Below are 56,468 nucleotides of genomic sequence, written 5' to 3'. Positions count from 1 at the left end.
CTCATCCAAATGGGAGTCACAGTTCACTAGACCTTTGGTAGTGCTTGTCTGGGCCTTTGGCTTAAGAGGCCCCATGGTGGCTCTATTTCAGACTAGTTTGCCATTCTCAAGAGCCTTGTTTTGGGGCCATGTAGAGGGCATGGCCTTCACTCAGAACCCACACACAGAAAGTCTAGTTCTGTACAGGCATTTCAGTAGTGCAAACCTAATTTCTGTAACTTTATGAATTTGTGATCAATTTCCTTTGAGCACTGTATACAGGGTAAGGGCATGGGGCTTGGAACTGCTGGACCTTCCTCAAGTCTTCCCACCTGATCTTTGGATGGAGTGCATCCAGGAATCAAAGGTCAAATAGCTAGTTTACAGTCCCATGGGTGCAGGTTTTGAACCCTCATCTTTGGGTTCTATGTAGAGCACACTTATAAGAGGCTTATGGCCTCTTTCATAGTTCTTGGTTTCATGACTTATTTAGCCACATTGGCGGATCTGTGGTAGAAGAGAGTTTGAGTGATATTTCCAAATGAAGTAGAAAAAAAGGCCTGGCTGGTTTCTTGGTGTATTGCAAATGGGTCATTGTATAACTAAGCAGACTGTGCCATGCGTCTGGAAAATCTTTTCCTCAAAACAGTGATGAGCAATATGTAGTCTTCAGCTTCAGGAACAGGCCTTGATCTAGGAGCAAAAGGCTCAGTTCAGAAGTGGAAGCCCACGGAACACATACTCAGTTCAAGCCACAGTGAGCTCTCCAGCTGTGACTGACTTGCTGGACTGGAGCTGTGGGGATGCCTGACAGCCTGGAACACACAGAAGATGGCCTAGAGATATGGCATCCGAGGTCAGGTACATGCCACTGGTGTCTTGAATTAAAGAGCAAAGGGCAGGTTGCCCGTCCTTCCCACTCATCCTCAAAAAGGATTGATCAAAGACTTTTCTCCTTTTCATGAGTGGCTAGCAAAGAAAGAAATCTCTTCTAGAAGGAATTTTGCTACTTTTGCTGCCCATGTGCTCAGAATACTCCGTATGTGTGTGTTTTATTAAATTTTGTAAAATATATAGGACATTGTTGTGTGACAGACTTTTTTCTGGGAAGATGCAACACACACACACACACACACACACACAGAGATTGAGAGAGAGAGAGAGAGAGAGAGAGAGAGAGAGAGAGAGAGAGAGAAGTAAGCTTACAACAGAGCAAATTACAGATACTACCAAATTCTAACTTGGTGAGCTGATTAGTTTTTTTGGAGTTACTTACAGGAGTATGAGTGCAGGGTCACAAATAGAAGCAGAAATACTCAAAGACTACCCCAGGTTGAGGGACAGCTTAACTTGGAGCTCAATGACTTGGAAAGTATGCTTTCCAAGTGACTCGATTTGTCTAAACCTCTTTCAAGATGCTCTGCGGGTTCCAGAGTCTTCTAAGCCTTGTCTGAGAGTAACTCTCAGCTGTCTTTATTATTGTATAATGAGGGAGGATCCTGGTTAATCTGGTCAGCTTCAGGGACTTCTGGAAGCCTTTTGAGTTGTTTACCTTCTGTCTTTAGGAGTTTCCTTATTGGATGGAATTTTTTAAGTCTCAGAAGAAACTGCTACACGACAGGCATATATATGTAAAATCCTTTGTTTTCAGTAAGATGTATTAGCTATATACTTAATGGGCCTCAGCTTGATATTTCAACAATAAAGCTTGATTTTTTTTTTCTGAATCATGTTCATGCACAGAAAGACATATCTTGACCATGGACTGATAAGAATGAAGAAAATGGTCATTTTAATTGATTACTAGCTTTGGCAAATGCTGCAGGCTACACCACAGAGTTTAGTATCACCACTGTGATGGGGTTGGTTCCAAGGTTGCCTCCGATTGGGCCACCAAGCCTTCAGGTACTCAAGCCTCTTACATAAAATGATGTAATACTCACATATGGCACACACCCATTTTCTTATGTACCTTTACATTTTATTTCAGATTTTGAACCCTGAGAAGATAGCTCATTTAGTAAAGAGTGAAAGATAAATTTGATACCCAGAAACTACATGGGAAAAGCCAGATTCAGTAGTGTGATTTGAATGAGAACAGCTCCCAGAGGCTCATATACTTGAATGCTGGTTCCGAGTTGGTAGACTTTTTGAGAAGGATTAGGAGGTGTGGCCTTGCTGGAGGGGGTATAAGACTGCGGATAGGCTTTAAGGTTTCAAAGGCCCACACCAAACCCAGTTTCTCTCTCTCTGTGTTTCATCCTGCCTGCTGATCAGGATGTAAGCTCTAAGCTATTGCTCTGGCACCGTGCCTGCCTGCCTGCCTGCCTGCTACCATACTCCCTATCATGGTGATAAGGGACTCACTGTCTGAAACTGTAAGCAAGCTGCTAATTAAATGCTTATATTTAATTATAAATATAATTATATATTTATAAGTAGCCTTGGTCGTGTTTCCTGCCTCCCCCCTCCCTCCCACAGTAATAGAACTACTACTACAGAAGCCTATAATCCCAGACCTGTCCCTGTGGAGACTGGAATACCTCTTGGGCTCACTGGCTAACTGGATTATGCTAGTCAATGAGTTCCTGGCCAATGAGAGACCTTGTTTAAAAATTGGTGTTGGTTGAAGGGATTGCTCAGTGGTTAAATGCACTTCCTGCTCTTACAGAAGACTGGGGTTTAGTTCCCAGTACCCATGTCAGGTGGCTCGCAACTCCCTATAGCTCTACTTCCTGGAATCTGGCATCAGTACACACACACACACACACACACACACACACACACACACACAGTATCTTCACATAATTTCAAATGATAAAAATAAAAATCTTAAAAAGAAACTAAGGTGGAAAGTACCTGAGGAATTATACCTGAGGTGGTCGTCTGTCTGGCCTGCATACATGTGCATACATGTGCATACATTTGTATACATGTGCATACACGTGCTTGCTCGCTCAGACATAGACACGCACCCATGAACAAATACACTCATACGTACACAGAAATAAAAATTAAAAAGCATAAATTCATCCATATATTTTAAATCAACTTTAGATGACTTAAAACACACAATAAGGCCTGTGTTGTACCATAGCATTTAGTCAGAGGATAGAGACAAAATGTTTACATTTTGTTTATGGGAACAATTTGTCTTTTAAGCATTTTCAGTCCTGGCTTGTTAAATCTGAGGGTGTAGAAGCTGTGGTTATTGAGGCCAAGTGTGCATGGATTATAGAAACTAAGGCCCGTTTGTATTCATGGATTGGGAAATGGAAGGCAATTGTTTACCCTTTCTGACATTGGAGGTGTGTCTGAGGCTCCTATGAGTGGGTGTGTGATGTCAGATTCTTGCCAGTTCAGGGTAGGTGTGTGGTGACAGTGATGGAGTCAGCATATATGACCTCTTTTAGAACAGGCCTTAGTATTGACAAAGCCAGGCTTCTCCCTTTAAATCATACACCCTCTTCTAGCTACCTGACTCTAAGGTTGTAGTCCCTGATGTGACTTCTGCCTTTTTCTGTAATTTCTGAGACCTCCAGCATAATTACACGGTCCTGATATTAAATCAACTCAGCAGATGGTGAAATAGCAGTTAGAGCCACCCAGATCTTATTTCCACAGTGACTGTGACCTTGTTGAGCCCACCTTAGCGTTGAGGAGAAACAGCAAATGCACTGAAAGAACAAGTTGCGTCACAGCACCAGGAAGGTAGCTAGCACAGGAGTGAAGGTCAAGCCCTTGGCAGTGCTTCCTCAGGAGCTCTGCATGCTGGCTTGGCTTGGTCTTAGGTTGATGTGTCAGCATTGCCATGGGAGCTGAGAACTCATGACGCCTCATCCCTTCCAGGCATGAAGACTGGTGGGTATGTATGTCAGTAGTTCTTTGAAGACATGCGACTCATGGAATAAAAGGCACTCTGGGGCCCTTGACCCTTTGCTTGGGCAGACACTGGTCTATGGTTAGATGGGACATCTAGTAAGGATGCAAGTGGAGGGAAGTATGTGAACTCTCTGGCCACTTACAGTCCTCTGACCTTTAACTTGCTTCTGTGATCAAATTACCTTTGTTTAAATATTTCATTTGTGGGGAAATCCCTGCAATGTAAATCCTAACACCCGAAAATATCATCAGTATCTCTGTAGCTTTCTTGTAACCATCTAGGCTGCAGGGAATATGCTGACCCATTTGTATCTCATGCAGCACTTAATGGGGACCCACAGATGTAGTAGGAAGCACCCTAGCAGATCCTTCCACAGCCTCCACTTACCTTTGCCACCAGCTTGGAAGGGGCTCATGGTCATCATTATGTTTACTGCAAAGAAAACTTGAGGCTGTATGTGAGTCGCTCAACTCTCATAGGGTACGTGAGACTCCGTGATAGCCAGTGCAGAGCTGGCCTTGGCCTGAGACATGCTGCCTCTGTCCTCTTGCCCATGAACTGAAGGTATCCCAGGGAAGACATGTAGATGAGCAACTTTGAAGGTCTGTCTGGCTGTTTTTCTTCTTCTTTTATATTTATTTATTTTGGGGTCTATATCCAATACTATAACACATGTGTAAATGTCAGAGGAACACCTACCAGATCAGAGTCAGTTCTCCTCTTCTGCCATGTGGTTCTGGGGATCAAAGTCACACCATCAGGTTTTGGGGTATGTACTTGTACCTTCTGCTCATTTTGGTGACTCTTCCCCCTTTCTTCTCTACAGGAAACAGAGTTCTAAAGTCACCAGGGAAGGATTCCCACCTTGAAGGACTGTCATCCTACTTGACAACCTATTGCACTATCCTAATGATTTTCATAGTCAAGAACACTTTTCCAAATTGCTTTTAATTTTGAAAAAATTAGTTATTAATTGATCGATTGTGTGTGTGTGAAGGCCACAGAGTAATTGATAGCAGTTGTTTCTCTTCTTCTACCTTGTGGGGCCTGGGGATTAAACTCAAGTCTTTATACTTGGTCATAAGCACGCCCCCTACTGAGTCATCTCACCTCCTGCTGGGTCACCTAACAACCTACTAAGTCACCTCACCACCTGCTGAGTCATCTCACCATCTACTGAGTCAGCTCACCACCTGCTGAATCACCTCACCACCTGCTGAGTCAGCTCACCATCTGTTGGGTCACCTCAGCACTTGCTGAGTCACCTCATCACCTGCCAAGTCAGCTCACCATCTGTTGGGTTACCTTACCACCTGCTGAGTCACCTCAGCACTTGCTGAGTCGCCTCACCACCTGCTGAGTCAGCTTACCACCTGCTGAGTCACTTCACTACCTGCTAAGTCACCTCACCACCTGTTGGATCACCTCACTACCTACTGAGTTAAGTCACCACTAACTGAGTCAGCTCACCACCTGCTGAGTCACCTCATCACCAGCTGAGTCACCTCATTAGCCCATTGTTTCTAAATCCTTCTCACTCAAGTTTAAGACATGAGCTTCCCACTGCTAAAAGAGAACAGATGGTTACAAAATTCTGCATATGAATTCTTCGTTCTTTGGGAACAAACACACATAAGTATTATGTACCTTGAAACACATACCCACATCCACACAACCCTGATCCTGTGCATCCATTCACTGTTACACAGTGAAAAGTTCAGCATTTCTTACCTTTTGGGTATTTTCTTTCTTTTGAAATATGCGTGATTGCCCCCATCCCAACTCCACAGGAGGACCTCATAGTTGGTACTGCTAACCTGGTGTAGGTTTCTAAGCCAATGACTAGGAGGATAGTAGACACAGGGGAGTCAGGCGGGTGGGCAGGGGTTGAATCAGTTACTGTTGTTTTGCTAAAGGGACTACTCTCTATCTATGTACCCATAGATCACACCCTTGGTTAGAGATGCTTTTGCTTGCCTTGGGACATAACTGGTCCATGTGCTGAGAAAAGGGACTCTTGGGTACTCAGCCCTATGTGGGACATCTGTATAACACATCCCCAGAGCCCAGGGAATATCATGGGGGAATATAAGAGCTATAGGATGAGAATTGGTGCTACAGAATGCTGTTTGTGGATAAGACATGGCTGATGCATCCATAACTCAGAGCAACAGTGGTGACTTGCTCAAGACCTTCACAAGACTGAGCTGTCAACCTTCTACCCTGGATGGAAGACGGGATGGTAAGATCCCATCCTTCCATCGGAGCAACAGGCAATTAAAACGTGCACAGGGAAGGAAGAACATACTCTTTATACTGCTGAGTCACGATTGCATTGCCCTCACCCAAATAAATGTAGGAAACCACAATTAAATGAGGTGAGTCATCAATAAACCACAAACAAACAAACAAGTAAGCAACAGACATAAAAGTTGGAGGACTGAGGAGAAGGGATTTATTGGGAGGCGACAAGAGAAGACTACGACAACGGCGCAATTTTGATCAAAGAATGTGCGAAACTGTAAAAAAAAATAGTAAATATGTTAAATACATAAAAATAAAGACAAAAATACCACAGATTAAGTACAAACTAACGGTTAGTTCCTCACAAGTAATGTATGCTAACAGTTTGCACTGTGCTTCTTATAGTGCAGTAGTAGATGATGCTTACCAACTGGATCCTTGCCTGTTGTTTTAAAGTTTATCAGTTGGACTCCCCTCCTGGAGACATGCATCCTGCATATAATAAATTCTCAGAAAGAACGTGTCCAGAAGCTGCCTGGTTATACAATGTTGTCTTCCCAAATCTTAAGACATCAAGAGATGGTTTTAAAATCTGGCACAAGCCAGAGGGTGTGATAGTACATGCCTTTGGTCCCTGAATTTGGGAGACAAAGGGAGGGATTGAACTTGTAGATTAGGTTTGAACCTCTCTCTGAGTTTTGGTTTAGTCTACACCCTGAGACGCTGTTGAAAAACCAACTGAAGAAGCAAGCAAACCAAGTCTGGAACAGTTTACATATGTATGCCATTAGGACCACACATCTGCCCTCTGCTTTGCTCTGTTGTATTTCTACTTTTATTATGGATGACTTTGTGCATTTTCATGGGGTCTTATTTAGAATGTGACCAAAACTTTCCAAGTAAGTAAGTGATTTCCAGTTGGGTAATATGTTGGAGACAGGACCTAGTGTATAGGTCCATGTGGGGGCGGGGTTAAGACGGGAGGCAGGAAAGATGGCAGAGTCAGGGAAAACTGTTCTAGTGGTGCTTCACTGCCTCTTAGCATTCTGTCTCTTACAGTCACCACCACTGGGTCATCATCAAGCAGTCACAATCAGAAAGGTAAGGAAAACAGACGATATGAGGAAGGGTCCAGAGCTGGGCAGTCTTTGGTCAGAAGATCACATTTGGTTTTGCTTCAGATTGCTGAAGGGAAGAAAAGAAAGGGAGAGAAGGGAGAGGTTGGAGAGGACAGGGAGGGCAGGGACACAATGAAGTGCAGAGAGACGGCCAACTGGGGTGGGGGTTTTGGCCCTCAGTAGGCTCAGTCCCACCACTCACTCTGTGGGGGTTTCAGCGCTGAAGGCAAGATCAAGGGAGTACCATGCTTCCAAATTTTCCTGTACCTGCCTCTAACCAGCCTTCGCAAACTGACCCGGATCTCTTTATGCCAGCTCTTTCTCCTCTTGCCTCCCTCAGCCACATCACCCCTCAGCGTACACACAGCTAGAACAGTTTCCTGATGCAGCCACGCCCATCTGCCACCCTGTGATTGGCTGCCCAGGAGTCTCCCTAGACAGTGTCCACAACTGCTGTGCACTGCACACGGGGTTTCCTAAACCTGAAAAGAGAAACGACTGTAATTCCATTAGCTTATATGCATCTCATGCAGGGATTCAGCCCTCAACTTTTGAAGGCTCTTCCATGGGCCACAGAAGCAATAGCATTTTCTGAAGTAGCACACTGAAGCCTGGCCCGAGGGCTGTCTTCTGTGCTGGCAGGTATATTCAATAAGGAAGAATGGGGATACAAACGAATATCTAGTACATGTAGCATCTCCTAGCCACCAGGCTACATTCAGTTCAGTATGGATACTCCTTGCAGATCTAAGGTACTGTGTTTTTTTGTGCCAAGTTGTCATATTTCCATCCCTAGAGTGGCAGGTTTTGATCAATGTTTAGTCACGTAAAGCAGCGCTCTGGATCTCACGGATTTCTGTTCTCCAAGTTACAGTGCTTTCCCAGTCTGATAAGGTGTCTCTCACCTGAATCTTATTCATTGTCAGTTCTGTTCTTCGGCTCGCAGCTGTTTTTTTGCCTTTGCCTCACACAGAACCGCTGGCAAGAAAGGCTCCAGAGAATTAGTTAAGGATGAAGAGGGAGGAGAGACAAAAGGTGCGCCCCCCCCCCCCCCCGCGCACTCCCCAAGAAGCAGGGAAGCTCAAGGGAAAGAAGGTGTTGGGAACTGGCTACAGGCTTGTCCGTGGGCATGCCTACAGATGGCTTCCCTCCCCATCCCTCAGGCTCAGTGGCTCTCCATCATTTCTCAGAATCTCTTTGGAGACAGAGACATGAAAGGGAGCCGTGGGTCAAAGGCAGGGATGAGGGCTCCGGGCTCCTTTGTCCGTGGCCTCATATCGCCTTTGTGCCCTTGCTTTCCCCAGAAGCAGGTACCTTCCGCTCACCATGCCACTCACGCCTGTCCTTTTGGATGACAGCATCACACCTTCACCATCACCTCATTTACATTTCAAACTGCCTCCCGCCCGCTCTTGATTAATTATTTAGTGACCTAGCTACTACTCTTCAGTGTGTGTGAGCTCATATTTCACGTACAAGGTTCAACTTTTTTTTTTTTTTTTTTTTTTTTTTTTTGGTCTAAACCTTCCTTCCTTGAATTTCATGTGACTTTCACAGTGAAATGCCCCAGCCTCCCTTTTTCAGGTACCATTCTGGCCCATGGGTTCTCCTTCTTGGTGGCAGACCACCTGGACTGAATCCCCTGTCTGGGTGTTCCCCTACCTACCCTAGATTTGAGTCACTCCATTCAAAGTACGTAAATAACAGTGTTTAGGAAGCACAATGTCAAGTTTTCTTTAATTATCAGTAACACATAAGCAAGGGATGGGAACTTCAGAACTCAAAGGGTTTTGTAGTATCCCCAGCTCAATCACTTTGTAGTAATGGATGAATAGTGAGCATGCTCTGTCTGTAACTTATTTCCGTTATCTCTTCAAGGGGTATAAAAATGTATATGTGTGACACAGTTGTCAGAGGAACACAAGGACTGGAAAGGGACAATATTGCCCAGAAACTCTGAGACATAATCAATCTCTCTCAGTGGGTGTCTTAGTCAGGTTTTCTATTCCTGCACAAACATCATGACCAAGAAGCAAATTGGGGAGGAAAGGGTTTATTCAGCTTACACTTCCACATTGCTGTTCATCACCATGGAAGTCAGGACTGGAACTCACACAGGGCAGGAACAGGAGCTGATGCAGAGGCCATGGAGGGATGTTCTTTACTGGCTTGCCTCCCCTGGCTTGCTCAGCCTGCTCTCTTATAGAACCCAAGACTACCAGCCCAGAGATGGCACCACCCACAAGGGGCCTTTACCCTTGATCACTAGTTGAGAAAATGCCTTACAGTTGGATCTCATGGTGGCATTTCCTCACCTGAATCTCCTTTCTCTGTGATAACTCCAACTGTGTCAAGTTGACACAAAACTAGCCAGTACAGTGGGAATGAAAGTTGGCACAGAGGCAGCCCCCTTGAACAATCAGGGAGTTTATTATGTTATTATATTATTATTATAATATTATTATTTTACCTTTATTCTGTGCAAAATTTTCTTACCAGTACTGGAGCAAGGAGGCCAGAGAACTTTGCCAGCATGCTTTGAAGTTCTGAGTTCTTGTTCTGAGTCTGAGTTCTAGAAAGTGTTATTGTTCTGGACCTCAGTTCTCTTATCTGTGAAATGGGCCATACTATGGGTACTATGGGAAAAAAAAGTTGATTGGCCGGGGTGAGTAAACTTGTGCCACATAGTAGGTTGTCAATAAATGATTTTGCTATTTTCAAATCCAGACGAGTGGGGGCTTGCCTATAAGAAAGTTGCTCAGCATATAAGATACAATTTGCAAAACACATGAAACTGAAGAAGAACGAAGACCAAAGTGTGGACACTTTGCCCCTTCTTAGAATTGGAAACAATCTAAGTACAAACTAACGGTCAGCTATTGGATGGAGCACAGGGCCCCCAATGGAGGAGCTAGAGAAAGTATCCAAGGAGCTAAAGAGATCTGCAACCCTGTAGGTGCAACAACAATATGAACTAACCAGTACCCCGGAGCTCTTGACTCTAGCTGCATATGTATCAAAAGATGGCCTAGTTGGCCATCACTGGAAAGAGAGGCCCATTGGACACGCAAACTTTATATGCCCCAGTACAGGGGAATGCCAGGGCCAAAAAATGGGAATGGGTGGGTAGGGAAGTGGGGGGGGGGGAGGGTATGGGGGACTTTTGGGATAGCATTCTAAATGTAATTGAGGAAAATACGTAATAATAAAAATATTAAAAAAAAGAAAGTTGCTCAGCTCTGCTTTCAAAAGACAAAAAGAAGGTTTTCGTTACCCAGACGATTATCAGCTCCTGAAGAACATAGGACACATTCCTCACCACACAAGAAAAAAGGGATTTACGAGAGAGAGAGAGAGAGAGAGAGAGAGAGAGAGAAAGAGAGAGAGAGAGAGACTTGATGGAGCAGCCCTTATGTACTCTCTGAGCACATTGCAAATTCTCTCCCTGTTGTAGAATTTCTGGAAACTGGGAGTTCTTCAGACTCTGTTGATGAACAGTTCTGGAGCCTGGAAGGGAGAACTCTGGGATGGTCTGGTAGGACTCTTGTGTTGACTGACTTCAAGCTCACATGTATGAATTCCACCTGCAGGTTTGCTTGTGAAGCCAGGGTGGTGCTATGTGACTGTCTCTGTCTGACCCACAGGCTGACCCCTCAGCAGATGGCAACCAAATCCCAAACACTGATTCATTTCTCTTCGGCTGTGCAAAATCAGAAGCAAAGGCCCATGCGTCACTTGCATCCTCATGAAAAGAACAGCCAGGTTACCCAGCGCCCATCATGCATGGGCTTGCACACTTCCACATTGGCTCAAGACTCATCAATGTGTGATGTTTTCCAGCCTTCAGCAGATGACTCCTTGTTGAATTTTGGGCTTGAGCCTTAAATCTTGCCTTCTTTCTCTAGTTTGCTTTCTTCATTTCCCTTTACTAAGGAGTCCTTAGATGCTTAGTATAGAATACAAAGAGAGTAGACTTTTTACTTGTTGGTAATATGTGGCATTGTGTATTTGGATTGCTATCAAGGAACAAAATGAATTGCATCTCTCTGTTGACATAAATAAAAAAAGCTGGAGTAAGATTCTGAAGTAAAGTCAGGGATCCTAGATGGGTCAGAAGGTGTGCAACTCCTTGACTCCATCTTGTTGGGGCTGCCAGCTGCCTGTGGGGCTTCAGTTTTGAGAACAGGCCAAGGAAGAGAGCCGAGGAAGCCCAGCCAACCTCTTCTGTCAGTTGTTTTCTACGGTAGAGTTGCCCTGGGCCACCTTTCCACACAACAAGATTCTATAATAATAATAATAATAATAATAATAATAATAATAATAATAATAATAATATTCTCCTATAGAAGCTATCAGAGGCAACCCTCAATGCCCTAGTTTCTATATCTACTTGTGAAGACACTCTGGGGAACACCTATGTAGTATGATGAAAACATATATTAACCTAAATGCTCCAGGTGTTAGAAACACCCCTACCAATTGTGTAGTTAATGGATTCAGATATGAGGCAGACAGGAGCAGTAGTCCCAGAGGAGGGGCAAGGCCCTGGAGCTTGTCCAAGGATCTCAGTCAAGGAAGGTGGCGGTGTATGCCAGTGCTGAGCACCACCTGGCTGAGAATGTTTTCTGCCCTTTTCTTTCTCCCAGCCTCTTGCTGGCCTGGGTGGGCAGCTCAATCTGCTGTGCCTGTAGTTGGTGTCTGAGGGAGAGGAACCATCTGAGTGCGCCAGTGGCTGCAGCCAACCTGTCCCCTTATAAGGAGCAGCCCTGCATTTGGTGATCTTTGCGAATCAACTCTCACCCAGAAGGAAGACTGATGAGCACTGGATACAGAATGCCAAGTTCCTGAGAGATGGCACTTCTGGGTGAAGGGAGCCTGGAGCCTTTTCCAGCAAAAGTTGTTGGTACATACTCCCGAGGCATAAGGTGTCACTTAGGCCAGAGACTAGAAAATCTGTGAGGCTTTGCTGTGCCTCTCCCAGCCTCTCTCCTCCCTCTTTTAACTAGGTCTGCAAATGGTTGTTTCCATGTCTGGGCAAGATGGACAATGGAAGTTCTGCTGTTCTATTTTCATTCTGATGAGCCTTTAAATGGGAGGAAGATTATAATGTTGTTAAAATAAGATTAATGCTACAATAGCCACTACCCTCCAAGCAGAGTTGACCAGGATTATAATGAACAGCTCAGCTAGTTAGTAGAAATGTTATCAGTGGTCTCATAGGTGGAGTAAGTTTCTACCCGTGGGGATCAAACTGGACTAAAAGTAAGAGTAATTCAGCACAGTGGATGTTTGTCTGCATAAAAATCTTGGCTTAGATATCCAAGACCTCTGCTGTCGCCACCACCTTCCTTTCCTTGGATAACAGTGGCTTTCCTGTTTAAAATACTAGACTCCAGGGTTGGTTGTTCTCCATGTTTTAATGCTCCTTTCTGTCATTTTCATGATGTGAGCCTGCATTCCCAAGAACCACAGCGTGATCCAAAAAGACAATGATAGTGAACTCCCATCATACCTGATTCCTGGCAGCAGGAAAGAGCTGTGGAGCAGATCTAGTAAGTGTATATACCTGCTATATTAAAAGGCAGGTTGCAGAGTCAGGACACTCACTGGCCATGCTCGAGTTTATAGTTGGGATTATATGGTCACATCCTGTTGGCCACAGTCTACAAACAAAGAGGTGGGAACCATAGATGGCCTCTCTATCTGTGTAACTTCTGTTTCTGTGAAGTGCTTCTAACATTGCTCATCTATCCATGCTCCCTAATCAACTTAACAGATACCCAGTTTCCTCCCAAGTCCTCAAAGTAGACTTGCTTTGGCTATGGCCACCTCTAGCCCCTGAATGGTTTCTGCTCTGGGTCTTTCCTCACCCATGTTCCCCATTGTCTTAAGAACTGATAATAGAGCCAATCATATTCAGGATACAATACTTTGGTCACTCATGTCTATAGAGAGCCATAGTTATTTGTAGCAGCCAGCATTGGTTAAGACTTCCTATTTGTCAGCCTTTGCACTCAGTTTGTTCCCCATTTACCAACACAGCCTTGGGAAATGAATGCTGTTCACAGAGATGAGGAATGGTACAGGAACGTGTGGTGGCTGGATGGCAGACCTGGACTGTAGTCCTCCATCTCATTTCTGAACTCAGTAGCTTTATCAACGCCTAGGAGGATTTCTCTCAGGCTGTTGAGACCCCTGACCCAAGTTAACACATTATCAGCTGAACATCCCTCCAGACTTTGATTTTCCGTATTCTTTCTGCTATTTATTTCACCACTGTAAAAGGATTGGGGGGAAAAAAAGAGTAGAAACACTAACAGAATCTGAGTGAAGCGTTTGGTAATAAAGTTCCCCTTAGTATCCCTGAGCCAAGCCTTTGTTGGCCTCATAGATGTAATATCATAGGAAAGTTTAGTGTCATCCTTTAGCAGGTTAATTAAGAGAGGAAAGGGGTGTTGAGCCCATATGCCAACACTTGCCTTCCAGATATCCAAGAATCCAAGGTTTTTCCATCATTGACAACCACCAAACCTTACAATTAAACAGTAATCTAGACAGTCCCTAGGGAGTACTGCACATCTCTTCTGCTTCATTTAGAAATTTCTCAGAACATTGGCAAAATGAGATGGTTGGGATAGAGGGATGGGCACTCCAAGGAACATTCGGATAGTAGAAAATCCAACACCTTGTGCTTGGAACTGTGTGTCTGAGATGGTGGCTCATAAAGCACAAACTATTTACCAATTCAGCGGTCATTGTGAAGTAAGCATGGGTATGTCAGGCAGCTATAGGGACTGCTGTCTAGAAGCCCATTTTGGGTCCTAAAGAAAGAATGAGTGGATTATACAGTGCCTGTACTGATCAGAACACATTGTGTTGAGCTGTAGTAACAAATAAAAGCCCAGGTACAAGGAACCCAGTCCAGCAGATGCTTAATGCCCTATTTTTACAATGTCCATTGCAGGTCAGGAGAGACCTCCTCTACCTGATGTCTCAGGGATCAGAGTTCCTTCCATTCAGAGATGTTGTCACCTCAGCATACAGCTCCCAGTGGGAGAGAGAACATGGGCAATTCATAACTACTTTTGATTGAAAACACACTTCTTCACTCAAAGTCCATTTGCTGTGTGTGTTTTCTCTGAATTACAGTGATGACTCTAGGGATAAGAGGGGAACTCAGAAGGACCAGCTAAGGAAGCCTATGAAATTTACAGGGAAGAGAAGACTCTTCTGAAGAGCTGGACACAGGCTGGGCAAGGGGCTCTAGGGATGCAGCTTTCATGATAAATCACCCATGCTGGGGTGAGACATTCGGTGATACAGCTGCCAGAGAGTCATCTATGCTCTGGTAAGTAACATAAATAAACTCATTGGCTCATTCAAGTGGAATCCTATCTTCAGGTTGTTGGTTCCCTATCTGGTATGAATAGCTGCTTGTTTGTGTTAATCCTGGAAAAGCCATGCAACACCACTGGGCAGAACTAGCTAGTCTTCCCATGCATCAGTGAAGGGAAATGCAGACATGCTTAGGATGAAGCATCTCCAATGCTTTTGCCAGGGCTAACCCCACTCACTCACTGTGAAGCAGACTGCTTTCCAGAAAAGCTCACTACCCGGTAAAGGTTCTGCGAGATGAAACCTGCCTATGCAGTGTGACTTCCTATGGTGACTGGGGTTTAAGTCTGTGTCCTATATTCTCTGAGCTATTTCCTGCTTATGTGATTATTCTAGCTAGAGAACAGCAGCTGTGCCTTTAGAAGGGTCTTTATAAATCCAAACAACTAGTGAAAAGTGCATGTGGAAAATCTGCTTCCCATAGACTACCTGTGATACTCAGAAAAATGCCCTACAGACTTGCCTAAGGCCCCCTTCTTGGGAAGATATTTTCTCAAATCAGGTTCTCTCTTCATTCCTCTATATAGACATGCAAAACTGACCCTGGGATATAAGAAGCTGTACTGTACTTCAGTAAAAAAAAGAAATGTTTGTTCTAATGCTTTCATCTGAGGCGACAGAGTCCTGTCCAAGTAATTTCATATTTTCAAATGTGGTCCAGTAGTGTATCTTTAAGGACAGAAAGTACCTTTCTTACCCTCTCTCTTTTTATGGAAGTATAGTCTGTTTCTCCCATAGGGAGTTAACAGGTTGCATCACGTGTACCAAGAATCTTGCCTTTGGAAGATGAATGCTCAGAGGTTCCCTCCCTGGGCCACTCTGTCACTTCTTCAGGTGAGTAGTTGTCAGCTCTCTCCTTGTCCTACTGAGAAAGGAAAGACTGGGTATGTAAAGCCCTCTTGGATGGTCTGTGGAAGAGTCAGGTTAGTCTCATTCAACAAACCACAAGCCAAACTACATGGCTTCATGTCCTAGACTTCCTATCAGCCATGACCAGAAACTAAGGTTGTGCTAGAATCACCTGTGTGGCCTTCGCAATCCTATAATGACTAGCCTTCATCAAGACCAATCCTGGGAAGTTTGTCAGTGATCTATGTGAAGAAGAGACACTGGAAGGGATGTCAGGGCTGTAAACTGGGACTGATTACTTCATCTCTTTGGAACTGATTCTCATGAATTTTCTATAGAGGAAGGTGCATTAAGTTCGCCTCTAGTCACCAAAGACTATAAATCCTGAGAATTCACGCTCCCAGGAACGTGTGCACTGGTAGGTATGTATTTTTCTATATTTTCATTAACCTTTATGGACTTGTTAGAAAATTCTGAACCTCTCCGCCCACTTTACTATCTAGAGCTATTACTAAAGACCCAGACTCAGAAGCTTAAACACAGGACTTGTCCAGGGTCTGACTTCCAGCATTCTCCTACCAAAGTGCGTTCGTTATTTCACTCACACATTGCTAAACATAAGAATTAGATCTAGGTGATATGATTGTGTCAGAAGTTCTTAAGTGGAGTCTTCATAAATGGGTGAGTGAATAGTCCACTGATTTCATACGTGTTGGAGCCAAATCTAACATGATAAGCTTGCCCATTGCAGGGCAAGCCTCATTCTGATTGCCCCTAACGAATTATATCACAAGCTTGGACAAATAAGCCAGCCAGTCCTAATCCCAATGTAATCCAAAAGCAAATCATTAAACCCAGTCACTGCCTCCCAAAGAAGTTTATTGAGAAGTAATGTATGCATGCGTGTTATTCATCGTAAAGAAGATAGGCAGCCCATACAACATTGGTATGCAAAGCCTTTCAACTGGGCTTTCCCTAAGTGTGGTCCATCTTTTTTGATAAAATTACAGTCTCTTAATCAGTTTTGATTCTCAGTTCCAAGTTCTAACTTTTTTATTACTTCTTTCATTTTTTTTGATATTACAATATAATTACATCATTTCCCCTCCCCTTTCCTTCTTCTAAACCCTCCCACACACCCCTATTTGCACTCTTTCAAATTCATGGCCTATCTTTTTTAAATGACTGTTACTGCACACACACACACACACACACACACACCTAAAGAAACCTGTTCTGTCTGTGTAGTGTGGCTTGTATGTTTGTTTTCAGGGATAGCTATTTGGTATTGGATAACCAGTTGGTGTAAGGATCAGGGAATTCACTGCAAAATTGCTTCTCCAAGTAATGTCAGAAACCACACTCATAAAATCACACTGACATGACCTGCCTAAACACAACCCAATCAAGGACAATAATAGATGAGCCAAAGTGGATGGGGAAGATTGCAAGGCCTCAGCCCTACACTGAGGACTACAGGCAACTAAGGAATGCTGAGAGTGGCTAGTGTCTTCTTCCCCAGGGATGATTCATTTGGTATTTTAAGATATTTGGTCTTTATAGGTAGTTATGTTGTATATTCAGACAATGGCCTATGAAAGAGCTACAATTTAAAATTCTTCAAGTTTTTTTTTATTAGACAAAAAATTGGCCTAGTTTTAACCACGATTATAGTCCTATTGGTCCCGCTCATTTGTCAAACACCCCATTGAAAGGATAAGCCCCCAGGTTCCCATGGTTAGATACTTTTCTAACATTGTGGATGGCTCGGTTTATATCCTTTACCCTCAAATGAAAATTGGCATTCTCATTAGACTTCTTTCAAAGCAGATCTTTAAAGCTTACTCAACCTATGTGGAAATTGAATCTTACAAGGCTCCAAGACCAGCCAGCAGGCTTTAGCAAAGACTAAATCTCAGAAGTGCAGATCTTCAGTTGTGCAAAGGACAGTGCTAAACTTCTGGCTTGGAAGGTATCCTGATATACCTAATTCTATTTATGAAACTGCATATGTGCTTTGCAACTCCGTTTCGATCCAGCTCTTTCAGCTCGAGATGGAAACCATATGTGTGTCTAAGGCCCTTATGTTTTGCCTTGGAGAGTCTCGGATTTTGTTTTGATTTCCAACTTGGCATCATGGATAGATTTGAAGGTATCCTGGTTATGTCCTTGACCCCCAGAATCACCTGGGAGCACTTTTGTTACTTGTAGTTATCTTCTTAAAGGAAATCTCATTTCTATATGCCCAAGAAGGTGCTGGGGCCTTTCTTCTTCAGAAAGCTGTTATAAGTACAACAGATATCTGAAGAAATATGTGCAAATTCTGGATGACAATTTCATACACAGACAAAATAGGTTTTTTTTTTGAAATTATTAGGTTGTCTCTTCCCCATGAATTATTATTTCCTACTCTGGTGTGGTCATCAAGTTCTCCTGTACTAGGAACACAAGAATCAGGGTCATGCACTAGTGTGACACATAGCCTTCCTTGATATTTGTTGCCAAAACATGGAACAGTCCATGCTTACCTCTGAGCAAGCTCTCAGTGGGAGCATCAGAGCACAATAGTGAACTGGACACAGATTCAGCCTAGGTACACTTTAGTCTGTTATTACCTGAGCCTGGTAACTATAAAAAAAAAATAACAAAGGGTTCATTTGGCTCATGGCTCTGGAAGCTGAGAGCTCTGGTTGGCATCTGTTGAGGGCCTCCTCTTGCTTCTTAACATGGTGGGGGACATCGCGTGGTAGGCAGAGAGGGTGTTAGCAACTCCTCTCCTCTTCTTATTAAGCGCTAACATCATCATGGGTGCCCCACCCTCATGACCTCATTAAGTCTTAATTATTTCCCAAATACCTCACCTCCAAATGCCATTAACATATGACCTTGGCAATTAAGTTTCTAACACATGGACTTTTAAGGGAGACATGCAAACCATGAAACCCTCTAATGGCTTCAGGGAGCAGAGCAGTCTGCCTTTCTATCTGGGACTTTCTGCACGAAAGAGAAGAAAACCCATTGGTACTTAATATTAGTTTTCTTCTCTAAGGTCATGCAAAAGGGCTCAGAGAAACAGCCACTCCTTCTTCTGTTTCTATAGAAATCGAGAGCTATTCCTATGCTGCTCAGGACTGATTTCAATGGAAACTAGTTTTCTGCCTTAAAAGATGATAAGATCTGATTGGGAAAGATTGGTCAGTTCTGTTATTTGACCTCATGGTTTTAGAGTCAGAAGGATCATTAATACCTGTTGTATGCAGAAATGTTCTATTGCCTTGCTTACCAGGTGCTCATTTGCTCTTTGCTCATGAAATAAAGAGGGAAATCAGGTTAATGATAGAGGAAATCAGTTTAAAACTTTCTCTTAGTGAAAGTGTGGGTGATAAAAAATAAGCAACAAAAGAGACCAAGGTTATTCTGAAGGAAGAAGGGGAGTGAAGGTCTTTTCATGGGCTTAACTGAGAAGGTAGCAGGCATTGGTGGGCAGTACCTGGCGTTTGGAAGGTGATACTTAATGGAACTTGAGTCTGTGACTTGACAGAATTTGGCTTTAAGTTTTTCAAATACCCATCAGTAGGACTGACACTTGTTTACATTTGGTCTATTACACAGCTACTATCTACATGCCTCTTGACACGTAGTGTAGTGACTCTATTCCAAGGCTGGTGGCAATTTGCTGAAGGTGCCCATGATTGAGTGACATTACCTGGATTACCATGCTATGGTGGAGACAATCGACTGTGCACACGAGCAAGGGAGGTACGACCAGCCTTTCTGATTGGCTGCTCACTAATTATTCAAGTTGGGGAAGAACCACCAAGATGTGCCAAGGTATTTTAAGATCTCAAAAAGTTAAAATGTTTTTAAACGTAAAAGTAAAAATAACTTTACATATATTTGCATTTTTGTGTTATTTTAGGACCTGTATTCTCTTCTATGTTTAGTATTAGACTGACAAGAGTATAGTCCAAATGAATATTTGAATATGTAGGGCCATACCAGTAATAGTTCTATGATTAAAAAACATATTTGCTTCTTTCTCCTCCTCCTCCTCCTCCTCCTCTTCCTCCTCCTCCTTCTTCTTCTCTCTCTCTCTCTCTCTTTCTCTCTCTCCATGCCATGGCACATATATGGAGGTAAGATGATACCCTTGGGTGTGGTTCCTTGTCTTAAATCTCGTTTGAAACAGGGTCTCTTTTTTATTTTTGCTGTTACATATGGCAATCTTACTGGCCAATGAGATTCTAATAATTCTCTTGTCCTGGCCTCCTATCTCCCTGTGGGAGCTCTGAGATGCATGCTGCTGCTCCTGCATTTACATGGGCACTGGGGAGTCTATATTCAGGTCTTCACTAATGTGGGGCAAGCAATTTTACCTACCAAACCATATCAGAAGACCTTGAATAATATTTATTATGGAGAAAAAGGAAGCAACATGTGAATATTCTGTAGATAGATTCTATATTCTCCTTTTTGCACCATATGGTTTAATAAGCTGGACACCACTAGAAAAATACTGTAAGCTATGATAATAAAGATACTGATATTTTTGACAGAATTTCTACTTAGTTTCCCCTGTACTTCTGTACTTATGATTTTAACAGCGAGATCACAAGACTTAGCTACAATGAGACCAGGAGGAGTGGCTTCATCCATGGCCATTCTAGACTAGCACTGCAAGATTCAAGGTTTGTTCTCTTTTTCTCTTTGTTGTCCTTTTTCTTTTTACTCTTCTCTCATATAATACCTCCTGACTGCAGTTTCCCCTCCATTCACTCCTCACAGTAGCCACCCTCTCCATCTCCCCTCTCCCCCATATCCTCTCCTCATTCATTTTCCTTCAGAAAATACCAGGCCTCCCAGGGATTGCAACCAAACATGGATGCACATTACAATAAGACTAGGCACAAGGCCTTATATCAGGACTGGGAAAGGCAACCCAATAGCAGGAAAAGGGTACAAAAGTCAAACTTTTATATAAAAGTTTGTAGAAAGTGATATAACTCATTCTTATATATCCTATTTCATGTGGCCTCATCAATATTAGACTTTTTAATGCAATTATCATGTAAACCCACTAGCTCTCAGATTACATTTGACCCAGTCTTTAAATATTTTAAGATTATTATCTTGTTTGAGATTTCCAACATTATCAAGAACATGAGACTCATATTGCTGGCTTTGTGCTCTAACTCTAGTTAAGAACTAGGAGTCTCACAGACACACCAAGCTAACAAGCTAATACCATATTTTCAGAGAACTTAGTGCAGATTCCATGATTGTCACTTCAGACCCTGTAAGCTTCTGTGAGCCTTTAGGCAGATCTCTGCTGGTGTTCTTGACCACTCTGGCCCTACAGTTCTTCCTCCCCTCTCTGTTGTGGGGTTTCCAGAGTTCCGAGGAGAAGGACGCAATGGAAATTTCTAATTTGGACTGTGTCCAATTAATGTTTGACTGTGTGTCTCTACATCTACTCCCATTAGCTGATAAGTCTCCCTGACACTGATCTATGGAGGTTCATATTTTAATAATAACTTTCTTTTGGAAAGAAAACATACTCCAAGTGGCCAGTGATTGATTGTCTTCAGGAGTGAGCCCCAAATGACCTCAGGTTATCCTACCAGGATACACAACTTGAATTTTCTCTTAGTTTCAGTATTTCCACAATGAGGACAAGATCCTTTCTTTACTTATTCTCCAAGACAGGAATCATTGAGTAAAGAGCTGTTCACTTTCCATGAATATGTAGGGTTTCTTGTGTCTGTTGTTGAAGTCCAGTTTTAGTCCACGGTAGTATGATAAGATACAAGTTATTATTTCAATTCTCTTGTATCTGATCAGGCTATGTTCTTTTGTGTTTGGGCAAAATGTTGTGTAGATACATGTTAGGTTTATTTGATTCATAATGTATGTTACTTTCATTAATTTTCTGTTTGGTTTCTGTCCAGATGACCTATCAATTAATGAGAGTGGGGTGTTGAAGTCTCCCACTACTAATGTTTGGGATTTGATGTGCCATTTAAGCTTCAGCAATGTTTCTTTTACAAACTTGTGTTTGGGGCATAGATGTTCAGAATTGAGATGTCATCTTGGTAGATTTTTTTTCCTTTGATGAGTATGAAGTGCCCTTCCCTGTCTCTTTTGATTAATTTTAGTTAAAAGCCTATTTTATTAGATATTAGAATGGACACTCCAGATTGCTTCTTGGGTTTGTTTGGAAAACGTCTTTTTTCAGCCCTTTACTCTGAGGAAATGTCTATACTTATTGCTGAGGTGTGTTTCTTGTATGCAGCAGAATTATGGATCCTGTTTTTGCATCCATTCTATTAGACTGTGGCATTTTATTGGGAAATTAAGTCTGTTGATGTTGAGGGATGTTAATGACCAGTGATTGGTATTTTTGTTACATTGATTTTGGTGGTGTTAGTATGTGTGCATGTGTGTTTCCCTTGTTTTGTTTTTGTTGGTACAGAATTACTTATTTTCTGTATTTTCTTGAATTAGAGTTTTTCTTCTAGTATTTCCTATAGGGATGGATTTGTGGGTAGATATCGTTTAAATTTGATTTTGTCTTGAAATATCTTGTTTTCTCCATCTGTGGTGATTGAGAGTTTTGCTGGGTATAGTAATGTAGGTTGGCATTTGTGGTTTTTTAGAGACTGCAAGACATTTGTCCAGGTCCTTTTAGTTTTTATAGTCTCTGTTGAGAAGTTGGGTAAAATTCTGATAGGTCTGCCTTTGTATGTTACCTGGCTTTTTACAGCAGCTTTTACTATTCTTTCTTTGTTCTGTAGATTTAGTGTTTTGATTTTTATGTACCAGGAGAACTGTATTCCTTTCTGAACAAGTCTAATTGGTGTTCCATGAGGTGTTCTTGTATGTTTATGGGCATCTATTTCTTTAGGTTGGTAAAGTTTTCTTCTATGATTTTGCTGAGAATATTTTCTGGTCCTTGAAGCTGGGGCTCTTCACCTTCTTCTATTCCTATTCTTTTTATGGTATCCCAGATTTTCTAGATGTATTGTGTCAGAGATGTTTTAGACTTAACATCTTTTGACTGATTTATCAATTTCTTCTATTGTATCTTCTACGTCTGAGATTCTTTCTACCATCTCTTGTATTCTATTGGTGATGATTGCATCTGTTGTTCCTGTTCTCTTCATTTCCAGGATTCCTCTAGTTTGTGCTTTATTGCTTCTATTTCCATTTTCAGGTCTTAAGCAGTTTTATTTATTTCCTTTATGTGTTTAATAGTATTTTCTTGTATTTCTTTAAGGAACTTATTTGTTTCCCCTTTAAAGGCCTATATAATCTTTATGAGATTGTATTTAAGGTCATTTTCTTGTGTTTAGGCTATACAGGGGTTGCTGTAGTAGGATACCTGTGCTTTTGTTGATTGTGTTCTTATGCTGGCCTTTAGCCATCTAGTTGGCCCTGGATGTTCCTGATGTAGCAGGTATTAGGATAGGGACTAACCTCTATAATCCTGGTGTGGTGGGTATTCTTGGGCTGGACAATGGAACTCAGTGGTCAGTGCAACTCTCCCAGCAGTTGGATGTACCTCTAGAGACACTCTGAGTAGGGAATCAGGGGTGGGGGTAGGTGAACAGAGAGAAGGTGGTACTATGGAGCTCTTGGGGACATTAAGGTGCTCTGGGTGTGCCTCAGAGGACTTAGCGGGTGGGGAAAATGGGTGCACAGAAAGAATCTAACCTGTATGCTGCCATATCTATAGGTGTGATGAAGGCAGGAGGAGAGGTGTCTGGACAATGGAGGGCTGGTGACAGCAGGCTTGTGTAACCCAGTGAGGACCAAGATCCTAACCCTAACACAGGAAATTATTGGGGAGGAAGTACCTCTAAACCATTGTAGCATGTGAGGAGTCTGCTTCTGGCTTGGAATATTGCCCTGTCTGGTTTCAGGAAGCCAGTTGACTGATCAGTTTTGATAATCATTGAAGCATCTTCAAAAACAATTGTTTGATAGGTAAGATTCAAGTCATAAAGTGCTCCTTGATTTACTACAGTGATCAGCCTCCATTTATAAGTTGATAAGAGAACAAGGGCCCAGCATGCAACCCAGTTGTTTATTATTTACTTCTGTTGCCTGTTATTTTCATGGTCGTATATAAAGTTGTGTTTATAACAAATAGAATAGGTTCTAGTCACAGAACCCAAATTCCAACTCTACTAGTAATATAAATAATGTATATAAAATTTTACAATCATCTGTGAAGACAAATACATTTATATAGACTTGGAAAGCTGTGAGAACATATTGTATGGCCAGAGTGGCTTGTTCATTCATGTGCAAAACAGACTTTGGAGACTGATTACTCTGACTATAAATTCAATTTTTTTTCTGTCTCCTTGACTGTCCATTTTGTCAACTCTGGCCACGAATCTTAAGTGTCAAGAACAGCTATTAGAACAAGATGGTGCATCACTGTTATAATTCCAGGTAAGATGATTCAAGTCGTCTATTGTGATGCCCACAGAAAACATTCTGATGTGATGGAGAAGCTGCAAGGATCACTTTTCTTCCTCCATCTCAAATGGTGAGTGAGTTTCTGTTTGAGCCTTATTGATTTTATAGTTCTGTCTATAGAATGTTCCTATTGGAGATATTTCATGCTTTCCTTCTGATGCTTGCTTCATTTACATTCCACATCAGGAACCCAAGGAGTGTACTTGCCCTTTAATCTCTCCCCCTTTTAAATAATGTCCATCAAATTCAAGATGTCAAAATCTGATTGTGTGACATCCTCCTCACTTCTCCTTCTATTCCTGTACCCCATGCAAGTGTCGTCCCCCCCCCTCCCCGCCCTCCGTGGCCAGAGAAACCCCAACACCAACCCTCCTCTACCATTTAGCAATCCAGGCAGTCAAATCTCCACTGTCAGTGGCATCACTACTGTAAGGCACCATCACTTCCCAACTGACCTTTCTGTTTTTCAGATCTCCTGTGACCAGAGAACTTGAGCAATGTCCCTAGAACTTGTCTCCTCCTTAGTACTTGCCTTGTCTTGTAGTGATACATTTCTATAACTATACTAATTTCATTCCCTAACAGTGAGGGCTTGAAATGGACACTTTCATTTGTGTGGTCCCATCATGTTTCAAGGAGTAGAAGTTCTATTCAAAAGTGTAGGGTGGGTAATTGAATCAAATTAAACTGTCCTTCTGTCTTCTTTCCCATTATTTATTCTCTCTCTCTCTCTTCTTACTTTCATTCTCTCCATTTACCATCTTGCAAAACAGCATGAACATTTTGAGACACATCTAGGCATGCCATGCTCCTCAACACCCTGCAGTGAGTGCTAAATCTGGGTCTCCCCACATAGCTTTGGCACATTCTGACTCCCACTGATCTCTCCAGCCTTGTTTCTTTAATTTCTCTTCCCATTTTAGTACAACCACTTCATTTTTTCACTATTCTGACCTCTCCTCACCTTGTGTCTTCATCAGCTGGGTCTCAGGTTGGCTATTGCTGTCCAGGAATCTCTGTGGTATTCCAGAATTATCATCCTTTTATGTTGTGAATCTACTGTCATTTGCACATGTCATAGCTCTTTGAATTATGACATTGATCTGTTCTGTGATTTTTATCCCACTCCCCTGTAGCCTCTGGGGGTGTGTAGAGCTCGGGGCCTGAGAGGAAGTGGATGATCAATATGTGACACTCAGTTTCCAGGGACAGGATATATGATGGTGATGTGGCTCAGGGCCCTGTCTTTAAGTGGTAATATGTCTACTAGTGGGCTCATTACTCTGATACACACTCTGATATACTCCTGAGATAATCTCATAAAGGGATCAGGTTTATTTATTGGCACACTGTTCAGAGCCCATGAATGTTTGGCTGTTGTTTGGGGTCTCGGTCATAGTGAAAAAGTGTGTACAGGAGCCTCAACTATGTCATAGATACCTACTAAAATGACAAATATGAGAGACCAGGGCTCCATTTTGAGGGTGCATGCTGCAGTGATCAATGATGTCACTCTCGGCTTCTGGTGGGGTAGGGGCTTCCAGACACCAAATGTCAGCAGATAGTAGATCGGGATTGTGTAGTTTGTGGCCATGTTGGGCCAATTGTCCCTGAGAAGGCTGTTCCCAACCTAGTTGCATGTTCTTGGTCCTTCTGGGAGCCTTTACTTCAGTAGAAAGTGAGTGTGGTCAGGATGAGGCTAAAGGTAATACACACACAGCAGGAAAGAACAATGAGTGAGGGCACTCCCTAAATGCACTGCTAGACAGCTGCTGGGGTCACCGCTCATGATCATCCCAGTGGTTGTGATCTGTCTGTCACAATGTGTACAACATCACCTGTAATGGCTTCTTTGACTCTGATGGGATATAATCACTATGTGAAGAGATCAAAACGTCTTCAATGTGGGTCTTGACTCTCATTATTATATGAATCATCTTTCCAATTCTGGCAAATCAGAGCTTTCTTTCATCTCCTCTCCGTTTCCCTCATTTGGCTTAGCTGGCATTGAGACTTCCAGGGACCACCAGGTCCTTTTGATTCAAGCTAATTTTGAGAGAAGCAGAATCCTGTTTAATATTTGAAAATGTGAACAAATAAGCTGTAGAATTTTTGCTTTCACCCATTTCAACCGTCAGAAAATTATGCCATTTTTTTCTCCTTTGGAAGAGATGATTTTTTTTTATTGTAAACAGTCAGATGTATGTAACGTCTCAGTCATGAACCTTTCATGTGGAAAGATTCTTTAACCTGAGTTGTTTTCATAATCTGAGGCAGAAAAAGTTTTGAGAAACTCACAGAGGAAACAACACTGACAAACTCTAGGGATCAAAGGCGTTTTCTTAGTTCAGGAAGAAACAAGACAATTCATAACTTCAGAGTACTTCCTAAGGTGAATATGAGAAGACAGGCCAGCTTTCCAGACCAGAAGCTACGCACATCTAGGGATGGAAAAAACCAAATCAGCTGAGTTGGCCTGGTTCTTTGACAGCAGCGGTGGCCTCTGGTTCAGTTTGAGCAGCCCAAGTTCAAAGGCAACCCTGGGCAGGAAATGATTCCTTTTTCTACCAGTCACTCACTTGCTCCATACCAGCACCCTCATCACCACTGTGATCCCGTGTGGAAGGCAGCTCAGTCCCAGTTCAGAGTGTCATCTCACAATGCAAAGTCGCCACATGTGGGAGCCACACTTTTTTGTCTTTTTGTTTTTGTTTTATCTGAGAGCACCATGTTCCCAGGAGGCACCTATGACTGTGCACTTCCAGATCTCTTCTGGCATGACGAGGCCCCAGTCAGGACAGACACCAGCTGAGCCCATTTCTTCTGGGCTCAAATGGTTTTCCTTGCCTGACTTCTGAGTCTCCTTGACAAGAGGAACTTGAGCACCCCACTGCTGTCCTCATAGGGAACAGGGTGGAGTAAGTCTCCCTCACTTGAAAACCAGAGTGCACTTCAGTGTGGTGCTGGGCTTTGCCTGCCTAATTCTTGGTCACTTTCTCGTTACCCCATTTCTTAGATTTAAAATTTTCTGTTTGTTTTCTTAAAGTGAAGGTGTTCTACTGCACCCACAACAGAATAAAATACATGGCATACTTTGGGGAAGTAGGTGGGAAAGCATTTCTACAAGAAGGACAGGTGCCAGGAGCATGGTCAGTATCTCACTCAGAATCTGTGTTTTCACCCACTCATGATTTCCACAACACTGTGCCGTTTACTATAAACACTAGCCTACGGAGAGCTTAAACTATGAGTTTTGGGAGAGCAAGCGAACTGATTTCAGACATTTTACAGTTAAGTTAGATGTAAGTCCTGCACATGGTTGGTGTGTAATGTTCCAGGGTTGTGCAATTATCAGTGACTCACACATCTAAATCGAAATGCGGAGACATGTGTAGGAATGATGGGATGAGAATTGTTTTTAAAAAAGATCTTAGGGAAAAAGACACTTTAAAAAGATCCCATCACCTTTAGCTACCATGCCAAGCACACCGCAGCCCTGACTTTTCCTCAGTGAAGACGATGCTGTGTTTGACAGAGAGGTCCTCAGGGACACCCACGCACACCAGTGGCTCGGTGAGTTCCACTTAGTTTTCCTTGACGAATAGGGAGCTAGGTATTTTGGGGGATAAAACATGGTCATAAGTCTCTGTACTATGAAGACCCCTGAATCACATAAGGAAGAGTTGTTAATTCCTACAGTTACTTTGACAAATTACTGCAAATGAAGTGGTTTGCTGAAAAGAGCACCAGTTTGTTATCAGAAGTCAGGAGTAGATCTCAGAGGACAGGGAGCTGGTGCGCTCACAACCACTTCCCCTGCAATCTCAAGAGAAACGTTTGTCCACTGATGTTTTCAGCTCCTTGTCGTCACCCATAGTCCTTGGCTCAGAGCTACATTACTGATGTGTTTCTGTGCTTCCACCTCTCTGATCTGATGCCCCTTTCGGACTTCTGTACAGGTTTCTGTGACGGCACTGGCCTTCTTGCATCCAGGCTTGACATCCCTCTAGACATCTTACCTTCAGCACACACACTGGAAGCATGTGTGCAACCACAAGAGGGGACGTGTTCATAGGGCTCAGGGATTAAGTCATGCAAATTTTGGGGGTCAGAAAGTTTATCACAACATTTAAACAGGCAACTCTTTGATGTTGGTGTGTGTGTGTGTGTGTATAATGGTTTTGTGTGTCAACTTGAGAGAAGCTGGAGTTATCACAGAGAAAGGAGCCTCCCTTGAGGAAATGCCTCCATGTGATCCAGCTATAAGGCATTCTCTCAATTAGTAATCAAGGGTGGGAAGGCTCATTGTGAGTGATGACATCCCTGGGCCCATAGTCTTGAGTTCTATAAGAAAGCAAGCTCAGCAAGCCAGGGGAAGCAAGCCAGTAAGCAGAACTTCTCCATGGCATTTGCATCAGCTCCTGCTTCCAAGTTCCTGCCCTGTGTGAACTTCTGTCCTGACTTCTTTTGTTGATGAAGAGCACTGTGGAAAGTGTAAGCTGAATAAGTCCTTTCCTCCCCAACTTGCTTCTTGGTCATGATGTTTTATGCAGGAATACAAACCCTGTGTAAGACTACATGTATATGAATATATATAATATATACATATACATATACATATACATATACATATACATATACATATACATATACATATACATATACATATACATATACATACACACACACACACACACATATATATATATACATATATTTCTTTTTTAGTAAGTAGTATGCAAGCAGCAAACACATCTATGAACAGTGTCTGAACCATACAACCTGAACAACACAACAATGTTTTACCAGGAATGGAAAGGTCTTTGAGTATAGCTGGCTTTGCAACTTTGCCTTGGAATGTGGGTCCCTGGAGAGCTGAAAGTACAAAGACTCAGGCTTAGTGTGTTCAGGAGGATGAAAATGGTTCTAGAGTTGGGTTTGGATGAAGTGTGTGTGTGCATATGTGTATGTTACATGGCCCCTTGTGTAAAATGACAGCATTGCTCTATAATTTATGAACCTCTGCTGTACTCTTCACGTAATCTCTATATTGCTTATAACAGAGATACAATATAAATGACATGCAGATAATGTGAGACTACAGTGCCAGGGAACCACCAGAAGAAACATCCCTGCAAATTCACTACAGATACATTAAAACAACAACAACAACAACAACAACAACAACAACAACAACAACAACAACAAAAACCAAAAACATACTTTCCAACTGCAGTTGGCTGGTCACGTGACACAAAACCCTGCATGTATTAGCTGGTTCTCACTGTCCTCTTCAGAATGGTAGCTGGTTCCATCAGGTTGGAAGCTTAATGTGCCATGCGTGCTTTGCTGTGCATGTGGTGTGGAAGCCGAGCCTGCAAGCCAAGCCTCACTCTCTGGGAAGGCCCCAGGCAAGTGCCGCCGCCCCAAGTAGTGGTTTCCCAAGAGCCATGGCTGTTCTTCCTTGAGTGCCAGGCCTCAGTGAGGGAGACTGGCTAGGGTGTACCCAGCTCCCCTCCCCTGCTTGCCACCCTCAAGACCTGGACTGGTTTTGAATTTGTGCTTGGGTGGCAGTTGACTGATCTGAACCTGCTGCCCAGCTCTGTAACTTCACCCTTCTTATTTGTAACGAAATTTACAACTTATTATAACTAACTTATAACTAAATCCTTCTTATTTAGCTTTCATATTGGTAAACATTACTTTTGAGGTTTTTGTTTTGTTTTGTTTGAGACAAGATCTTGCCTCTTAGCCCTAGCTAGCCTAGAACTTTCTATATAGACCAGGTTGACCCTTGTGTTGGTTAGTCTTCTTTTTTTTTTTCTCCCAGAAGGAACAACTGCAAATATATTTTGATGTTCACTAAAGCAAGCCTGATATCAACTGAAGCAAATAATTCACAGATATATCCGATGGTAATACCTCAGCTACTATTAAGCTATCACAAAATTATATGCATATTTAAAACAATTTGTCATGTGAGATAAACAAAGTAACCCGATATAGCATTAACACATATGCTTTCAGCAGATGAAAATAACTACTTATCCATGTCCTCACACTTCAGTTAACACTGAAGTGGGAACACTATGGCTTGAAGATCAGTTTTCTCTCACAAAGTTTGTATAGAAACGTTTTAAAAATAGATTCTCAGTATAAGAAGTAAACATATAGTGTTTTAAAGCTAACATAAATACATCATAGACCAGTTGGCTTAAACAAGAAACTTATTGGATCAGGGGATCCGAGATGATGGTGCTCACAGTCAGAACTCAGATCAGAGATCAGATTCCTCCCCTTTGTACTCTCACAGATAAAAGCAGAAGGACAGCCAGCTTTCCTCTTCTCATGAGGACACTCATCCACCTAGGGCTCCTAACTCTCTGTCTCACTATTTCCCAAAAGGCCTGTCCCCTCACACTATCTCATGGAGTTTAATAACTTGTTTAATCAATTGTGGGGAATGCAGTAAAATCCAAAGTATCTTGTACAAATGTATTAACTGTTAAACAGATTGGTATTAAAACTCATTTGGTGTCATCCTCCCTCAGCTCATGTCTGGACAGTTACGTTAGCAAGACTTTGTGGGTGTTGCTTCTAACATTACTGGAAGACACAATCTCACCGCAAACTCCCTCATCCTGTGGTTCTTACTATTGTTCTGCTCCCTTTTCTGAAATGTTCTGAGCCTTATGTGCAGGAGTGTTTTGTAGATATATTGATGGGCATGAGAAAGTGGATATGGTAAAGCCCCTGCTCAAAGAGCTAAGGAGAGACGGGATCAGGAGAGACTCTTTCCGTAGGAAAGAGCACACCAATGGATTGCCCAGTGCCAAATACTCAATCCTGAAAGCATACTTGAAAGAGAGCGGGTGTGGATACATATGGGAGCATTGGGAAGTAGGAAAGGAAGAAATTTGACAATTGCATTATAATCTTGAAAAAGCCCCTCACAAAATCCTCACTTTATTTCCAAAAAGTATACACCCCATTCAGCAGCTTTGCCTTTTGCCAGTATGTAATGAGTATCTATCAAAAGGTCTTATACTTAAATGGCATTTCAAAGTCATGAAACCTTTGAATTTGCTCTCGCAATCTATCTTCGGGTTAGATAGGTAAATACTGATATTTAATTGGTTTAGATTTGATTCCACAATGTGAGAGAGAATCGGATGATACCAGAACAAATTTAGAGTCCCTACGTCATGAGCTTAAGCCTGACACTTGCAGTTAGCACACTTATGTGAAAGCAAAGCCATAGGAACTAAGCAAGCCCATATTTTAATTCTGGCTGTGAAGTGCTTCAGTTGCATAACTTCTCTGACTCCTCTATACCAAAAAGAATTTTCCAAGATTTCCTGACATTATTTATGATGGGATAGATTGTCATATTTAAAACATTTTAGCACAGGACTGGAACCTAGCAAGCACCCAATAAACCCTTACAAACATGGTTTTATTTCCTCACTTCTTCTCACAGCTCCAGAGTCTTAATGACAAAGATAAGATGCTATCAGGGTTGATTTCTGATGCCAAGGACACCCTTTATGGCTTGTAGATAGCTGTTTTCTCACTTGACCTCTCTTTTGAGTGGATATGATTTTATATATATATGAATTTGTGTATGTGTTCCTTTTTCTAAGAATACAAATTCTATTAAATTACAAGGCCCTCTCTATGGCCTCATTAAACTGTAATTACTTCTGTCAAGATAACATCATCAAATACAGGGAGTTAGAGCTTTATACTACCACTGAGCATAAAACAGTGTAAAACACCTATTGCCCCGTGTTGGGACAACCCAATAGATCGAGCATATAAACATTTGCATTTGCTTAGGCTACCAGAGTAAGGTCTCAAGAGACAGAAGATAGGTTTGGGGAGAAAGTCACTTATGGGTGGCTGTAGATTGAGGGTAGTCCACTGAGTCCCTGGAAGGTGTACAAGATACTTCAGAACCTTGTGCTCTTATCCAGATGGTCAACACCTTTGTACTTCTCAGTTGCTCTTGCCAGACAACTGAGCAGATTGTGTGACCACCTCTGACAGCAGAGGCGCACTTAGTAGGAGGTCAGAGATGTGGAGATGGATGTGAACGGCAGCTGCAATGTCCCACCTGCTCTATGATGTGGCATCTTATCTGGAGCCAACTCCTGCAGTTGGGCAGCACTGGAGCATGCAGGTATACATAGAAGAATGCCATCGAAATGAGTGTAGCAAGAAGCATTAGGAACACTGGGAGCAGAGACCACTCAGGCTTCGAGGGTGATGGAGACCTCATTCCAATCTAGTTGCTATACTAAAACACCATGAGTGGTGTGGTGCCTCCATAACAGAAATTGCTTTTATATTACATAGATCTAGAGATGAGAAGTTGAAGGGAGCCAGCAAATTCAGGTTCTATAAGGTTCTTCCGGGGCAGGGACAATCACCTCAGGCTGCAAAAAGAGAGTAGAGCTGTCTGGTGTTCCTTTCATACTGGCTGTATGAACCAGGATCTGTACTGTGCTATTTGGTGACAGCTCTCACCGTGCTCTGCAGGTATACTAATGATTTTCTGGGTCCATTATGAAGGGTAATATTCTTGAGGTACTGCTGGCTTATGTTGTAGAGGTGTTGCTGACAGTGTGCAGGCATTAAAGTCTTCCGTTGGCTTTTTAGACCAGAGTCTGTGGCACAGGTCCCCAGAGGAGAGAATGGGGGGTTGTGACATGCCATAGGACACGTATTACATGTGAGAAGCTGTCCTACCTGAGATCTGGGGGATGCCATTCCTATTGCATGTAGATAAGTAACTCTACTACAGGAGTCCAAGAATGACCTGCCCTGAGGGCAGGGTCTCTGCCCTTTAACCATGTCACACAAGAGGCTGGAGGTCTTGTCACCTGTAATCCTGATCACAGAACTTGGAGTCTTGCTTCCTGTTTTGTTCTGTTTTCTTTCAAGCTCTTCTCATCCATGGGTAAGTAGCATCTTCCAAGTTGCCAGATAGATATATTATTTTCTTCCTCCAGGGTATACACATTCTAGTACATTCTGCCACATCACCCTGGCTTCCTTCAGATAAAGACCAAGATGGTCATGGGAAAATTAAAATCAAACTAAAACATATTTGTCGAAACATAAAATATCAGGCATAGAAGACTTGATATGTTATGCTACAGATAGGCTATAGTCAAATCTGACTGTGTAACCTGTGTACCCTGTAGGCTGCACACTGAAGTATTTCCAACTCCACAGATGGCTGGGATGGTCATCTGAACCTCGACTCCCTCCCTTTTGTTCTCACAACTTCTTTTTCTGAAAACTGTCCTGTGCATCCTCTCCAAGTTAGCAAGCCCTTTCCTTTCTGCTAGTCTAAATTCTTGACAAATAGCCAACACCAGTCGCTTCCCACTTGTGGTCTTTGCTGCTAACTTACTTGAAAGCTGTAGGACACAGGACCACACTCCAGCTTATCTGAAATTTACATCTCCCCACTTGTAGTTCTCATCAGCCCAGACAAATTCTTCATGTCCCAAATCAATTTATGCCTCAGTTTCCTACAGTAGAAAGCTCTATTGTCACAAATACAGGACAATCTTTTCACTGTTTACTTTGGATTTGTAGCATGTGTAAAAGATAATCATTAAATAAATCTTTTAATATATTTTCCAATATTTTCAAATACTTCTAATGTTAACCTAGTAGACAGTTTTTCTGTTAAGATTAATAATATAAAAAAACCATGCATGCTGGCTAATATTGTGTCAGCTTGACACAATCTAGAGTTATCTGAAAGGTGGTGACTTAATTGAGTCAATGCCTTTATAAGATGCAGCTGTAGGAAGCCAGACAGTGGTGGTGCACGCCTTTAATCCCAGCACTTGGGATACAGAGGCAGGCAGATTTCTAAGTTCGAGGCCAGCCTGGTCTACAGAGTGAGTTCCAGGACAGCCAGGGCTATACAGAAAAATCCTGTCTTGAAAAAAACTGAAAAAACAAACAAACAAAAAAGATACAGCTATAGGGTCTCTTCTTTTTCTTCTTGTTCTTCTTCCTCTTCCTTTCCCTCCCCCTATTTCTCTCTCTCTAAACTTTTATTCTCTTATATATTACATCCAGACTACAATTTCTCCTCTCTCTTCACTCCTGCCAGTTCCTCCCCCAACCTCCTCAAATACACCTCAGTTTCCCTTCACCCTTACACACACACACACACACACACACACACACACACACACACAGAGAGAGAGAGAGAGAGAGAGAGAGAGAGAGAGAGAGAGAGAGAGAAGGCCTCTCAGGGATATCCACTGAACATGGCCTGACAAGATACAATAAGACTGGGCACGAACCTTCATATCATGGTTGGGCTTGGCATCCTAGTAGAGGAAAAAGGGTCTCAAGTGCAGGGAAAAGAGTCAGAGATACTGCCCCCCAATCCTATTGTTAGAATTCCCACAAAAACATCAAGCTACACAACTATAAGGTATATTCAGAGGCTCTAGCTCAGACTCATAAGTAAGGCATTATTTTACTTACTGACTGATGGAGGAGGGCCCAGCCCATTGTAGTGCCATCCCTGGGCTGGCAATCCTGGGTTCTATAAGAAAGTAGGCTGAACAAGTCACAAGGAACAAGCCAGTATGCAGCACCCCTTCATGCATCAGCTTTTGCTCTGTTTTGCGTTCCTGTCCTGATTTCCTTTAGTGATGGAAAAGTTGTGGAAGAGTAAACCAAATAACCTTTTCCCTCCCAACTTGCTTTAGGTTATGTTGTTTCATCACAGAAGTAGAAACCCTAAGGCACACATGGTTAAACAAATTATGACCAGACTTAATATAGATTAGAGGGGTTAAAATATTGCATACTGATTAAAGTAACCTGAAATGCATGTGTCCATACCATGTTTTAAAACATAAGACAGTTTGATTCCAGGATCAAGCTCCTATCCATTCCTTTTTTTTTTCAATAAGTATTTCAACAGTTACCAGAATAATAGGTATCTTCTCTCTCTTTCACCAAAATACTGCTTTTTCCCCTGTTAAGAAAAAAGAAATGCAATTCCTAGCCATAATGAGTTCTAAAGGCATACTATAAATTCGGTATGCCTCAAATTAAGAAAGGCAGACATTTAAATAGCTGACCTCACAGAGAACATAAATTAGAGGGTAATTACTTAAGTGTTCCTCAGTTTGTGAAAGGATTTACAACAGGGTTCCTCTAAATAGCTAACTCTCTAGTGAGTTAAAATTACTAGTGTGTGCTTTAAAATGATCCCATCCCCTCCCCGCCTTTAAGAAACACACCTGTTGCATTCCATAAGCTGTGCCGGAGTGAAGAAAGGCCAGAGGCTTTTCATACTTGCTCAGCCCACTTTCAGCTGATGCACAGCTCAGATTCAGTGGAGGAGTGAAGCAGCAAAGGCAAGCTTGCATCTGTGTAGGGTTCTTTTCCTGTCTGGTCCAGGGTGGGATGGAGTCTCACAAAAGACCCCAGGGTTGGAGCTTCCAGGAATTTTTCACTGGAGATGGAGTCTAGAGAAAGCTGAGTATTTTGGGGAGCCCAGAGCTACCTTGGGCTGAGTCCCTCTGTCCTGCAGTTACTATGGGGATGAAGGGATAAATATGGTAACTGATAGTGAAGACCACTGCAGAAGGAGGAGGAGCTGAGCCAGTGTTGCCTGGACCCCAAGCTCTGTGACTCTTCTGGCTTTAACCATCTAACAGGAAATATGGCCAAGAGGAGAACTCTTCCCTTTAAGGTTTCATTCTATGTCCGCATCTATAACTGATCAGAATCCCTAAGATAGTCTACATTTCAGGAATGCTATTCTGGAGGAGTCCGATTTTTAAAAGTCATAGGGAAATCCATGCTTATTGTGTTTGTTGGAGGTGGCTTGACTTCCTACCTGGGCTAGTCTGTCTCTCTAAGTTCAGGTTCTGTGAGAGCGATGGATTGACCCATGTGTTTGTGTTCAACCAGATGTGTTTTTTTTTTCCTTAGGGATGAAAAGAGTATGTTCGGGACTGAGACCCAGATCTTTGATCCCCAGCCTTGGACTACTGATGATCATTTACCCACAGAGATTTCTGTTTCCTGCATTATATCAATAGTGGCTCTTCTTTCTGGGATACAGAGTCACAGAATCAGTCAAACCCTGACATATGTTGTTTTATGTGTCTATACATCTAGGAGCCCCAAGTGAGAGGAAACATGCAACATTTATCTTTATGAGTTGCATTTAATTTGTCTAATATGGCTATCTTTGGTTGTGCCAATTTGCTTACAAATCACATAACTTCATTTTTTTCTCTTGGCTTAAAAATTCCAAAATATAGGGGTAATGGGGGAAGGATTGTGGGAGGGGGAGATTGGGAGGAGAACAGTGAGTAGGATGCAAAGTGAATAAGTAAAAAATAAATTATATATATATATGCGCAGAAGTATTATAGATGGGTCTTGGTAGATTGTATTTTAGTATTTAAAAGAGCCGTAGGACTGATTTCCAAAGTGACCTGACTCAGTCACATCCCTACTAGTCTTGACATTTGCTTGTCAAGGTGAACCTTTGACAGCATTTGTCATTGTTTTCTTTTAAGATTTTATCTGATATTTTATTATGAAATAGTTGCTTCCTTCCATTCTTTTACAAACATTTTATTAATTCTCTGGATATTCATTCATTATGATATGATCATACTCATCCCTCCCCCAGCACTTCTTCATTGGTTTTCTTTGAGAAGGACATATTCCCACTACATTCTGTAAGATTATCAAAAGGCGAAATACTCTGAAATTTCTTACTCAGTCACCATTTATTAGTGGTTGATGTGAACTTGGCATTTTTTATGGATTAAAATAAGGATACGTATGTGCAAATTCATCTTCTGGACTCATGAATTTATTTCTTTTCTTTGGGAAGGACTCTAGTAGAGAATACTGTGTTAAAGAGCATGCATAATTTAAGGGTTTGGGGCTACGTGTTCTCAAACGTGCTTCTACTGCTTTGATTGGTTTTCAAACAGTAGCAAATAACCAAAATCGAAATGACTACCGAAGGAAGAAAGTTACAATCAGTCATTGCCGCCATGGGAGGGCTGGAGAATCTCTTGTAGGTGGAGCTTGTGGGAAAGGAGTCCTGCAGTTTCACTATCTGTACTGTCTGTCGTCATTCAGAAGTGCAGTACTTTCAAGGCTTTTAGTGGAAGCCCAAGTAACCCTGCTAACATTTGTACAGTCAAATGGAAGCTTTGTCAGGGCCACCAAGGATGTTTGACAGGCATCCTGGAGTTGTGGCGAGATAGCAGTTTCCAGTGACATATCATCGATCATAGCTGAGATCGCTTCTGAAGGAATTACTCCCTAGGAACCTCTGGAAAGCTAGAGCCAATACCTCAGGTGTAGGAAGCACAGGTGTAGCGGGTGTGTTATGTAGGGAAACCTGAGAATGGCAGGCTCATTTCTTTTCCTTGGATGCCTGACTGATGGTTTTCAGCAAGGGGAAACAGTGTCAGACACGGATTATTGGTTCTGAGGATATATTGGCCCCTGTGGAATATACTCGCCATTTTTCTAGGTTGCTGTTTTTCATTTGCTGTAACAACTAAGGAAGACGGCAGAAATGAAACCATCAGACCCTCATGGCTCCTGGCCAGGGACGGCACTACTGCATCTGACTCATTGAAGGAGGTCCAGTTCTCACTCATCTCTCCTCTTACCTGATGGATCTGTTGAGCCATAAGTTCAGAGACAAACAGCGTTAGGAGAGTCCTTGTGTCCCCTCCACATGCACAGCTATAACCACTTATACATGAACACATGAGGAAGTGTTAGGGCTCTTGAGGAGAAGTCCTGGCAAACACTGACAGGATACTCTGTTTACTCCACTTTCTAGTCTCCTCCACAAAATCCTTCTATGAATATTTATTCCTCACACACCCGAGGCCATTCTTCTGTGAGCATGTGCCTATCCACCAAACGCTTTGTCCTCAGCCTTCCCCTCTAGACTTTTGATCATGTCGGGAAACCACTTCTACATCTGCTCATCTCTAGAGAGAAAGTGAAGAAGGAAGACAAACAAAAGACAGAGTCGGAGGAACACTCCTTAATAAACACTTGCTCTTTGAAGTTCCCTCTTCATTGTCTTTACTGGAGGGTGGTGTGACAGCTGAACTACCACCTCGTGAGCCCCGCCAGCATTAGCATGCAGAACAGTCTGTAAAACAGGTCCCTTTAATTTTTTTCCAATTTCCAACTCTCTATAATGAACTCCCTATGAGACCTGAGCCTGGCATGCTTGAGTGCTGGGTACATCCAGCTTAATGGCTTCATGGTTCAGGTAACAGGCAGTTTCTGATGGCCAGTTCAGGACACCTGGCTACTTGTTGCCTCACAGTCAGGCACTTAGCCTATCTGGGGATCTGTAAGAACACCAAGCCCCATGTCTCTAAAGGATGATAAACGTGTCCACAAGACCATAACCTTGCTTCAAGGTCCTCTGAACATAGATACTCCTTTCCTATTGGAATTTCCCTGTACTCTGTACAAGCATTCCATTCTGCATCTCTTACTAGGGCTGCTGTGTCTCAAAGCCAAAATGGTTGTTGGGACTGGGCCATCTGGAGAGCCTTCTATTGTCCTGGGTTTCCCTGAAATGTAATGGTACCCTTGTGTAATATTTAGTGAGTGGATAAAACTGCTCAAATGAACATAGAGTCTTTTGCCCTAGAAACTGAAAGAGGCTTCATGAGGGGTTGTCGTGGGCTCTTTGAGCTTTAGGGAGGCTGAGCCTATAGGATCCAGATACTGGAATAGTTAAACTTTTTAATGGTGGCAGAGAGAAGATCATTAAATCCGAACTCCTCTATACTGCTGCTTCAAGAGATATTTGTCTTTGCTATTAAGTAACAGTCTTTCCTATGCAATGGTGATGTGATTGGGGTCTGTGGAATAGATTAGTCAGAGAACCAACACAACCCTGATATCACATGGTAAAGACGTTCTTCCAAGTGAGAGCAAATTGGTTCACGAGAATTACGGTTATTGGAAAAGAAACAAAATTGTCAGGTTGATAGATTTATCTTAGGTACCAGGGTCTGTTGATTTGCTTCAATAATGAGATTATTCTAGGGACACAGGAGTATTTGATATCACTGTCTGATAATGATATCCAACATCATTTTTCCAAGGGGTACCTTTCTTTTGCGTACTAAATGGGTGGGCTAAGTGAGGATCCATATGCATCAACTCTCTTGTTTCTTTGAATCTATGGTGGTCAGATTTGCTTTTGGCTTGCTGCTCTGCAGGAAGCAGGGAATGGGAATACAGCTCATGTACCAGCTCCTTCCTTTGCAGGTCTGTTCCAGGGATCCCTGCAGGAATGGAAGTGTTCACCATAGAATGGGCCCAGAGTTCTACTTGCATTTTTCTTCAGAAGTCATCCCTCCATTGGTGAACCACAATGGTTAGATCTCCAGAAAACAGTCTTCATTTAGAGGTAGTATCTCATAATCTCTGAAAGGTGATAGTTCCCTGTCTTCGTTGCACATATCTGACAGCCATAGACTGACATATCTGACATAGACTGACATATCTGACAGCCATAGACTCCTTGAGATAATGCAAGGGGGGTATGTATAGCATATATTGTATATCCTAATCAGAACCTTGCAGAAAGAATATCTTGTGTATTATATGGATACATCATCTGTCAATTATTAAGCCTAGAGCTTAGGCAGGAAATAGAGGAGAGACACCTGGGAGGAGAAAGAATTCTGGGATAGAGCCAGAGGCAGGAAAGCCGCCAAGGAAGAATTAAAGACCTGGATGCTTGGTACTTGAGCACAGATAACCAGCCACATGGCAAAATGTAGGCGAAAATAATTGGGTTATTTTAGTTATGATCTAGTCAGAGTAGAGCTTAGCTATATAGACAAAATATTTGTAAATATATTTTGAGGTTGAGTCTTATTTCTGGAAGCATGGGCCTGGGAGGAAGAACCAGGTGTAACGTCAACAGAACCTCCCCCCAATGTTTTCAGGTTCTCTTATTTTCTTCATATCACACCAATAACACCGTTCTTTATATTTCTCACCAGATGTTGTTCAGTTAACCTGCCCAACTGCTTGAGATAGAACAGTGAACCTCTGGCAAATCATTTATTTATTTAGCAGTGATGGGTTTTGTTTATTCTAGGCAAGTGTTCTATTCTTGAGCTATATACTCAGCCTTTTATTTAAAAATTTGTTTAAATATTTTTTTGAAATGGAGCGATACACTTACGTTAGAAATTTTAGAAAATACAAAAGTGCTATCAGCCCAACCTTACAATTTGGCACAGTTTTTCTTTCTTTCTTTCTCTCTTTCTTTCTTTCTTTCTTTCTTTCTTTCTTTCTTTCTTTCTTTCTTTCTTTCTTTTTCTAAAAAGGAATGTGTGTGTGTGTGTGTGTGTGTGGCTGTGAATAAAGATATACTTTCCTGAAAAAGGAAAGCTGAGATATGTTGCATAGTTTTATGACTGAATTTACCATGCAGAATGTTTGAATATTTCTGATGTTCATGTTTCTTGCATATTATAATCTTAATGAACATGGTTACTTTTACCAATACTCATGACAAATAAAAACAGATAAAAATAAAATAAATATTTATCACAACATCACTGTGATGGTTTGAATATGTTTGGCCCAGGGAGGAGCACTCTTAGGAGGTTTGGCCTTGTTGGAGGAGGTGCGTCCTTGTTGGAGGAAGTCTGTTACTTTGGTGGTGGACATTGAGGTCCTCCTCCTAGCTGGCAGGATGGGAGTCATCTCCTGTTGGCCTTTGGAACAAGATGCAGAGTTCTCAGCTCCTCCAGCACAATGTCTGCCTGGGTGCTGCCATGCTTCCCTCCATGATGATTACAGATGGAACTTCAGAACCTGTAAGCCAGCCCCAACTAAGTGTTGTCTTTTATAAGAGTTGGTTTGGTCTGGTGTCTCCCGAAAGCATGGAAACCCTAACTAAGATAATCAGTTATTGAAAGGACCCAAGGAGCTGAAGGGGTTTACAGCCCCATAGGAGGGACAACAAAATGAACTAACCAGTAGCCCCAGAGCTCCCAGGGACTAAACTGCCAACCAAAGAAAACACGTGGTGGGACTCATGGGTCCAGCTGCATATGTAGCAGAGGATGGCCTAGTTGGACATCAATGCGAAGAGAGGCTCTTGGTATTGTAAAGGTTCTATGCCCCAGTGTAGGGGAATGCCAGGGCCAGGAAGAGGGAATGGGTGGGTTGGTGAGCAGAGAGAGGTGGTAGGGATAGGGGGAGGGTGTCTTTCGGAAGGGAAACCAGGAACAGGGATAACATTTGAAATGTAAATAAAGAAAATGTCCAATTCACTTATTAGTAAATCTGAGCCAATCTAAGTTCTGGTGCTGTCTTTATGATTTCAGAGTCCACTCTCATGAGTTTCTCTCTCCATCTCAGTGGGAACTCTTGCACACTTTAAAACTTTCCCCATCCTTCCCCTCCCTTGCTTTTACCCCCTCCCCTCCCTCTCCCTTCCCTCCTTTTCCCTCCATTTCCTTCCCTCACCCCCTTCCTTTCCCCTTCCCCAAGCCAAGGGGTTGACTATGAAAAGCACATGATTTACTACTGACACTCACTTCATTCTTTCCACAAATATTCTCCCTATAATTCTTTGACATATAAGATCTCCCTGCTGCTCCCAGGACCCTTCCTCTGCAGTACCTAGATATAATCCCGAAGGCATAAAAATATAGTCATGCATTGCATAATGACATTTTGGACAATAGTGGGCTGCATAATATAATGGTAATTCTATGAGATGACAGTGGAGCTGACAAAGTCCTGCAGCCTAGTTGCACTGTGGCCATTGTGACATCGCAGCAAACAACATTAGTTGCATGTCTATGGTGGTACTGGTGTAAACCTACTGTACTGCCATTCATATAAAACTATAGCAGTGCAGTTATGCACATCACATAAAAATGGACAATGATCAACCATGTTGCTGTTGAATAATTTGAAGTTGTCTATTATTTTAGCGTATACTCTTCTGCTTCATGTAGACAATAGTTTACTATGAAGCAGGGTGTCCTGTAACTGAGGTGGCAATGCTACCGAGTTCTCTTCCTTATCTTTTTGGTTTGTGATGCTGGGAATAGAATGTCAGGACTCACAGACGCTAGGCAAACACTCTTGAGACGAGGTCTCGCAGCTCAGTCTGGCTTTGAAACGACAAGTCTTCTACCTCTAGCCGTGGAGTAATATGATTATAAGCTGCAGTATGATATCTTATTTACACCTCTTGTTCTCATCAAGATCCCACATTGATGGACCTATGGCACCTAAGTTTGTGTAAGTTGTTGTATCATGTTTGCACAATAACACAATTGCCTAATGATTTATTTCTGTGACTCCATCCCTGTCAGTAAGCAGTACATGAATACAGTAGGCAGGACATGAGGAACATGGGCCTCTCCCTGCCAAGAAGCATCCTCAGAAGAGGTTATTTTAGGGGCTTCAATCAAGGCAGAGAAAGCTTCATTTCCCAGTAGAAGGAAAGCTGCCTCTCTTCGAATGGATAAATCAGCAAGATTTGGGGATTGAGATAATTTGGGTTCACTCAGATGTTTTTAGTTCCCTATGCCAACTCTTGGTTTTCCATATTTGTAGCCAATTCTCTGATGTTTATATAAACTATATAAAATTGTTATACTTGCCCCCCTCTCAAATGTGTGTGTGAATGGTGTGTGTGTGTGTGTGAATGGTGTGTGTGTGTGTGTGTGTGTGTGGTGTATATATGTATAGAAACTCTTTGCACTTACATTAATCTACACCTAAAACCTCTTGAACTCCTCTGCAGAGCTTTTAACTTGGATTCTTCCTGCAAATCACATACATGCATGTATATTTATATTTACCGCACACTGTTTGGTGTGTGGACAGGGTCAGAATTGGCAACTAAGATTGGAATAAAAGAACCACGTTTGCCTTGGTCAAATCACCAAATTAGGCAGGATTATTTAGAAAACTGTGGCCATTGAAACTGCTGTACCTGGTGAATTTCTATTCAACAAATCTGACGTTATGGAAAGACGAAGACAAACATGTTTGACATCGGCAGGGAAGTGCACATATATGCACAAGCATGAGGAGGTCAGAGGATGATAACTGGTCAGGAGTACCATTCACTTCCTCTGAGACAGGGGCTCTCCTTCTTCCGGAGCATACTGACTGGGCTGTCCTGGCAGTCTACTGAGCCCCAGGCACCCTTCTGCCTCTGCTTTCCTAACCCAGGTCTTAAGATCACATATCACTATGCCCAGCATTTTAAAAACTATATTACTCTAAAGTCTTATCTCAGCTTTAATTTTTTTTTGCTTAAAATTTTTTATCATATAATGTATTTTGATAATATTCCCCCTTCTCAACTTACCCCAGATCTAGCTCCCCACCCACCCAAAATCATGTTCTCTCTGTCTTTCTTCTGCACCCTCTCGCTCCCAAAACAAATAATAATGAAAATCAAGACAAAAAGTCAATAAGACAAAAATGACAAAACCAAACAAATTGAAATAAAAAGTACACACAAATACATACATACACACAAACATATACACACATATGCACACTTACACATACACACATATACACATACACAAACACACATACAAACATATACACACATGTACACATATGTATACATGCACATACACTCATACACACATACACATGCATACATATACACATACATACATACACATATACACGTATACACACATTCACACACATATATATATGCACACACATATGCACACATATACACATATACACACATACACGAACATATACACACATACATACACACATATGCACACACATTCACACATATACACATGTATACACATACATACACACATACACATATGCAAACACATGTATACACACAAACACACACACATCCCCCAAAACAACAACAACAAAAAACAATTCCTGACCTTCACAGGGCAAAGGGCCTATTCTGGATTGTGGTTGACACAGCTAGTGATACTCTGTTAGAGGGAAAGGATTGTTCCTCTGTCAGCAGGTATCAGGTATAAATAGTTTCTTGGTTAGGGGCAGGACCTTGTGTCTACTTCTCCCTCTCAGTGCCGAGGTTCCATCTGGCTTGAACCTGTGCGGATCCTGTGAGAGATGCTATGTCCTGTAAGTTCATATGTGCATCAGCCCTACTGAGTCTGGAAGCCACTGTTTTCTTGGAGTCAATCTCACAATATTTCTTCCTCCCCTTCCTTGGAGATCCCTGAGACTTGAGGAGCGGCTTCGAGGAAGGCACCACACTTTGGACTGAATGCTGCGCGCTGTCCAGTTGTAGATTTCTGTGTTACTTCTCTACTGTAAGAAGCAGCCAGTCTCTCTGATAAGGTGGATAGAGGCACTCATCTATGAGTAAAGCAAACAGTCTTTAGGACTCTCTGTACGGCTATGTTCCCATGCCTAGCACTTTCCCATGAGTGCTGAGTATAAAGCTCAGGTCCTCATGTATGCAGGCATGTGTTATACCTACTGAGCCACCTCACCACCCTCAGGCTGTTAATGTCATTATTTAAGACCTGTTAGAAGAACAGAGGTCAAAGTTTCAGAGTCTTGCATGTCTTTCTGCAAGCTCAGTTCATGGTCACTACCCAGTACCTTCCCTCCTCATAGGGCAGTGATTCATCCATGCATCTCTTCTGTAGAACCTTGTCCTGAGTCACTCTCCGATGCTCACAGATGAGAGTAACACAATAAGTGCAATGTGCCAATGCGTATTGTGAACCACAGTGTCCCATCCCCACCTGCTATCAGTATGCAGTCCCAGATTCTTTTATCTAAAAAGATTTATTTATTTATTTTTATTTTATGTATCTGAGTGTTTTACGTCTATTCATGTTTGTGTGTCACATGCATATCCAGTATCCACAAAGACCAGAAGAGGGTCTTGGATGCCCTGGAACCATTTGTAAATGCTTGTGAATTATTATGTAGGTCCTGGAAGCCAAACCTGGGTCCTCTGTAAGAGCCACAATTGTTCTCAACTTCTGAGCCGTCTCTCTAGCTCCTAAACCCAGATTCTTAGCTTCATGATTTTGCTACTTCTCACACTTAGTTGGGTGCAGTTATTTGAAATATTATCATTGAGGAACAAAGGAGTTTGCCTCAGGTTGATTAACCAAAGGAGGATTTACTGCTAAGTATTAAGTCACTGCTAGAAACATATCAGTAGGGACCGAGACTGTCACTCAGATTCAAGGGATAACTGCAAGGGCCAGGATCACACTTCTCCTTCACAAGAAAGTCCTTCTCCCACTCAAGTACATTGAATTTAGCAGCTAGACGGATGGTGCAATATCCACCACTCTTTCCTAGTTTACTGTATTGATTGGCACATGCTGAATGGTGTCCACAGTTGAGCTTTCCAGTCTCTGCAGGACAGAGAGTCACACTAGGAGAAAGTTTTGCTCTACTTCAGATGAAGCAATCAGTAATGTCCCTGTGGAGTGGAGAGAATATGGCCTTCCTCAGGGTCTCACCTCACCCTCCTAATTTTGATCAATTCAGTAGAAGAAGGTATATTCTTGTTATTTTATCTTTTTCTTATTAAGAATTCTATTCTGGTATTCCTCCCTAGATTGGACCACCTCTTTATTTTCTGTTTTAATAGCAGTGTACCTATTTTTGCCTTATTGGATTGTAAGAGCATTTTAGTATCTGCTTATCTTTTTGAAATATTGTCATGCAAAGTTTAAATGTTTGGGGTGCTCAGCCATTTCACTTTCTTTTTTCTTTTATGGCTACCATATTTGGAGCTTAACTTTATTTTTTTCTGCTTTGCAACTCTGTAAACATTTAGTAACTTTTGGTATAGTTTTCAGTTTTTATTTTTACACCAAGTATTTATCTGCTTTGTGGTTTGGTATATAATATAGATCAAGAATACAATTTCATGTTTCCTGAATGGTGAGCCAGGAACCCTTATCACACAGGCATCTCAGTTCCCCGGGAAGCTTGATGCCAGAACTCCAGAAAAGATCCAAATCCATGGTTGCTATTTGCCCCTTCTTAGATTTGGGAACAAAACACCCATGGAAGGAGTTACAGAGACAAAGTTTGGAGCTGAAACGAAAGGATGGATCATCTAGAGACTGCCATATCCTGGGATCCATCCCATAATCAGCCTCCAAACACTGACAACATTGCATACACTAGCAAGACTTTGCTGAAAGGTGTCTCTTGTGAGACTATGCCGGGGCCTAGCAAACACAGAAGTGGATACTCACAGTTAGCTATTGGATGGATCACAGGGCCCCCAATGGAGGAGCTAGAGAAAGTACCCAAGGAGCTAAAGACATCTGCAACCCTACAGGTGGAACAACAATATGAACTAACCAGTACCCCCCAGAGCTCGTGTCTCTAGCTGCATATGAATCAGAAGATTGCCTAGTCGGCCATCATTGGGAAGAGAGGCCCATTGGTCGTGCAAACTTTGTGTGCCTCAGTATAGGGGAATGCCAGGGCCAAAAAGTGGGAGTGGGTGGGTAGGGGAGTGGGGGGGGGAGGGTATGGGGGACTTTTGGGATAGCACTGGAAATGTAAATGAAGAAAATACCTAATTAAAAAAAAAAGAAAAAAAACCGTGTAAGTGGTCCTTTACCTTAAAGCCAGCACTGGGGCGGTAGAGGCAAGCAGATCTCCACTAGCTCAAAGTGAGCCTTGTCTACATACCAACTTGCTGACCAGCCAGAACAGACAGGGTCTCAAAAAATCTCAGAGTTTACTTGTAACCCACACACACCATACCATTAAGGTTTGCTCATCTCTAGATGGTTTGATGAAATGTGGACGTCATGGAGGCAGGTGCTAGACTGCCGCTTAGAGAATAAGCCTTAACATTTCAAATGTGGTTGTAATTTTTTCGAACTATTTTGAACCACATTTTGTTGAATCCCTAGCTATAGAGCTAGGGCTCCACGGATCCGGCTGCATCTGGATGAGCTGTTTCTATGAGACTTTATCACATGTTATCATATATGATCTGACTGGTATGGAACACAGTGCCCTCTCCATGTCTGCATCAGATACACACTAGTTTTTTTTTTTTTTTTTAAATATATCTTTATTTTACTAATAGTTGATCCTAAGCTAATGTATTGCCTGCAGTTTTGGGTCAACCTATTTAAAACCCTACAGGTATTTTAAGTGAAATTTAACCATCAACTGTGGATAAACACACACACACACACACACACACACACACACACTCACACACACACTTTAATGTACCAGGAGCAAGTGAAGTGCCTTGCTCACACTTGATCACGAAGGGCGTGCCTTGAGGTGAGGAAGCTCTCAGACCCAGTTCTGTGAGCATTTACTCTGTGAGGAGACCTACAGAAACGGTTCAATATAACGCTCACTGTCTTTCTTCCTACATTTTAAAGACATGCTGTAGTTATCATGAGGTAAGTGGGGGATGTTAATTAACACACGGACACAGACAACAGTACAAGCAGGATCCAGGCATTCTGGGTAGTTTTGTGTCAACTTGAAACAAGCTAGAATCATCTGAAAGTTGGAGAACTCAATTGAGGAAATGCCTCCATGAGTTCCAGGTGTTGGGTATTTTCTTAATCAGTGATTAATAGGAGGAGGCCCAGCCTGTTGTGGGCGGTGCTATCCCTGGGCTGGTGGTGGTAGTTTCCAAGAGAAAGCAGGCTGAGCAAGCCTTGGGGAGCAAGCAAGTAAACAGCACCCTTGTGTGGTCTCTACATCAGCTCCTGCTTCAAGGTGCCAGCCCTGCTTGAGTTCCTGTCTTGGCTTTCTTTGGTGACAAACTGTGATGTGGAGGGGTAAGTTCAACAAACCCTTTCTTCCCTGAGTTGCGTTGGTTATGGTATTTCATCCCAGCAATAGTAGCTCTAAGATACCATGATCTTCAACAGAGGCTTCATTTGGACAGCAAAAACAGTTTTGATGGCAGTTCTTATTTTATATTTTAATTAATTAATTAATTCACTTTACATCCCAATATCAGTCCCCCCTCTCCTCCCAGCACCCCCTCGTATAACTACACCTCCCTCATTCTCTGCTCTCCTTTAAGAATGTGGAACCCTCATCTGGGTATCGCCTCCCTCCCTTCTTCCCACACATCAAGTCACTGTAGGACTAGGCATATCCTCTCCCACTGTGACAAGACAAGGCAGCCCAGTTAGGGCACCAGGATCCACAGTCAGACAACAGAGTCAGAGACCGCCCCTGCTCCAGTTGTTGGGGGACCCTCACGAAGACCAAGCTGCAAATCTGCTACATATGTGCTGGGGACTTAGGTCTAGCCCGTGTATGTTATTTGATTGGTGGTTCAGTCTCTGTGAGCCCCAAGAGTCCAGATTAGTTGATTCTGTTGGTCTTCCTGTAGAGTTCCTATCCCCTCTAGGGTCTGAAATATTTCCCCCTATTCTTCCATAAAAATCCCCAAGCTCCACCCACTGTTTGGCTATGGGTGTGTGCCTGTGTCTGAGTCAGCTGCTGGGTGTAGCCTCTCAAAGGGCAACATGCTCCTGTCTGCAACTATAACAGAGTATTGTCAGTAGTGTCAGGGATTGGTTCTTCATGAGGCAGCTTTTAAGTTGGGTCAGTCATTGGTTGGCCATTCCTTCTGTCTCTCTTCTGTCTTTGCCCCTGCACATCTTGTACACAGGACACAGTTTGTTCTTATTGTTGCTATCGTCTGACCACACTTAGCTTCATGCCTCTTCATTTTCTGCAGAGGAGATGTCTGAGCATTCTTGCTTCTTAAAGGATGGGATGTATATTATCACATAATTTAGTTTAAAAAGATGGGGATGTGATGCTAAATGTGTGAAAAATTTGGTTACATCTGTAAAAAAAAATTACATTTGAGGTATTTAAGCACTAAACTGAGCTAGCATGGTAATACTGTACAGATGTTAACAGCCAGATCAGTGCTCATGGTTTTTCTTTGGAGATGATGTTTACGTTAGATTGTATGTTCCCTGAGGGCTACTGTCAAGTCTGTTTGCTGTCCTAGGGTCACAACATGCCTGGTATGAGCCTATGCTCAATACATACTTGTCACATGAACAAGTAGATGGCTTTACCTACCAGCTCTTAGGAAGCACATGGTTTGCCTCTCATGTCACACTCTAATAATCCTCCCAGCTAGGTGCTCATTTTTTCCTGAGTATGCAGGACATTGGCTCCTTTGGGCTAGCACATGGAATCATTTTTAGATGCCAAGTTTTTCTAGTCTTCTTCCAAGTAGAAAATTATTAATGGAAGAGGTTCCCACAAGGAGCTCCTTCTAAGAGGCTCACTAACTGTGAGGGACCTGTCTTACTGTGACCCATATGACATGTGTGCTATGTGTTCTCATGTGTGTTTTTCCATGTAGACCTTACTGTGACCCATATGAAGTCCATGTTATACATGTGTCCTCATGTGTGCTTTTCTATGAAGACTTTGGTGCAGGAGCATACCTGCAGAATAAGGCTCATTTTTGTTAAGGACCACAAAGACACACTTGCCTACTGATCTATTTTACCCACTCATTTATTTGTCTGCTAGGAGTTTTAGCAGTCAGGAAAGGATTCTTTCTGTACAGTCAAATCCCCAGTCCATTTTTTCCTAGCATCAGGCTGTGGTGGGAAGGAAGGCTGTCTAATGGTACTAGTGGTCATACGGCTTATTGGAAAGCCCAAACTTAAAGAGGAATATTAACTTTAACCTTTATTTATTTATTTATTTATTTATTTATTTATTTACTTATTTATTTATTTATTTATTTATTTGTGTGTGTGTGTGTGTGTGTGTGTGTTTGTGTGTTTGTGTGTGATGTGTACACGGATGTACATCTGCTGTAGCTTGTGTATGGAGATCAGAAAACAACTTAGGGACTTAATCCTCTCCAAGATTTTCATGGGTCTCAGGACTAGAACTCAAGTCATCAGGCTTATGCAACAAGCTCCTTCACCTGCCGAGCCATCTTCCTGCCACTGCAAAAGAAATATTCCAGGGCCTGGCATGAATTTGAAGACATTAATTTGAGTGTTGGAAATAATGTGGGCTGACTATAAAAAGATGAAATTCTTCACAGGGAAGGGCGGCAGAGCAGAAATATTCCACGGAGCTCCAAAGAATGCATCTGGTTGCCTATTTGTAATGTTGGTGGAATCAGAGAGTCAGCATCTTCAGGCATCCTGTGGAGTCTCCTCTTAGATCAAGCTGTGAAGACAGGTGCATTCCAGTTCTTGATATGCACCAGTGCAGGATAGTCAGCTTAGTAAATACAATTCCAGTTTTCTGGAGCAGGTTTTAGGGTATGAGATAAATTAGTATATACTTTTACTAATTTTAAGACCATTTTGTTTTTTCCCCAAATTCAGATGAAGATATTGTTTAAGAGGGTTCAATATATATTATATATGGATGAAAATGTTAGCTAGGTTGTCATGTTTGCCTGTTGGAAGCTGTGAGCACTGGGGAAGGCAGGAAGGGAGAGATATTCTGGGGAGGTATTTTTGGGAGCAGAGATTGATGGTAGCAGTGAAGTTTCTCAGGGGTCTTAGGTTGGCAGAAGAATCAAGGTAATATGGGTAGAGGGACATATGGACAGGTGATAGTCCTCAGCTTCTGTAAAGTTTGGACTAGTAAGCCCCCCAAGATGATCTAAACACAAGTAGCCTTCCACAAGGAAGACAGTAAAATAAGCATGTACATCTTTATTATAATGACAATGATAGAATGCAGGGCTTGCTGCCATTCTTACACATTGGCTCCATGTCTTTCTTGAACCAGTTATTGACTCTTTCTTTTCTGTACTCATCTTCTGAGACTATGAGGAGTCTATATAATAAAGGGTAACTATGTTAAGGAGTAAAATACATTTGTGTTTTTAAAGCACTGAGCTCATATCATTGTGGCTACCATCGCCATCGCCACCGTCACCGCCATCGCCATCGCCACCGTCACCGCCATCGTCATCGTCATTGCCATCATCATCATCACCATGATCACCACTATCATTGTTACCATCACCATCATCATCATCACCACTGCCATCATCATCACTGTCATTGTCACCATCATCATCATCACCATCATCACCAACATCATTGTCACTGTCACCATCATCATCATCATCATCACCATCGCCACCAGCACCGCCATCATCATCATCACCACCGCCATCATCATCACTGTCACTGTCATCGTCACCATCATCACCATCACCACCATCATCATCACCATCTCTACCACCATTACCATCATCAATCATCACCATCGTCACCATCATCATCATCTCCACTGTAAAAAGATAAAGCACAGAAAAGAAGAGGAAGAAATTAAAGCAAATATAAATCTGAAAGATGGTGCAAACATATAGGTAATTTATAGCCCGAGCAGGCTATGTATGTGTATTATATATATATATATATATATATATATATATATATATATATATATACATATATACACACATATATATATATATGTATATATATATATATATTATATGTGTGTATGTGTGTGCATTCAATACCACCATTATCATCACCATCATTATCACCATTACTATCATCACCATTATCACCACCATCATCGTTGTCACCATCACCATCATCATTGTCATTGCCACCACCACTGCCGCCATGGCCATCATCATCATCCTTCCTCCTCATCAACATGGAGCTGAATAGATGATATGTCATATTCACTTCTAACCATGTCTGCTATTCAGTATATGGTCATGATTACACAAGGACCCTACATATCCAGCAATTCTGTGCTCCTGGTGATCTGTGAAGTTTGGAGTGTGGGGTCTGAGTGTTGCTAGTGTTTAAATATTAAAGATATGGCTGTCACAATGAAATAAAACATGGCTTTATATATTTGACTCTTTTACATTAATAAATGTGTGTATGTGTGTGTGTATGTGTGTGTGTGTGTGAGAGAGAGAGAGAGAGAGAGAGAGAGAGAGAGAGAGACTACAACCTGAGTGTGGAGGTTAGAGCACAATTATAGGAATCGGTTCTTTCCTTTCCTTCTGCCATGTGAGTTCTTGGAGTTAACTCAGGCTCTCAGGCTTCCCTTTCTACGTGATTTTAGAGATATTTAAATTCACTCATTTCTTTTTCAACAGGTATCTATTGAGTGCCTATTGTGTACTGGGGCAATATCCAATGATTAGCAGATAAAGATTCCTTCCTTCCTTTGTAATGGATGCTTGTAACAGAAAGATTTGCACCCTGTTCTTTGTACAAGCAATGCATTACATGCCAGGGCTCATGCCACAGGGAGTAATTCTGAGAAAGGGTTAAATATTTCAAAATATATGAGGTAAAAGTCAAAATTTCCTCCTTCCAAGATATGTGAAGATGTATATTTACAAAAAACCTAAATCTTTAGGTTTTATTTTGTCATAAAAATTGTTCCCATGTGTAGAGCGATATCAGATGCTGAGATTCAAGCTGCCCCTGTCTACAGTCATGCCACCCCCACCCTGGATGCACCGGTGGTTAGATGCTGATTTTTTTTAGTATTTTCCATCATAAAAAGATAAAGCACAGAAAAGAAGAGGAAGAAATTAAAGCAAATATAAATTTGAAAGATGGTACAAACATATAGGTAATTTATAGCCCGAGCAGGCTATGTATGTGTATGTGTATGTGTATATCTATGTGTGTGTGCGTGTGTGCGTGTGTGTGTACATTCAATAACAATGAACAAAAAAGGCCATTGATTTGAAGGAGAGTGTTTGAAGCCGGGCATGTTGGAGGGTTTAGAGGGAGGAAAGGGAAGAGAGAAATATTGAAACTATATTATAAACTCAAAAAATTTGCATAAGCCTGAAAGTTAGGAATTTAAGCTCATCCATAGAATTCCAAGAGGTATGTCCTTACGTGTGATTTAAAAAAAAAAAAAAAAGGAAAAAAAACAGTTCTGGGAGAAGTTGAATTATTAAAGAATGCATTTAAAAAATCTAAGCAAAGATGCAAACCATGAATACTTCCTAGAGGTTTTTAAATTCTTTATTAAAATAAGTGTGTGAGGCCCAGAAAACCCAGTTGCATTTGTCTCTACTAAAACATCACCTTAAATTCTACCAAAATTGAATTTGACACAATTCAGGTCAGGTTTCCTAACAATAGAACCCTGCACCATGGGACCCCTAGTCTGTCCAATTCAGGGACTTCCTTCATCAGTCACCCAGTACCCAGCAAGCCCAATCCAATCCTGTGCAGGAAAAGCAATTAAACATTTTAAGCAGAGATAAGAGAATCACAAATACCCAGTTTCTATGGCCTGACCAGCTACCTGGCCGTGTAAAAGTCTCTAAGTGCAAGAATTTATTGCAGAATTGTAGCCAGCCTAAGAGGCATTGATTTCTGCAGCGTGTGTAGATTGCTGGTTTTAAAGAGAAATCCCTAATGATGTTCATCTTTAATTTTTCTCTTCAAATAGAAAGGAGGCAAGTTGTGCATAAAGGCCTCAGTGTAAGCAAATGAGTGTCTTTATGGCTGTAAAGATGTATTGTGAGACTTCTCACAAAAATAGGAACCCAGCAAACCGCCTGGGTGTAATTAGGCATAATCTGACGCATGCAACCCATAACGGAGGAAGAGCTAATTACAATCACAATACACTGTGCTTAGAGACATATTTATTGTGCTTAGTCTTAAGATGTTTACGTCACCTGAAGGAAAGGGCTCCAGGAGCACTTCGATGTAATCAAAGCAGAGACCATCTTCCTTCCGAAACCACATTTACTTTCATCGCTGTAGTTTAAGGCAGATGGCATTGCAATCCACATTAACCTCTGGAACCTCACCTGCCGCAAGCTAGCGCTGCTGAAAACAAACTCACGCCCCGCCCACAAACTCAAGCCCCGCCCACCCATCCTCACCTCACAACACTCACTGGAGGTAAAATTGAAATACAGTCCCTGGCCAGGATAACCCAACCACTGACTGCTCAAGGAAGGGTACCTACGAGCGCAGGTCCTTATTAAAGGACGAAGCAGGCATGATTAATCCTCAGAACCGAGGCAAACCCCTGGCCTTTCCAGAACACTGGCCTGAATGCTTGCCTCACAGGGACCATTCACGACAGTTGCTCATGGAACAGAGGCTGGGGCCCAAGTCTACACAGTGATTCTACCGTCCAGGGGTGGAGACCAATGAGTAACAATCCCTCTGTTCATGTTGAACTTTGAACTGCTAACCACCAACCTAAGGCAGAGCAAGCAGGTCACATTGACCCCAGTCTCCAGCTACTTTCCTTCCTGAACATAGCTTCCAAGAAAAGAACTGAGAGGAGCATCTAATTAGAGTTTCCAAAAGGTGTAAATGACTGTGACTTCACCATGATTCTGTGGTCTGCAGTTTCTCTTAGGGTGTGGCTTGTGGAGACAGGCCACTGGTTAGGGATGGACGTGGCAGGAGTCTGTAACTCTCTTGCTGTGTAAGGAGGGGCAGGCACACAGGTAGACATTTAAGGGATGACCTGCTCTTGCTGCTTAAGGCATTGACAGCTGTCCTTGGCACTGCTAAACACTGAGCACATATTTGTTCTTTAAATTTTTTTGCACAGTTAAAAGGAGTTCAGTTTAAAAGACACTACATGCCCCTGATTTTGCAACCTCTTTCTAACTGTAGCCCCCTACCCTCAAGTGCCTGAATTCTGGCTCCCTGGAGAGGGTAAATCATGAAACATATGCTTAGTTTGAAAATGTAGCTTTCAAAGAATGTGCTATTGGAATATGCAACGGATTTTCTTACCCTGGAACTTTATCTTTGCCCCAAAGATTTGTCAAAAGAGAATTGAATGCAGACAAGTCAATCTATACATTGTGGCCAGATGAGAAGAATATGTGTGTGATCTTATATACTTTGGGGGAACAGCCAGAAATGTTGAAAGAGGACATCTTTATGAATGCGAGGATTTCATGTTTCTCCCCTTGGAAATTGACCTTTTAGCTAAAAGCATTGGAAACAGAAGAGGCATTCGTTAATCATTGATAGTTGGGATGGGGTTGGCTAAAATGTTTAAATAAACAAAATGATGCATGGGCTTCCCCCGGGTTTAAAGTCTTAAAGAGGTAACATTAGTGATCATATTTTTATAGTAAAGAGCTACAAGAAAGCCTTGGCTGAGCCTATAGCAGCGATATAGATTGTGACAAAGATTTTTTTTAAATACCAAGAGAATTAAAAATAGCCAGTTTTAATGTGGTTCTTTATAGTTTTCTTCAAGCACTTATATTCTCAAAGTGTGAAGATAATAGGAACCACTTGTGAGAATCAGCAAATAATAGAAAAATGGGGGGAAAAGTATTTAACAAAACCTCTGTGCCATTTAAATCAGCTGATGTCAAAAATAAAGGCCCCAACCAAGTCTGGGTTCCAACAGTGGGGGGTGGGGGGGAGGGCTGCCGCTGAAGAGATCTACTTCCTGTGGAGAGCACACTCCCTCCCTGGCATGTGTCAAGGCTACAGAGAATTTGATGCATCAACATGCAGAACACACAGATATGACCCTTGCCACCAGAATGTAGCCTTCCACCTGAACCGTATGAGTAACAGGTCTTATTCTCTCTCTGTCTCTCTCTGTGTTTCCCTGTCTCTCTGTCTCTGTCTCCATCTCTCTCTCTCCTTCTCTCCCCCCCCCCTGTCTCATTTTCTGTCCCCCCCCACCCCCACCCATGCCTTTCTCTCTGCATGTTCTCACAGTGAAAATAACACACGTATAATACGCCAACCTTGCGAGAACACAAACTGCCGGGGAACATTACCTTCTGGGCTGTGGCGGATTCATGAGTTCCCACCAGCTGCTTGGCTCTGTCCAGACATGTTCCAGTGATCACCCTGTTAAGACTGGCAATTAAACAGAGTGTTATAGCTAGGAGACCCCAAATTTGATTCTATCCTTCTTTCCTCTTTGCAGAACTCAATTTGATTTTTTTTTCCTCCTGTGCAGAGAAAAGTATGCATGGGTCGTTGATGGGAGTATGCGTATAACCCTGACACAGGGAAACAAAAGTGCCAGCCCTGTATAATAAAATACAGATTCCCTACCATAGAAGAAAATGAATTTTACAAAGGTGCAAATCCCCCATAGTCACTTCAAAGAACTGTGTGGTGGAAAATACACCTACTTCTTGCTATATTTCAACTGTCTTGTCTGTTAGAATGGCACAAGAGCTTCCTGGTTGGTTAACCTTTAAATATATAGAGAGATGGAATGTTGGTCTCATCTGAAGAAAGGAAAAGTCCAGATTAGTAAATATGAAAATCTTGCAGGTGTACAGTATGCTATAAAGGTGAAACTACAAGAAACATCTACAAAGTGTTGTTAGAGAAAAAGGAATATTGACAAAGAGCATTATACAATTATTTAAGACAATGCTCTGCGTGCTGAGAGAGAAAATGTGTCTTAATGTAGGACTGTTGGGATACACAGATTGT

The 56,468-nt window shown here is 42.1% G+C and overlaps 2 long non-coding RNA genes across 2 annotated transcripts; both read left to right on the top strand.

Annotated features, from left to right (window-relative positions):
* The first annotated feature begins 15,209 nt into the window (after positions 1-15,209).
* Gm36822 lies at positions 15,210-23,444 on the top strand. Its single transcript, XR_373378.2, has 5 exons — positions 15,210-15,453; positions 15,807-15,890; positions 19,081-19,299; positions 20,073-20,156; positions 23,204-23,444. It is a non-coding gene; the product is annotated as a predicted gene, 36822 (long non-coding RNA).
* Positions 23,445-23,914: 470 nt separating this feature from the next.
* On the top strand, positions 23,915-36,820 carry Gm46089. Its single transcript, XR_001778907.2, has 2 exons — positions 23,915-24,025; positions 35,941-36,820. It is a non-coding gene; the product is annotated as a predicted gene, 46089 (long non-coding RNA).
* The last annotated feature ends 19,648 nt before the right edge of the window (positions 36,821-56,468 follow it).

Source organism: Mus musculus, chromosome 1 (assembly GCF_000001635.26).
Source record: "Mus musculus strain C57BL/6J chromosome 1, GRCm38.p6 C57BL/6J".
In the NCBI taxonomy this organism is placed as follows: Eukaryota; Metazoa; Chordata; class Mammalia; order Rodentia; family Muridae; genus Mus; species Mus musculus.
The sequence above is the reverse complement of the archived record's forward strand: the minus strand, read 5'-3'. Positions and strand labels throughout refer to the sequence as shown.